We start from the raw sequence: 72,089 nt of genomic DNA, 5'->3' as shown, positions 1-72,089 counted from the left end.
TTACTTGTAGTTTTATTCTATTGTTTAAGTGGGCCCTTTATTTTTTGAGCAGTGTATATTTGATGTAAATGGAATCTTTCAGCTGAATCGAATAAATGAAATCTATACAAATTAAAATTTGGGAGATTTGCTTAAATCTATAAGCTATCTTTATCATGCCTACAATCCTTTACCTGTTAAAATATTTCATGAAAGCAGTCACTTTTACTTATCTCTGTAACTGCTCCATGGTTTCTAACCAGAGCTTCCAAAAGGAAGAAGATTTATCAAAGATTTAATGCCAAATTTCTTGTGTAAATATATTGAATTATTTTGAATTTACTACATTTATAAATTACTTTGAATAAATCAATACACTGGCGCTCGATAAAATGGAAAGAAGGGAGATGGAGAAGAAAAAAGGGAGAGGAAGACAAGTGCAGCTGCTGGTGATGAAAGAGGTTCTGTGTAACACCCTGTATGTAAATCAGAAATAGCTAAACAAGTTATAAATCACCTGCGCTGTTGTGTGTTCCTACAGTTGCACTCGGAGTTGTGCATGGGGGCGATACATTAAATATGTAAGAGGCCTTTAATGAATGTACTTAGACACTTACTAGATGCTAGAGTAAAGATGATTTGCGAGCGTGAATCCTCCTAGTGCTGGATGACCGGCTCCGTGCTGCAGGATTGTGAGATCGAGGGATGGAGGTAGCGCCTTAGTGCCCACAAAGCAGCTCTAGTGCATGAGCGCCGGGGGTAGGCAGGAACTGCCAACTTCTAGAGTGCCACGGCCGGAAGCAACGCCAAAGCGGTGGCAGAGTGTGGAAGGGGCGTGGTGAGTAGTGTGATGTCACACGTTAGTGGGTGGGCGCGTGTGAGGATTATCCAATCCAACGCGTTTCGAAGGATGCGATCCTTGTTCGTCAGGGCTGGAGTTCCCCATGGAGCCCTCCCCTTATATAGCAGTTACCCGCCCGCCTCCTTCAGAAAAACTTGCCGACATCCCTGATTAGTGAGACTAATGGATGGTAAATTGGTTTGAATGCAGAGTACTTGGTGCATTGAATAGAATAAGGGCCTATGTTAGAGCCTTCAGAAAAAAACTTGCCTAAATACCTAAATACCTAATTAGTGAGATTAGTGAACGGTAAATTAGTTTAAATGTAGCGTACTTGGTGTAAGAGAGAAAAACCTGGATTTGAGGCGCATGGAGCTGTGTGGAAAATAAAAAAATAAAAAGAAGAAAATGAAGGACATGCATAAATTAAAAGCTGCGTAATCTGATGGGCTATACGATGTTTGTAATTGAGTATACAAGATACAATGTTTAATGCCCCTGAGCGTGATTGGGTGTGCAAAGAGGGGATAATAGGGAAATATGACATAAATAGATACAAACTAAACAATTTTATTAATATAGTAAATTAAAATAAATGCATATACAAAAGGACTGGTTGCTTGAACCTGATCCGATAATGCAACAACTGTAATTATAAAATCCTATGAATTTTAATAAAAAGCAAATTTTGCAATAAATATAACGTGATGGAGTTAAGACTAAACACGGGATTCCGACTGGATCCCTAACCCAAATGCCACTTATATATAAATGGCTGGGTATAAATAAGTTAATTTAAAACTTACGAATTAAAAATTAAAAAGCATATAACTCAATTTCATGATTGAGTCCTTTGGGGGCCAGGCTATCTAACATGAAAATCCATTTGGATTCAACCCTGGACATTGCTTTTAGAAAATCCCCACCCCTAGGGTTTTGCTGGACTATTTGGATTCCACAAAAAAGGATCCCTTCACATGATTTATTATGCTTTTCTAAAAAGTGGCGGGATAAGGGGTGACCTTTGAAACCCTTATGAATGTTGTCTAGGTGCTCCTTTATTCTGACCTTTAAGGGCCTTTTGGTTCGGCCCACATATGTTTTATTACAAGGACACTGCAATATGTAGATTACCACGGTCGTTACACAGGTTATGCTGTTTTTAATATAAAATTTCTTAGTGTCACTTGAATCCGTGAACGTCATTTGGACTGACTTTCCAAGAGATGTACGCTTGCAGCACGAACATTTGCCACATGGTCTAAATCCCCACTTGTGAGAGTCTGCTGTTTTTATGGGTACCCCTGTCCTTGAGAGAACTGGTTATGTTGTTGGCGCTAAAAGGAGGCCCAAACTCTGTGCCTTAGTATAAACAAATCTGGGGTTGTTGGGTAGTAGGTCCCCAATGTTCTTGTCACCTTGCAAGATGGGCCAATGTTTCTTGACTATATTCATAAACTTTTTATACCCTGAATGGAATTGTGTGACTATGGGTAAATCTTTTATTTGTTGTTGAATATCCGGGGGGTTATTTGTCGTTGTAGCTTTGTGGATCAGACTTTCTCTCGGTATATGACCAACTACCTGTCGAGCCGCATCAAGGGTTTTTACTTTATAACCCTTGGCTTCAAATTGTTTAGTAACGTGTGTAGACTCATTGTTATAATCCTCCAAGTCTGTGCAATTTCTCCTGATGCGAGTGTATTGTCCTCTGGGAATATTTGCAAGCCAGATTGGGAGGTGACAGCTTGTAAGATGTATAAAGCTGTTTGAGTCCACTGGTTTGCGGAAACACTTTGTTTTTAGTCTGCTATTTTCCACATAAATAGTCAGGTCCAGAAAATTGACCTCGGAATTACTGGTGGTGGGGGTAAATTCTAGGCCAAATTGATTGTTATTTAGATTTGAAATGAAAAGATTAAGTTCTGTTGTGGTACCCTCCCAAATAAATAGGATATCATCAATGAAACGACGCCACAGTTTTAGTCCTGTATGTAATGAACCTTCCCTAAAGATGTGTTGGTGCTCCCAGTTGCCTATATACAGATTGGCGTAACTGGGCGCAAAGCGTATGCCCATTGCGGTGCTACACCATTGCGGTGCCCCCACTAAACAATTTGAAGTCAAGGGTTATAAAGTACAAACCCTTGATGCGGCTCGACAGGTAGTTGGTCATATACCGAGAGAAAGTCTGATCCACAAAGCTAAAATGACAAATAACCCCCCGGATATTCAACAACAAATAAAAGATTTATCCATAGTCACACAATTCCATTCAGGGTATAAAAAGTTTATGAATATAGTCAAGAAACATTGGCCCGTCTTGCAAGGTGACAAGAACATTGGGCAAATGTTCGTGCTGCAAGCGTACATCTCTTGGAAAATCAGTCCAAACAACGTTCACGGATTCAAGTGGCACTAAGAAATTTGATATTAAAAACAGCATAAGCTGTGAAACGACAGGAGTAATCTATATATTGCAGTGTCCTTATAATAAAAATTATGTGGGCCGAACCAAAAGGCCCTTAAAGGTCAGAATAAAGGAGCACCTAGACAACATTCAGAAGCGTTTCAAAGGTCACCCCTTATCCGGCCACTATTTAGAAAAGCATAATAAATCATGTGAAGGGGTCCTTTTTTGTGGAATCTGTTATGATCAGGTGGCCTTGGAGCAGCATGAAAACCTTCACTGGAGTAGGTGGTAACTTATACTGACCGCAAACCCTGATCTTATCACCGCAACTAGAAGTAGCCGTGGGGTGTGCCTAACAAAACTTAGACACCTCGACACAGCCGGAGGACTAAATACCCCTAAAGATGGAAATAGGAAAACTATCTTGCCCCCAAAGGATAGGCAGCCCCCCACAAATATTGACTGTGAGTTGGAGAGGAAAAGACACACGCAGGCAGAAAACAGGCTTAGCAAAGGAGGCCACTACTAGCTAAATAGAAAAGGACAGGACAGGATACTAAGCGGTCAGCATAAAAATACTACAAAAATATCCACAGCAGAAAATACAAAACTCCACCACCTAACTAAAGATGTGGAGAGTATAACTGCAACTCCAGAGAATCCAACCAGACTGAGAAAAAACAACTGACACAGTCTAAGCTGGACAAATAGAAACAAAAGATCAGCACTGAAAATAAGCACACAGCAAGTGTGCTTCAGAAAAAGAAACAGACACTTATCTTTGCTGAACTGGCAGCTAAGCAGGTGAGGCCAGGCAGGGATTCAATACTTCCAAAGAAACATTGACAACTGGCAAGGGCTAATGAATCCTGCACACTTAAATATCCCAGTCAGAACAGCAATTAGCAGATACACCTGGCCAGGACTGTGACTCAGAGACAACTGCATTCCCACCTACAACCACTGGAGGGACCCAAGAGCAGAATTCACAACAGGAATCCAAATAGTCCAGCATAACCCTAGGGGTGGAGATTTTCTAAAAGCAATGTCCAGGGTTGAATCCAAATGGATTTTCATGTTAGATAGCCTGGCCCCCAAAGGACTCAATCATGAAATTGAGTTATATGCTTTTTAATTTTTAATTCATAATTTTTAAGTTAACTTATTTATACCCAGCCATTTATATATAAGTGGCGTTTGGGGTAGGGATCCAGCCGGAATCCCGTGTTTAGTCTTAACTCCATCACGTTATATTTATTGCAAAATTTGCTTTTTGTTCAAATTCATAGGATTTTATAATTACAATTGTTGCATTATCGGATCAGGTTCAAGCAAACAGTCCTTTTAGATATGCATTTATTTTAATTTACTTTATTAATAAAATTGTTTAGTTTGTATCTATTTATGTCATATTTTCCTATTATCCCCTCTTTGCACACCCAATCATGCTCAGGGGCATGAAACATTGTATCTTGTGTACTCAATTACAAACATCGTATAGCCCATCAGATTATGCAGCTTGTAATCTATGCATGTCCTTCATTTTTTTCTTTTTATTTTTTTCTTTTCCACACAGCTCCATGCGCCTCAAATCCAGGTTTTTCTCTCTTACACCAAGTACGCTACATTTAAACTAATTTATCGTTCACTAATCTCACTAATTAGGTATTTAGGTATTTAGGCAAGTTTTTTTCTGAAGGCTCTAACATAGGCCCTTCCTCTATTCAGTGCACCAAGTATGCTGCATTCAAACCAATTTACCATCCATTAGTCTCACTAATCAGGGATGTTGGCAAGTTTTTTCTGAAGGAGGCGGGCGGGTAACTGCTATATAAGGGGAGGGCTCCATGGGGAACTCCAGCCCTGACGAACAAGGATCGCATCCTTCGAAACGCGTTGGATTGGATAATCCTCACACGCGCCCGCCCACTAACCGTGTGACATCACACTACTCGCCACGCCCCTTCCACACTCCGCCGCCGCTTTGGCGGTGCTTCCAGCTGGGCCATGCTAGAAGTCCTGCCTATCCCTGGCGCTCATGCACTAGAGCTGCGTTGTGGGCACTAAGGTGCTATCTCCATCCCTCGATCTCACGATCCTGCAGCACAGAGCCGGTCATTTAGCACAAGGAGGATTCATGCTTGCAAACCATCTTTACTCCAGCATCTAGTAAGTGTCTAAATACATTTATTAAAGGCCTCTTACATATTTAATGTATCGCCCCCATGCACAACTCCAGGTGCAACTGTAGGAACACACAACAGCAGGTGATTTATTACTTGTTTCGCTATTTCTAAATATATAAATTATAAATGCCATATTTATCAATCCCCAGTGCCCAATGTCATGACACAAACCATATCTTGGAGGAAAACCACATGCATTGCATGTGGTGTACCACACGGCCAATCCCTGATTGAAGGCTGGCTGTTTCATTTGGTATTGCACCAGTGCAGTTGCTATTTTACTTGGGGCCGATGCACCCTGGTAGTGCAATTGTTTTGAGGCCCATTTAGACAGGAAAGCATCTCTGCCTGTTTTTTGTTTCTTTCATATCATGGAGGAATTGGGATGGGCTTCTTTGTCACATCATAGAAAATAAATAATGTTAATTATGACAACTTATTTCAAATTTGAAATTTCAAGTTGTTATGTTTCTCTTCAATATTTGATTTCCTTTATGTGCTACTGTAATCATTTTATGCTCATGCTCCTGTGTTCCCACTCAGAAGTACCATATAGTCCAGTGTTTCTCAACTACAGTCCTCGAGACCCACCAACTGGTCAACTTTTCAAGATATCCTTAGTATTGCATAGGTGATAATTTCATCATCTGCTCAAGAATTAATTCCATCATGTATCCAATACTAACAAAATCCTGAAAACATGACCTGTTGATGGATCTTGAGGACTGGACTTGTGAAACACTGATATAGTGTAACTAGCTATTAAACCCGTTCTACGCCTGGGTGGCGAGCATTTATTTTGGTATATGGTCTCCATCCTGGTATGCGCTGCTCCCATCATGCGCCCCCTTCCTGTCATGTGCAGCCCCCATCCTGTGCCCTCATCCTGTTTTTTGCACCTCCATCTTGTCATGTGCTACTCTTCTGGTGCCCTCATCCTGTCATGTGCTCCCATCCAGCACCCCCATCCTGTCATGTAGTGCTCCCATCCTGCGCCCCCATCCTGTCATGTGGTGGTCCCATCCTGGACCCCATACTGTCATGTGCTGCTCCCACCCTGCACCCCCATTCTGTAATGTGCTGCTCTCATCCTGCGCCTCATCCTGTCATGTGCTGCACCCATCCTGCACCCCCATTCTGTCATGTGCTGCACCCATCCTGCGCCCCCATTCTGTCATGTACTGCTCCATCCTGCACCCTCATCCTGTCATGTGCTGCACCCATCCTGCACCCCCATTCTGTCATGTGCTGCACCCATCCTGCGCTCCCATTCTGTCATGTGCTGCTCCATCCTGCAACCCCATTCTGTCATGTTCTGCTCCCATCTCTCTCTCTCCTGCTCTACTGCCTGACTGCGGCTGTGCTGCCTGAGTGCGGCTATACTGAGTACGGCTGTACTGAGCATGGCTGTACTGCCTGAGTGTGGCTGTACTGAGTGCAGCTATACTGAGCGTTCCTGTATTGCCTGAGTGCGGCTGTATTGCTTGAGTGCAGCTGTATAGAGTGCGGCTGTATAGAGTGCGGCTGTATAGCATGAGGGCGGCTGTATAGCCTGAGGGCGGCTGTATAGCCTGAGGGCGGCTGTATAGAGCGTGCCTGCCTGTACTGCCTGAGGGTGGCTGTATAGAGTGTGCCTGCCTGTACTGCCTGAGGGCGGCTGTATAGAGCGTGCCTGCCTGTACTGCCTGAGGGCGGCTGTATAGAGCGTGCCTGCCTGTACTGCCTGAGGGCGGCTGTATAGAGCGTGCCTGCCTGTACTGCCTGAGGGCGGCTGTATAGAGCGTGCCTGCCTGTACTGCCTGAGGGCGGCTGTATAGAGCGTGCCTGCCTGTACTGCCTGAGGGCGGCTGTATAGAGAGTGCCTGCCTGTACTGCCTGAGGTCGGCTGTATAGAGCGTGCCTGCCTGTACTGCCTGAGGGCGGCTGTATAGAGCGTGCCTGCCTGTACTGCCTGAGGGCGGCTGTATAGAGCGTGCCTGCCTGTACTGCCTGAGGGCGGCTGTATAGAGCGTGCCTGCCTGTACTGCCTGAGGGCGGCTGTATAGAGCGTGCCTGCCTGTACTGCCTGAGGGCGGCTATACTTACAGCCTGAGTGTGGCTATATAAGATACAGCACCCTTGAAGCCAGAACAGCGGAAGGCTGACTCTGCCCACACTCCTCACATGGTGGTGACATCATCGAAGGTCCTGGAGCTGCAGAGCACGGAGCCTCCATGGCCAGTATATTGGGAGGGATACAGGGGTGTGAGGAGCCCTCATGACTGGTATGTTGCGGGTATGCAGGGGAGCACGGAAACCCCATGGCCGGTATATTGGGGGAGGATAAGGAAGTTGTTGTGCGGGTCCCCGGCTGCGTCACTCTGTCTGTGGGGTCCTGGCTGCGCAGGTGCATTGCGCTTGTGCAGTCTATAAAGGCTTCGGACAGAGTGACGCTCCCACCGTTATATTATTGATGTAGAAGACATGCAGCTCTGTAGACCCACAGCAGCTTTTTGCTGCTAAATTTTAAATGTTATTCTACCCTCAAATGTTCATCTAAATAATTCATTTTAAACTTTCCATGATCAAATATGGCAGTATCTCTCCATCCAAAAGACATTTTACATTTGATTGTCCTGCTTGCAGCTAAGATCTACTGTACCTTCTGTTTGTATTCCTACATTATCAGCTAGCTCCAATCAGATGTGAATACTCAGGTCCCATAGGGATTTTCTCTTTGAACTGTTTAGTATAAGCTCTATATTTTGACTTTAAAATCAGTGTGCACAACATATGTCCTCTTTGTTAATTATAACTCCAGCTGCTTCACACAAGGTAACTACAGGATTCTATCTAAATACTAGTTACTGAATGGTGTAATAAGATGTACTAATATTTTTCAAATAAAAATCATAATAATTGAAACATTAACTGTAATTTCCTCCATACATCGCAAAATGTTTTAAAATAAATTTGTATGCCAAAATTACTCACCTCTATTACATCAATCCTCATTTTTCACAAAATTACTTGTTATAGGATCTAGAATGTTATTAAAAAACAATGTGAACCTGCCTCCAGGATACATCTATATTTTTAATATTAACATTTTAAGGTACATGGAGATCATCATGTACATTTTTTATTATTTTGAGCAAAAGATTTTTTTATCATGTAGCATAAATAGCAATAAATTAAAACTCCAATTAATCATTTGCATTTTTTAAGTCACACTGGCCTTGATTCCTCATTGTTTTTGCATCTGACTTTTTGTCTAGTTCTGTGTGTGCTGCATGTTTTTGCTTGCACCTAATTCATTATTCTGTTTATGCATTTTTGAAGTCTATTTTATATGCACTGCTCAAAAACATAAGGGAACACTTAAACAACAGAATATAACTCCAAGTAAATCAAACTTCTGTGAAATCAAACTGTCCACTTAGGAAGCAACAGTGACATTCAATTTCACATGCTGTTGTGCAAATGGAATAGACAACAGATATAAATTATTGGCAATTATCAAGACTAGTGTTGAGTAGTGTTGAGCGATACCGTCCGATACTTGAAAGTATCGGTATCGGATAGTATCGGCCGATACCCGAAAAATATCGGATATCGCCGATACCGATATCCGATACCAATACAAGTCAATGGGACATCAAGTATCGGAATGTATCCTCATGGATCCCAGGGTCTGAAGGAGAGGAAACTCTCCTTCAGGCCCTGGGATCCATATTAAAGTGTAAAATAAAGAATTAAAATAAAAAATATTGTTATATTCACCTCTCCGGCGGCCCCTGCACATCAGCGGGAGGATCCGGCGTCCGGCACGGCTTCTTTCTTCAAAATGCGCGCCTTCAGGACCTGTGGAATGACGTCCCGGCTTCTGATTGGTCGCGTGCCGCCCATGTGACCGCCACGCGACCAATCAGAAGCCACGACGTCATTCCTCAGGTCCTAAAAGGCGCTTATTCTAGGACTTTAGCTGAGTAATGACGTCGCGGCTTCTGATTGGTCGCGTGGCGGTCACATGGGCGGCACGCGACCAATCAGAAGCCGGGACGTCATACCACAGGTCCTGAAGGCGCGCATTTTGAAGAAAGAAGCCGTGCCGGACGCCGGATCCTCCCACTGATGTCCAGGGGCCGCCGGAGAGGTGAATATAACAATATTTTTTATTTTAATTCTTTATTTTACACTTCCGATACCGATACCCGATATCACAAAAATATCGGATCTCGGTATCGGAATTCCGATACCGCAAGTATCGGCCGATACCCGATACTTGCGGTATCGGAATGCTCAACACTAGTGTTGAGCGATACCGTCCGATATTTGAAAGTATCGGTATCGGATGGTATCGGCCGATATCCGAAAAATATGGGATATCGCCGATACCGATATCCGATACCAATACAAGTCAATGGGACACAAATATCGGAAGGTATCCGTAATGGTTCCCAGGGTTTGAAGGAGAGGAAACTCTCCTTCAGGCCCTGGGATCCATATTAATGTGTAAAATAAAAAAATAAAAATAAAAAATATTGATATACTTACCCTCCGACGGGCCCTGGTTGTCACCGCTGCAATCGCCATGCTTTTCTTCCTAAGAATGAGCGCTTTAATGACCTTCGATGACGTCGCGGCTTGTGATTGGTCGCTGAGCGGTCATGTGACCGCTCACGCGACCAATCACAAGCCGCGACGTCATCGAAGGTACTTAACGCGCTCATTCTTAGGAATGTTACCGCTCAGCGACCAATCACAAGCCACGACATCATCGAAGGTACTTAACAAGCTCATTCATAGGAAGGAAAACATGGCGATTGCAGCGGTGACAACCAGGGCCCGTCCGAGGGTAAGTATATCAATATTTTTTATTTTTATTCTTTATTTTACACATTAATCTAAATCCCGATACCAATTCCCGATATCACAAAAATATCGGAACTCGGTATCGGAATTCCGATACCGCAAATATCGGCCGATACCCGATACTTGCAGTATCGGAATGCTCAACACTAATCAAGACACACTCAATAAAGGAGTGGTTCTGCAGGTGGGGACCACAGACCACATCTCAGTACCAATGCTATATGGCTGATGTTTTGGTCACTTTTGAATGTTGGTTGTGCTTTCACACTCGTGGTAGCATGAGACAGACTCTACAATCAACACAAGGGGCTCAGGTACTGCAGCTCATCCAGGATGGCACATCAATGCGAGCTGTAGCAAAAAAATTTGCTGTCTGTCTGCGTAGTGTCCAGAGGCTGGAGGCGCTATGAGGAGACAGGCCAGTACACCAGGAGATGTGGAGGGGGCCATAGGAGGGCAACAACCCAGCAGCAGGATTGCTTTAGCATGACCGGTTTGTCAGTTTGTCAGTAATGGTGTAGGGTGGCATTTCTTTGGAGGGCCGCACAGCCCTCCTGTTACGGAACTGCAACACAGAACTAGGATAGAAGGGGAAAAACTGACCCTGCACTGAGACTAGTCTGATACCCTATGATGGAGTGAGTGACCCATTCCTTGCGAATAGACCCAACGACAATCATAGGTTAATCTCAAGCAAAGACCTATAGATAGGGGGAAAGAGGTCCCTAAAAAATCTAAGGACTGGGTATAAAAACAGGTCACTTCCTAATAGAAAATACAGAGAAGGCTGAAGAAACCAACAGAAAAAAGAAACTAAGTATAGCAGAACCGGGTGTCACAATATCAAACACAGAAAGCTATCAAAGCACCTAGCCAGAACTCTAGCAGATTAACACTGTTGTCCAGCAAGGACTGCGAGGCAGGTGCTGGGTAATAAAGGGTGATACAATCACCTGACCTAAGACATCCCAGCACCAGGGGGAAAAGACCAGCAGCCAAAACACCACAACAAGATAGCAAATGGTCAAAAACAAAACAGATTCTAACACCTCTATGTGCTCACCAGAGGTAGCCTGACTGCCATTTGCCATTAGGTACCGAGATGAGATCTTCACACTCCTTATGAAACCATATGCAGGTGCGGTTAGCCCTGGGTTCCTCCTAATGCAGGACAATGCCAGACCTTATGTGGCTGGAGTGTGTCAGCAGTTCCTGCAAGATGAAGGCATTGAAGCTATGGACTGGCTCGCCAGACCTGAATCCGATTGAACACATCTGGGATATCATGTCTCGCACCATCCACCAACATCGCATTGCACCACAGGCTACCCAGGAGTTGGCGGAAACTTTAGCCCAGGTCTGGGAGGAGATCCCTCTGAAGAGCATCCGTTGCCTCATCAGGAGCATGCCCAGGCATTGTAGGGAGGTCATACAGGCACGTGTAGGCCACACACTACTGAGCATCATTTCCTTGTCTTGAGGCATTTCCACTGAAGTTAGATCAGCCTGTAGCTTCATTTTCCACTTTGATTTTGAGCATCATTCCAACTCCAGACCTCCATGGGATATTAGTTGTGATTAGGGTTGAGCGACCTTTACTTTTATAGGATCGGGTCGGGTTTCACGAAACCCGACTTCTTCAAAAGTCGGGTCGAGTGAAATCGGCCGATCCTATAAAAAAGTCGGAGTCGGGGTCGGGGTCGGCCGAAACCTGAAACCCAATGCAGTGCATTGGGTTTCCATGGTTCCCAGGGTCTGAAGGAGCGGAAACTCTCCTTCAGGCCCTGCGATCCATATTTTAGTGTAAAATAAAGAATTAAAATAAAAAATATCGCAATACTTACCCTCTGACGCGCCCTGGTACTAACCGGGAACCTTCCTTCCTTAGAATCAGCCTTCCAGGACCTTGCGGTGACGTCGCGGTGACGTCGCGGCTTGTGATTGGCCGCGCGGCCGCCCATGTGACCGCTCGCGCGACCAATCACAAGCCGCGACGTCACCGCGACGTCACCGAAGGTCCTGGAAGAGCTGATTCTTAGGAAGGAAGGCTGCCGGAAAGAAGCAGGGCGTGTCTGAGGGTGAGTATATTCCTATTAGGTATATACTCACCCTCGGACGCGCCCTGCTTCTTTCCGGCAGCCTTCCTTCCTAAGAATCAGCCCTACCAGGACCTTCGGTGACGTCGCGGTGACGTCGCGGCCTGTGATTGGTCGCGCGAGCGGTCACATGGGCGGTCGCGCGGCCAATCACAAGCCGCGACGTCACCGCGACGTCACCGCAAGGTCCTGGAAGGCTGATTCTAAGGAAGGAAGGTTCCCTGTTAGTACCAGGGCGCGTCAGAGGGTAAGTATTGCGATATTTTTTATTTTAATTCTTTATTTTACACTTAAATCTGAATTCCGATACCAATTCCCGATATCTTAAACATATCGGGAATCGGTATCGGAATTCCGATTCTAGATTCAAAAGATCGCCGACTTCATGGCCGACCCCACACAGGAGTCGGGTCGGGTTTCATGAAACCTGACCTTGCCAAAAGTCGGCGACTTTTGAATATTTTCGACCCGTTTCGCTCAACCCTAGTTGTGATTTAAGTTGATAATTTGCAGGTTTTATTGTTCTCAACACATTCCACTATGTAATCAATAAGGATTTACAACTGGAATATTTTATTCAGTGATATCTAGAATGTGGGAATTTAGTGTTTCCTTTATTTTTTTGAGCAGTGTATATTCATCTTTTTTTTGTTGTTGTTTTTTTTTTTGTTTCTAATTTGTTGGCGGCATCTAGCAATTCCAGATGTTTTAGCCTGATTCATCGATTGTGACTTTTTAAAAAGGCACAAAAAACACAAACTAGACAAAAAACAAGTGCAAAGGTAATATTGAATTGGTGCTAAAATGTTTAACGTAACACTACAGTATTTTTTGCATACAAAATACTATCTCATCACCACTATTCATGCTGAGAAAACTGTTTTTTTTCCGCCTACTGTAGGTTAAATCTTTATATTTTGAGCTCTTGTATTAAAGGTATGTGTCATGTAATTTTCAGTCTGTTAACCAATGTAGTTCATTCATGCTTTCCTGCACATCTGATGTAAACAATAAATTATTCTCTGACTTTCTGTAAGTTTCAGAATGACATTATCACCTATCAAATTCCTTATGCCACTTCTCAGACAGCGCTATTACCCACTCAGATCCAGACATTCATGATCCTCTATTTGTCCTTTATACAGCTGAACATCATTTTTATACTGTATGTAAGAGAGCAATGAAAGAGCTGATGATACCCTACAACAATTAGCTGCAAATATAAAAATCCCTTAGCCCATACCAGCTGTCTATTTTATCTTTGAGTGCTGTGTACAGAATTACATGTATCATTCTAGGAGATATCACTTTAGTCTGTATACAGTTGTCAGGAAAAAACCTATCACAAGCAGGAGGCAGGAGAAACATGTTAAAATTGACACTTTGCAGTGTAACAGGGGACAGCAGTTCTATGTCACTGCTCTATAACAGCCGTTTTTAGATTGGACTCAGTCCATAGCAAATTCAATGTGATGACCCTTAAGGCCCCTTTGAAAAGTCATAGGCATTAGCATTATGATAATAGCAGGTTTCAATACGGGAAAAATATCAGAGGAAAGAAACAGCCAATTTGGCAAGTAATACAGAAATATATGATCAAATAGACAATGAGTACACACGAGCCTTTATGTTATTCTTTATTACTATTCTTTGTGATCTCAATGTTTTTTCAAAATCATGTTTTTTTCTGCATTTGCTAGAAGGGGTTTGATAGAATGCACAGATAGCGTAGAGAGGAGACATAATGGTTGTATGGGGGAGGGGATAGGTTAGCTGGTAGGTTCCCTTTAAGAAAAAAAAATTGCTGGAGTGCTGCTTTAATAAAAAAAATCTAAATTTCTTTAGCTTTTTTGTTTAATTAAAGTACATTTAGGCTTCTACATATATCTTATTCAGCGTATTATAGACTATCAGTGTAAGATTCAAAGGGACTGGTTTGTCCACTTTCTGAAAAGACTCTAGAAATGTCATAACTAGGGTTGAGCGAAACAGGTCGAAATTTTTCAAAAGTCGCCGACTTTTGGCAAGGTCGGGTTTCATGAAACCCGACCCGACCCCAGTGTGGGGTCGGCCATGAAGTCGGCGATCTTTTGAATCTAGAATCGGAATTCCGATACCGATTCCCGATATGTTTAAGATATCGGGAATTGGTATCGGAATTCAGATTTAAGTGTAAAATAAAGAATTAAAATAAAAAATATCGCAATACTTACGCTCTGACGCGCCATGGGACTAACCGGGAACCTTCCTTCCTTAGAATCAGCCTTCCAGGACCCTGCGGTGACGTCGCGGTGACGTCGCGGCTTGTGATTGGCCGCGCGGCCGCCCATAGACCGCTCGCGCGGCCAATCACAAGCCGCGACGTCACCCGCGACGTCACCGAAGGTCCTGGAAGGGCTGATTCTTAGGAAGGAAGGCTGCCGGAAAGAAGCAGGGCGCGTCCGAGGGTGAGTATATTCCTATTAGGTATATACTCACCCTCGGACGCGCCCTGCTTCTTTCCGGCAGCCTTCCTTCCTAAGAATCAGCCCTTCCAGGACCTTCAGTGACGTCGCGGGTGACGTCGCGGCTTGTGATTGGCCGCGCGAGCGGTCACATGGGCGGCCGCGCGGCCAATCACAAGCCGCGACGTCACCGCGACGTCACCGCAAGGTCCTGGAAGGCTGATTCTAAGGAAGGAAGGTTCCCGGTTAGTACCAGGACGCGTCAGAGGGTAAGTATTGCGATATTTTTTATTTTAATTCTTTATTTTACACTAAAATATGGATCGCAGGGCCTGAAGGAGAGTTTCCGCTCCTTCAGACCCTGGGAACCATGGAAACCCAATGCACTGCATTGGGTTTCGAGTTTCGTCCGACCCCAACCCCGACTTTTTTATAGGATCGACCGATTTCACTCGACCCGACATTTTTTCAAAAGTCGGGTTTCGTGAAACCCGACCTGATCCTATAAAAGTAAAGGTCGCTCAACTCTAGTCATAACCTCTTTCACAATGCTATGTAAAACTCGAAAATGCTGCATCATTATCTATGGATTTAAACAAACAAATATTTGTTTTCATGTTTCTAGAGTTTGTACTTTCCCGGTAATTCACATTTCTTCCTTAAAGAAATATATTTGTAATTATTTTAGGGGTTAGACAGTATATGTTATGTTTCATTCTGTGTTCACGTTAAAACCAAATTATTTTGATAGTAAATTTTTAATATTATTCACAAATAATAAAAAATATTCTTCCCTTAAAGCCTGTCAAGGGCTCTGATAATGTGACATGGCATCCTCAAACCATTCCATCAAAATCGGAACACCAATATGGCGCTCCTTCCCTTCAGAGCTTTCCACTGTGCCTCAAAAGTAGTTTTTGACTACACATGGGGAATAGGCGTACTCCAAGCGTAATTGCGCAACAACGTTTAGGGTACATTTTCTCTTATTATCCCTTTTGAAAATTGAAAACTTGGGGCCAAAGTAACATTTTAGTGAAAAAAATGGTAATTTTTCATTGACTCAGCCCAATGTTTTACAATTCTGCAGATCACCTGAGGGTTATATATTCTCACTACACAACTAGATGAATTTATTAAGAGGAATAGTTACCGAAATGGGGTCACTTGTTGGGGTGTCTGTTGTTTTGCCATGTCAGTGGCTTTTCAAATGTGACATGGCATCCGCAACCTTTTCCAGCCAAAATTGCATTCCAAAATTCAATTGGTGATCCTTACCTTCTGAGCCCTGCCGTGTGCTGAAACTGTAGTTTTAAGCCACATATTGGATATCGATTCTAAGGAGAAATTTCATAATAAATTGTATGATCCATTTTCTTCTGTTACTCTTGTGAAAATGAAAAATTTGGGTATGAAGCAACATTTTAGCAGGAAAATTGTATTTTTTTCATTCCCACGACTCAATGTTATAAAATTCTGCGAAGCCCCTGTGGGTTCAAGGTGCTCACTACAACTCTAGATAAGTTCCTTGACGGTGTAGTTTCCATAATGGGGTCAATTGTGGGCAGTTTCCACTGTTCAGTCACATCAGGGGCTTTCCAAACGCGAGATGGCATACGCTATCGATTCTAGCAAATTTGGCACTCTAAAAGTCAAATGGTGCTCCTTCCCTTTTGAGCCCTGCTATGACCTGAAACAGTAGTTTTCCACCACATGTGGGGTATCTGTGTACTCAGGAGAAATTGCACAATACATTGTATGGTCTATTTTATCCTGTTACCCTTGTGAACTTGAATAATTTGAGGCTAAAGAAACATTTTTGTGGAAATTATATAGGTTCATGGGCCATGGCTCAACATTATTAAATTCTGTGAAGTAAACGCAGGTTAAAAGTGCTTACCACATCTCTAGATTAGTCCCTTGATTTGTGTAGTGTGCAAAATAGGGTCACTTTTGGGGGGTTACCTATGTTTAGGCATATCAGGGACATTGAAATTGTGACATGGCATCCATTATCTATTCTAACCAATTTTGCACTCCAAAAGTTGAAGAGTGTTCCTCCCCTTCCAAACCCTGCAATTACAGTTTTAACACCACATATTGGTGTACTAAGGAGAAATTGTACAACAAGTTACATGGTACAGTTTCTCCTGTTATCCTTTTGAAAATTAAAATTTAGGTCTAAATCAATATTTTAGTGAGAAAAAGTTAAATTTTAATATTTTTCCTTCCACGCTGATTTGATTCTGATGAAGCCTCTAAATGCCTAAAAGTTTAATACATTTCTTAAATATGGTTTTGAGAACTTTGAGAGGAGTAGTTTTTAAAATGACATAAATTTTGTTAGTTTTTTGTCTCATACGGACCTCAAAGTCACTTCAAAAGGCATGTGGTGTTAGGACTGGCAGAACGCACCAAATAATATTTAGATAGGATATGAGGTGCGTTCGCAGTCCGGGGTCCACCGTGCAGAAAGGACACCTGCTGCTCAGTAATGGCGGACTAGATGGCGGTATAATGCGAATACACACACGTTTTAGCTTCACCCGGCATGAAGGAAGCGAACCCTGTTGAGACACAGGGCCGCAATACCGCACAGAGAGTGCAAGTAAAGGGTCACATAACTCTGTCCCAAGACATGGGGAAAGAGTTCCTCTAGACCTCTTATGCTTGACACCGTTACTGTGGTGTCAGGGGTAGAACTGAACTAATAATAATAATTTATCGCATAAGAGTGCGTACAACACCACTCTGGAGGATGCCATTAACCACCCTAACCAGGGCCCGGAAAGCGCACTAAGCACACGGTGCTACACTGGGGGTCGCTGCTGAGAGATGCTGAATTGTGTGCAGGATGTGCCGAGTAGCATTGTCTGGCACTAGGTAGCTTCCACCATTCGCAAGCAGGCAACAACACTAGGGATGGGAATGATTTGGAGCTTTCATCCATCAACAGCCATTCATCTAAACAAACAAGTAAATCAGCTTACACTAGCGCATAGCAGAGAGGCCATGCAAACCTTTTATAGCAGTAGTGCTCCAGGACCTTCCTGATGGTCCAATAGGAGCCGCAAAAGGACCTGAGCATGTGACCCCCGACCTCCAATGAGAGGTCATCCCGTGGGCATGCTCAGTATGGGAAAAGCAGGACTTAGTCACAGAAAGGCCTGATTGCTGCTGATCAGTGCTTTCTACAAAGGCAGAGCCTGGAAAGGCAGCAGTAACCATTTGCACGTTATCAGCTTGAGCCAGACTCTGGGACCGCCGTTTCCGCTGAGCAGGTTCCACTGTGGTTGGAGGAGAATGGGAGACCGCAGCAGACATGATTCGAGATTTCCTCCATGCAGTGCGACATAGCAAGGCACCTCCTCCTTGGGCCTTGCTATGGTCAAAGGCTGCAATGAGCAGCGGAGCCCGAATGTGCTCCACAGGTTCCCAGGTTCTGTCCTCTGGGCTGGGCCGTGACCCTTCCAGTCCACCAGATAATATTTTTTGCCATGTACCACCTTGCACCCCAAGATAGAGTTCACCTTGTACTCATTCATGGACTTGACTCGTAAAACCGGGACATGTAGATGGGCTTTAAGAGGGATACATGTAAAGTGTTGGTGATACCTAGGCATGGAGGAAGAGCCAAACGGTAGACCACAGGGTTAACCTCTTCCAGAACCTTGAAAGGGCCTATGTAACGAGGTGCAAACTTAGTGGACTCAACTGGCAGCCTGATGTTACGGGCGGAGAGCCACACTAAGTCGCCAGGAGCAAAGGTCAGAGCGGGGCACCGGTGTGCATCAGCAGAAACCCTCATTCTCTCCTTTGAGGCCCGGATGGCATCCTGTGTGCGGTCCCAAATGTTGCATGCCTCTACCGCCCAGTCTGCCACCCTAGAATCGGTGGATGACACGGGCATGGGCACATGAACACGCAGATGCTGGCCATAGTTAAGGAGGAATGGGGTCTGCCTGGTGGACTCAACTACGGCATTGTTCAAAGCAAATTCCGCCCATGATAGCAAAGATGCCCAGTCATCCCGCCTGGCGGAGACAAAATGTCGCAGGTATGTGACCAAAATCTGGTTGGCCCTCTCTACCAACCCCTTTGTCTCGGGATGGTACGCAGAAGGGAGATTCAGCTCAGTGCTGAGTAAACGACAGAGCTCTCTCCAGAACCGATTGTAAGTCAGGAAAATAGCAGTCTCTTTGGAGCGCTGTGAGGACAGCAAGGGAAATGAAAAGGGAAAGCAGGATTCAACGCAGCTCCAGCGGAGCGCCTTCGAGAAGGAACAAATGAAACTTGAAAAAACAAGCACGGTCACAGGAGCTCTGAAATGAAGCCAGGACAAAAATATTGGTGTAAACCACAACGCGTTTCAATGGTACCCCGTCTTCATCAGGTGGAAGTTTATTGTGAGCGGACAGGAAGGGGTATTTAAGGGCAGTACAACCAATCAAAATTAACTTTCAAACAAACAAGTCACATGATAAAACAAATGATAAAACAACACAACCAAATGAAATGCAGAAACATAAATGCATCCATTAAAAGAATTAAAAACATCCTAAAACTAAATACATATCATGTTAAATAAAAGATAAAAAATATATATATAAAAATAGCTGAAAATAAGCTCAGAAAGGAAAAATTACCTAATAACATTCTCAATAGTGAGATTTAACCGCCCAGGAGCTAATGTGCCCAATTTGAAAATCCAGAAGCTTTCCCTTTTAATAAGACTACCATAACGGTCAGACACAGTCTCCGGAATAAAATCTATGATAGTTAGTTTAAGAGATTCCATGTTTTTTTGGTGTGTAATTAAAAAATGTTTGGACAGACTATGCAGCAAGAAACCGTTCCGAATATTTTGACAATGTTTGTTCAATCTTGCATGCATAGTCTGTGTGGTGCAGCCCACGTACTGAAGACCGCAGCCGCATTCTATCAGATAAACTACAAACATGGATTGACAGTTAACATGATACTTAATTTTATAGCTAGTGTTGGTGGTGTTGGATTTAAATTCTGTAGACCCATTTTGGATGGATCTGCAACACAGGCATTTAGCTGTCCTGCAGGAAAAGCACCCAGCATTCTCAACCAGCTGAAAAGTGGAGAAAACATGGGGACTTCTAGTGGTATTGCTGGGTGCAACCAGATTACAGAGTGTACGACTCCTTCTAAAGATTGTTCTGGGATGGACAGGGATGTGGCCAGAAAGGATGGGGTCCCCTTTCAATATGAACCAGTATTTCCGTAGAAGTTTCTGGATCGTCGTATGAGATTGATTAAAGGTTGTAACAAGACTCCATTTAGAGAGTTCAGAAACAGAAGACTTATTACCCTCATTGCTCTTAATATTGCATATACACTCCTGCTGGGACAATGTCTATGTTTTTAGAAAAGCATCAGGAACTAATTTCTTGGGGTAACCTTTGGTGCAAAAACGCTGTTTTATAACCTTTGCTTCGTCATGGAAATCCTCATCCCTTGTGCAGTTTTTCCTAATGCGCCTTTACTGCCCATAAGGGATGTTCGAGATCCATTTGGGGAGGTGTCCACTGTGGAAACTTAGGTAACTGTTCATGTCCACAGTTTTAAAATGCGTATGAAAAAGCGACCCTCACTATCAATGTGTACTGTATTATATATAACACGATCATGGGGTATAGTCGAATAAAGGGCCTGAACACCCATTGTTATGAGGATACAATTGGGTACACTGGGAAAAGATTGAAGAGTATCAATAAGGTCAGATCAATCTTTAAGATAAGAACTGAGATTAACAACATACTTCTGGAGAAATAAATCCACGTAATGTGATAGATTACTGCTGATTGAACTAATACCCAAGATAATCAGACGGCCCGGGAAGTTGGAAGGATTTTTGTGGATTTTTGGTAGAAAATAAAAAAAAAGGAATCTTATAACGAGAAATATTCAGAAATCTGAATTCCTTTTTGTTAAATAGACCTGAGGAATGAGCTTCATTAATGAAAGTGTTTTATTCAGGAAACATGTTTTTGAAAATATCTTGGTCCAATTTATTGTAATATTCACTATCATCCAGAATTCTAAAACCCTCTTGGATATACCACCCCCTGTTCATAGCCACCACCCCTCCCCCTTTATCGGCATTCTTGATGATAACGTCAACATTTTCCCTTAGGGATTTATTGGCCACTTTTTCTTCTATACTGAGATTGCAGTTTTTCTTTTTAAGAGATGACAAAGACCGAATTTCTTTGAAAATTAACTGTTGAAAAGTTTCAATGTGGGATCCTGTTATGATAAGGTAATTCAGTACCACAATGGACATAGAGGTCAGAGCACATACAGTGACCTGATAATAACCCAAAAACATTGAACGAGCTCTGAGACGTGGGAACTCTGCTGACCGCAATCCCTAATCCTCTCCAACCACACTAGAGGCAGCCGTGGATTGCGCCTAATGCTCCTGATGCAACTCGGCACAGCCTGAGAAACTAGCTAGCCTGAAGATAGAAAATAAGCCTACCTTGCCTCAGAGAAATACCCCAAAGGAAAAGGCAGCCCCCACATATAATGACTGTGAGTTAAGATGAAAAGACAAACGTAGAGATGAAATAGATTTAGCAAAGTGAGGCCCGACTTTCTGAACAGAGCGAGGATAGGAAAGGTAACTTGTGGTCAACACAAAACCCTACAAAAACCACGCAAAGGGGGCAAAAAGACCCTCCGTACCGAACTAACGGCACGGAGGTACACCCTCTGCGTCCCAGAGCTTCCAGCAAGCAGGAAAAAACAAATAGACAAGCCGGACAGAAAAAAACAGCAAACAAAATAGCAAAGCAGAACTTAGCTATGCAGAGCAGCAGGCCACAGGAACGATCCAGGAGGAAACAGGTCCAATACTAGAACATTGACTGGAGGCCAGGATCAAAGCATCAGGTGGAGTTAAATAGAGCAGCACCTAACGACTTCACCACATCACCTGAGGAAGGAAACTCAGAAGCCGCAGTACCACTTTCCTCCACCAACGGAAGCTCACAGAGAGAATCAGCCGAAGTACCACTTGTGACCACAGGAGGGAGCTCTGCCACAGAATTCACAACAGTACCCCCCCTTGAGGAGGGGTCACCGAACCCTCACCAGAGCCCCCAGGACGACCAGGATGAGCCATATGAAAGGCACGAACAAGATCGGGAGCATGGACATCAGAGGCAAAGACCCAGGAATTATCTTCCTGAGCATAACCCTTCCACTTAACCAAATACTGGAGTTTCCGTCTTGAAACACGAGAATCCAAAATCTTCTCCACAATATACTTCAACTCCCCCTCCAACTCCCCCTCCACCAAAACCGGGGCAGGAGGACCAACAGATGGAACCATAGGTGCCACGTATCTCCGCAACAATGACCTATGGAATACGTTATGTATGGAAAAAGAATCTGGAAGGGTCAGACGAAAAGACAGAGGATTAAGAACCTCAGAAATCCTATACGGACCAATGAAACGAGGTTTAAACTTAGGAGAGGAAACCTTCATAGGAATATGACGAGAAGATAACCAAACCAAATCCCCAACACGAAGTCGGGGACCACACAGCGTCTGTGATTAGCGAAACGTTGAGCCTTCTCCTGGGACAAGGTCAAATTGTCCACTACATGAGTCCAAATCTGCTGCAACCTGTCCACCACAGTATCCACACCAGGACAGTCCGAAGACTCAACCTGCCCTGAAGAGAAACGAGGATGGAACCCAGAGTTGCAGAAAAACGGCGAAACCAAGGTAGCCGAGCTGGCCCGATTATTAAGGGCGAACTCAGCCAAAGGCAAAAAGGACACCCAGTCATCCTGATCAGCAGAAACAAAGCATCTCAGATAGAGTTGAGCGACCTTGACCTTTTTAGAGTCGAGCCGGGTTTTGCGAAACCCGACTATGTCCAAAGTCGGGTCGAGTGAAATCGGCCGATTATGACGTAAAGTCGGGATCGACCGAAACACGAAACCCAATGCAAGTCAATGGGGCAGCATAGTCGGCAGTGAGTGGGGGCCAGGAAAACACCTAGAGTGGCCATTTTAATGTCAAAACCATCCATTCTTCTTAATGAAGCTTGTCAAGCGTAATTTACCTTATAATAATTGGAAGGCATTTGAAATTGGGGGTCATTTGGCTAAAGTTGTGGGGGGTAGGGCTGGTTCAAGTAATTAGTGGGCCCAGGAAATCTGGACCACGTCACGGCAGTGGAGCAGGGAGAGGTAAGTATTTCAACTTTGCAAGTGCTGTGAACCTGAGCAAGCAGGGGGGGCCCACTCGTTGGCATTGGCACTGGCACAGGGCCCCTCAAAGTACAGCGGTGTGTTTGCACGGCGGGGGCGCCTCCCACCGGCAGCAACACTTTTGCGTACTATGAGAGGCCCTGTGCCAGTGACGTCGCCAACTAGTATTCCTCCCCCCACCTGATGAAGGAACCTGCACTTTCATCTGCACCTTCCTCTTTGTCCCCGTGTAAGGTGGTATGGTATGCGGGAAGAGCAACCTGACTTTCAGCAGGGTCACAATGTTGTTGTGTAGCGTGCACGGGGAATGTTGCGTTATGGGTCAATGTACCAGCAGACTCATCTATCACTGGCTGGGCAATGGGCACGATGAAGTGGAAACACAGATATAGGCCCAAAGAAGAAAGTGGGCTAAATGCAGTTCAAAATTGGTAACACAGGAATAACCAGGGGGCATTGCAGTGGAGGACAACTGGAATGAGAGGCTGACACAGAGAGTAGGGCCAAATCAGTAAGTAGTCGAAATGCAGTTCAAAATTGGCAACCGTAGTAAACAGGCGGCACAGCTTTGTTCAGTGGAGGAGAACAGCAAGGAGTGGCAGACACCGATAGTAGGCCCCAAACCAACTAGTACGCCAAATGCAGTTGTTCCATTTAACCACAATTTAATGAGAGCCTGAAGATAGAAGCTCAGGAAAGGCAACCTGGGGAACACCTTGGAGTGTAACACACCATCTCTCTCCACCCCATACCCATTTTGTATGGCCTAATGCAGTGTACTTTTCTACAACTACTAAACGAGAGTCGGAAGACCGAAGCAATGGCAAGGAAACCTGGGGAACACCTTAGAGTGTAACACACCCTCTCTCTACACCCCATACCCAATTTGAAGGCCTAATGCAGTGTAGTTTCCAAGAACTACTAAACGAGAGCCGGAAGATCGAAGCTCAGGAAAGGCAACCTGGGGAACACCTTGGAGTGTAACACACCCTCTCGCTACACCCCATACCCAATTTGAAGGCCTAATGCAGCGTAGTTTCCAACAACTACTAAACGAGAGCCGGAAGATCGAAGCTCAGGAAAGGCAACCTGGGGAACACCTTGGAGTGTAACAAACCCTCTCTCTACACCCCATACCCAATTTGTAGGCCTAATGCAGCGTAGTTTCCGACAACTACTAAACGAGAGCATGAAGATCGAAGCTCAGGAAAGGCAACCTGGGGAACACCTTGGAGTGTAACACACCCTCTCTCTACACCCCATACCCAATTTGTAGGCCTAATGCAGCGTAGTTTCCGACAACTACTAAACGAGAGCCGGAATATCGAAGCTCAGGAAAGGCAACCTGGGGAACACCTTGGAGTGTAACACACCCTCTCTCTACGCCCCATACCCAATTTGTAGGCCTAATGCAGCGTAGTTTCCGACAACTACTAAACGAGAGCCGGAATATCGAAGCTCAGGAAAGGCAACCTGGGGAACACCTTGGAGTGTAACACACCCTCTCTCTACACCCCATACCCAATTTGAAGGCCTAATGCAGTGTAGTTTCCAAGAACTACTAAACGAGAGCCGGAAGATCGAAGCTCAGGAAAGGCAACCTGGGGAACACCTTGGAGTGTAACACACCCTCTCGCTACACCCCATACCCAATTTGAAGGCCTAATGCAGCGTAGTTTCCAACAACTACTAAACGAGAGCCGGAAGATCGAAGCTCAGGAAAGGCAACCTGGGGAACACCTTGGAGTGGAACACACCATCTCTCTACACCCCATACCCAATTTGAAGGCCTAATGCAGAGTAGTTTCCAAGAACTACTAAACGAGAGCCGGAAGATCGAAGCTCAGGAAAGGCAACCTGGGGAACACCTTGGAGTGTAACACAACGTCTCTCTACACGACGGAAGGGCTGATTCTTAGGAAGGAAGGCTGTTGGAAATAAGCATTGCGCGTCCGAGGGTGATTATATTCTTATTAGGTATATACTCACCCTCGGACGCGCCCTGCTTCTTTATTTGGAATGAATGTTTATTTGCAATGTGGTGTTGACTTTCTCTATTATTTTGGTAATTAATGATTTTATTATTTTCATTATTTTGCATCTTCTCGGCAATAATATAAAGAAGACGCGACAGGACAACACTCGGTGGATGCCATATGTGTGTTTTCAATTTAAAAAAACTTTCAGTTAACTACTTGCAGGAGAAAGTAATTGTAGCTGGTGGCCATTTTTAGTACTGTACCAGATTAGAGTTGTGTGTTTGTTTTTAATGTTAAAATGTCTGCATTTGATATCTCACCAGTATTTTCTTTTTTATAAGCAAAATACTTATTTTTATATTTTCTGATGTTGGTTCCAGGGGTACACGGCCAGCAGTGCCCTGGTCAGTGTAGTAGTAGTTGAAAGAATGGACCGCAGACAGGCATCGAAGGCCTAAAATAATAACACATGGCTGTAGGCAATTTTAAATTGGTTCCAGGGGTACACGGACAGCAGTGGTGTGGTCAGTGGAGGCCTAGTGGAAGGAGTGACCGCAGACAGGCATCGAAGGCCTAAAATAATAACACATGGCTGTAGGCAATTTTAAATTGGTTCCAGGGGTACACGGGCAGCAGTGACCTGGTCAGTGTAGTAGTAGTTGAAAGAATGGACCGCAGACAGGCATCGAAGGCCTAAAATAAAAAAATTGGGCTGGCTGTAGGCAATTTTAAATTGGTTCCAGGGGTACACGGGCAGCAGTGGTGTGGTCAGTGGAGGCCTAGTGGAAGGAGTGACCGCAGACAGGCATCGAAGGCCTAAAATAATAACACATGGCTGTAGGCAATTTTAAATTGGTTCCAGGGGTACACGGGCAGCAGTGACCTGGTCAGTGTAGTAGTAGTTGAAAAAATGGACCGCAGACAGGCATCGAATGCCTAAAATAATAACACATGGCTGTAGGCAATTTTAAATTGGTTACAGGGGTACACGGACAGCAGTGACCTGGTCAGTGTAGTAGTAGTTGAAAGAATGGACCGCAGACAGGCATCGAAGGCCTAAAATAAAAAAATTGGGCTGGCTGTAGGCAATTTTAAATTGGTTCCAGGGGTACACGGACAGCAGTGGTGTGGTCAGTGGAGGCCTAGTGGAAGGAGTGACCGCAGACAGGCATCGAAGGCCTAAAATAATAACACATGGCTGTAGGCAATTTTAAATTGGTTCCAGGGGTACACGGACAGCAGTGGTGTGGTCAGTGGAGGCCTAGTGGAAGGAGTGACCGCAGACAGGCATCGAAGGCCTAAAATAATAACACATGGCTGTAGGCAATTTTAAATTGGTTCCAGGGGTACACGGACAGCAGTGACCTGGTCAGTGTAGTAGTAGTTGAAAGAATGGACCGCAGACAGGCATCGAAGGCCTAAAATAAAAAAATTGGGCTGGCTGTAGGCAATTTTAAATTGGTTCCAGGGGTACACGGGCAGCAGTGGTGTGGTCAGTGGAGGCCTAGTGGAAGGAGTGACCGCAGACAGGCATCGAAGGCCTAAAATAATAACACATGGCTGTAGGCAATTTTAAATTGGTTCCAGGGGTACACGGACAGCAGTGGTGTGGTCAGTGGAGGCCTAGTGGAAGGAGTGACCGCAGACAGGCATCGAAGGCCTAAAATAATAACACATGGCTGTAGGCAATTTTAAATTGGTTCCAGGGGTACACGGACAGCAGTGACCTGGTCAGTGTAGTAGTAGTTGAAAGAATGGACCGCAGACAGGCATCGAAGGCCTAAAATAAAAAAATTGGGCTGGCTGTAGGCAATTTTAAATTGGTTCCAGGGGTACACGGACAGCAGTGGTGTGGTCAGTGGAGGCCTAGTGGAAGGAGTGACCGCAGACAGGCATCGAAGGCCTAAAATAATAACACATGGCTGTAGGCAATTTTAAATTGGTTCCAGGGGTACACGGACAGCAGTGGTGTGGTCAGTGGAGGCCTAGTGGAAGGAGTGACCGCAGACAGGCATCGAAGGCCTAAAATAATAACACATGGCTGTAGGCAATTTTAAATTGGTTCCAGGGGTACACGGACAGCAGTGACCTGGTCAGTGTAGTAGTAGTTGAAAGAATGGACCGCAGACAGGCATCGAAGGCCTAAAATAAAAAAATTGGGCTGGCTGTAGGCAATTTTAAATTGGTTCCAGGGGTACACGGGCAGCAGTGGTGTGGTCAGTGGAGGCCTAGTGGAAGGAGTGACCGCAGACAGGCATCGAAGGCCTAAAATAATAACACATGGCTGTAGGCAATTTTAAATTGGTTCCAGGGGTACACGGACAGCAGTGGTGTGGTCAGTGGAGGCCTAGTGGAAGGAGTGACCGCAGACAGGCATCGAAGGCCTAAAATAATAACACATGGCTGTAGGCAATTTTAAATTGGTTCCAGGGGTACACGGGCAGCAGTGACCTGGTCAGTGTAGTAGTAGTTGAAAAAATGGACCGCAGACAGGCATCGAATGCCTAAAATAATAACACATGGCTGTAGGCAATTTTAAATTGGTTCCAGGGGTAAACGGGCAGCAGTGACCTGGTCAGTGTAGTAGTAGTTGAAAGAATGGACCGCAGACAGGCATCGAAGGCCTAAAATAAAAAAATTGGGCTGGCTGTAGGCAATTTTAAATTGGTTCCAGGGGTACACGGACAGCAGTGGTGTGGTCAGTGGAGGCCTAGTGGAAGGAGTGACCGCAGACAGGCATCGAAGGCCTAAAATAATAACACATGGCTGTAGGCAATTTTAAATTGGTTCCAGGGGTACACGGACAGCAGTGGTGTGGTCAGTGGAGGCCTAGTGGAAGGAGTGACCGCAGACAGGCATCGAAGGCCTAAAATAATAACACATGGCTGTAGGCAATTTTAAATTGGTTCCAGGGGTACACGGGCAGCAGTGACCTGGTCAGTGTAGTAGTAGTTGAAAGAATGGACCGCAGACAGGCATCGAAGGCCTAAAATAAAAAAATTGGGCTGGCTGTAGGCAATTTTAAATTGGTTCCAGGGGTACACGGGCAGCAGTGGTGTGGTCAGTGGAGGCCTAGTGGAAGGAGTGACCGCAGACAGGCATCGAAGGCCTAAAATAATAACACATGGCTGTAGGCAATTTTAAATTGGTTCCAGGGGTACACGGGCAGCAGTGACCTGGTCAGTGTAGTAGTAGTTGAAAAAATGGACCGCAGACAGGCATCGAATGCCTAAAATAATAACACATGGCTGTAGGCAATTTTAAATTGGTTACAGGGGTACACGGACAGCAGTGACCTGGTCAGTGTAGTAGTAGTTGAAAGAATGGACCGCAGACAGGCATCGAAGGCCTAAAATAAAAAAATTGGGCTGGCTGTAGGCAATTTTAAATTGGTTCCAGGGGTACACGGACAGCAGTGGTGTGGTCAGTGGAGGCCTAGTGGAAGGAGTGACCGCAGACAGGCATCGAAGGCCTAAAATAATAACACATGGCTGTAGGCAATTTTAAATTGGTTCCAGGGGTACACGGACAGCAGTGGTGTGGTCAGTGGAGGCCTAGTGGAAGGAGTGACCGCAGACAGGCATCGAAGGCCTAAAATAATAACACATGGCTGTAGGCAATTTTAAATTGGTTCCAGGGGTACACGGACAGCAGTGGTGTGGTCAGTGGAGGCCTAGTGGAAGGAGTGACCGCAGACAGGCATCGAAGGCCTAAAATAATAACACATGGCTGTAGGCAATTTTAAATTGGTTCCAGGGGTACACGGGCAGCAGTGACCTGGTCAGTGTAGTAGTAGTTGAAAGAATGGACCGCAGACAGGCATCGAAGGCCTAAAATAAAAAAATTGGGCTGGCTGTAGGCAATTTTAAATTGGTTCCAGGGGTACACGGGCAGCAGTGGTGTGGTCAGTGGAGGCCTAGTGGAAGGAGTGACCGCAGACAGGCATCGAAGGCCTAAAATAATAACACATGGCTGTAGGCAATTTTAAATTGGTTCCAGGGGTACACGGACAGCAGTGACCTGGTCAGTGTAGTAGTAGTTGAAAGAATGGACCGCAGACAGGCATCGAAGGCCTAAAATAAAAAAATTGGGCTGGCTGTAGGCAATTTTAAATTGGTTCCAGGGGTACACGGGCAGCAGTGGTGTGGTCAGTGGAGGCCTAGTGGAAGGAGTGACCGCAGACAGGCATCGAAGGCCTAAAATAATAACACATGGCTGTAGGCAATTTTAAATTGGTTCCAGGGGTACACGGACAGCAGTGGTGTGGTCAGTGGAGGCCTAGTGGAAGGAGTGACCGCAGACAGGCATCGAAGGCCTAAAATAATAACACATGGCTGTAGGCAATTTTAAATTGGTTCCAGGGGTACACGGGCAGCAGTGACCTGGTCAGTGTAGTAGTAGTTGAAAAAATGGACCGCAGACAGGCATCGAAGGCCTAAAATAAAAAAATTGGGCTGGCTGTAGGCAATTTTAAATTGGTTCCAGGGGTACACGGACAGCAGTGGTGTGGTCAGTGGAGGCCTAGTGGAAGGAGTGACCGCAGACAGGCATCGAAGGCCTAAAATAATAACACATGGCTGTAGGCAATTTTAAATTGGTTCCAGGGGTACACGGACAGCAGTGGTGTGGTCAGTGGAGGCCTAGTGGAAGGAGTGACCGCAGACAGGCATCGAAGGCCTAAAATAATAACACATGGCTGTAGGCAATTTTAAATTGGTTCCAGGGGTACACGGGCAGCAGTGACCTGGTCAGTGTAGTAGTAGTTGAAAGAATGGACCGCAGACAGGCATCGAAGGCCTAAAATAAAAAAATTGGGCTGGCTGTAGGCAATTTTAAATTGGTTCCAGGGGTACACGGGCAGCAGTGGTGTGGTCAGTGGAGGCCTAGTGGAAGGAGTGACCGCAGACAGGCATCGAAGGCCTAAAATAATAACACATGGCTGTAGGCAATTTTAAATTGGTTCCAGGGGTACACGGGCAGCAGTGACCTGGTCAGTGTAGTAGTAGTTGAAAAAATGGACCGCAGACAGGCATCGAATGCCTAAAATAATAACACATGGCTGTAGGCAATTTTAAATTGGTTACAGGGGTACACGGACAGCAGTGACCTGGTCAGTGTAGTAGTAGTTGAAAGAATGGACCGCAGACAGGCATCGAAGGCCTAAAATAAAAAAATTGGGCTGGCTGTAGGCAATTTTAAATTGGTTCCAGGGGTACACGGACAGCAGTGGTGTGGTCAGTGGAGGCCTAGTGGAAGGAGTGACCGCAGACAGGCATCGAAGGCCTAAAATAATAACACATGGCTGTAGGCAATTTTAAATTGGTTCCAGGGGTACACGGACAGCAGTGGTGTGGTCAGTGGAGGCCTAGTGGAAGGAGTGACCGCAGACAGGCATCGAAGGCCTAAAATAATAACACATGGCTGTAGGCAATTTTAAATTGGTTCCAGGGGTACACGGACAGCAGTGGTGTGGTCAGTGGAGGCCTAGTGGAAGGAGTGACCGCAGACAGGCATCGAAGGCCTAAAATAATAACACATGGCTGTAGGCAATTTTAAATTGGTTCCAGGGGTACACGGGCAGCAGTGACCTGGTCAGTGTAGTAGTAGTTGAAAGAATGGACCGCAGACAGGCATCGAAGGCCTAAAATAAAAAAATTGGGCTGGCTGTAGGCAATTTTAAATTGGTTCCAGGGGTACACGGGCAGCAGTGGTGTGGTCAGTGGAGGCCTAGTGGAAGGAGTGACCGCAGACAGGCATCGAAGGCCTAAAATAATAACACATGGCTGTAGGCAATTTTAAATTGGTTCCAGGGGTACACGGGCAGCAGTGACCTGGTCAGTGTAGTAGTAGTTGAAAAAATGGACCGCAGACAGGCATCGAATGCCTAAAATAATAACACATGGCTGTAGGCAATTTTAAATTGGTTCCAGGGGTACACGGGCAGCAGTGACCTGGTCAGTGTAGTAGTAGTTGAAAGAATGGACCGCAGACAGGCATCGAAGGCCTAAAATAAAAAAATTGGGCTGGCTGTAGGCAATTTTAAATTGGTTCCAGGGGTACACGGACAGCAGTGGTGTGGTCAGTGGAGGCCTAGTGGAAGGAGTGACCGCAGACAGGCATCGAAGGCCTAAAATAATAACACATGGCTGTAGGCAATTTTAAATTGGTTCCAGGGGTACACGGACAGCAGTGGTGTGGTCAGTGGAGGCCTAGTGGAAGGAGTGACCGCAGACAGGCATCGAAGGCCTAAAATAATAACACATGGCTGTAGGCAATTTTAAATTGGTTCCAGGGGTACACGGGCAGCAGTGACCTGGTCAGTGTAGTAGTAGTTGAAAGAATGGACCGCAGACAGGCATCGAAGGCCTAAAATAAAAAAATTGGGCTGGCTGTAGGCAATTTTAAATTGGTTCCAGGGGTACACGGGCAGCAGTGGTGTGGTCAGTGGAGGCCTAGTGGAAGGAGTGACCGCAGACAGGCATCGAAGGCCTAAAATAATAACACATGGCTGTAGGCAATTTTAAATTGGTTCCAGGGGTACACGGGCAGCAGTGACCTGGTCAGTGTAGTAGTAGTTGAAAAAATGGACCGCAGACAGGCATCGAATGCCTAAAATAATAACACATGGCTGTAGGCAATTTTAAATTGGTTACAGGGGTACACGGACAGCAGTGACCTGGTCAGTGTAGTAGTAGTTGAAAGAATGGACCGCAGACAGGCATCGAAGGCCTAAAATAAAAAAATTGGGCTGGCTGTAGGCAATTTTAAATTGGTTCCAGGGGTACACGGACAGCAGTGGTGTGGTCAGTGGAGGCCTAGTGGAAGGAGTGACCGCAGACAGGCATCGAAGGCCTAAAATAATAACACATGGCTGTAGGCAATTTTAAATTGGTTCCAGGGGTACACGGACAGCAGTGACCTGGTCAGTGTAGTAGTAGTTGAAAGAATGGACCGCAGACAGGCATCGAAGGCCTAAAATAAAAAAATTGGGCTGGCTGTAGGCAATTTTAAATTGGTTCCAGGGGTACACGGGCAGCAGTGACCTGGTCAGTGTAGTAGTAGTTGAAAGAATGGACCGCAGACAGGCTTAGAAGGCCTAACATAACAAACTTGGGCTGGCTGTAGGCACTTTTAAATTGGTTCCAGGGGTACACGGGCAGCAGTGGTCTGGTCAGTGGAAGTCTAGTGGAAGGAGTGACCGCAGACAGGCTTCCAAGGCCTAACATAACAAACTTGGGCTGGCTGTAGGCACTTTTAAATTGGTTCCAGGGGTACACGGGCAGCAGTGGTCTGGTCAGTGGAAGTCTAGTTGAAGGAGTGACCGCAGACAGGCTTCCAAGGCCTAACATAACAAACTTGGGCTGGCTGTAGGCACTTTTAAATTGGTTCCAGGGGTACACGGGCAGCAGTGGTCTGGTCAGTGGAAGTCTAGTGGAAGGAGTGACCGCAGACAGGCTTCCAAGGCCTAACATAACAAACTTGGGCTGGCTGTAGGCACTTTTAAATTGGTTCCAGGGGTACACGGGCAGCAGTGGTCTGGTCAGTGGAAGTCTAGTGGAAGGAGTGACCGCAGACAGGCTTCCAAGGCCTAACATAACAAACTTGGGCTGGCTGTAGGCACTTTTAAATTGGTTCCAGGGGTACACGGGCAGCAGTGGTCTGGTCAGTGGAAGTCTAGTGGAAGGAGTGACCGCAGACAGGCTTCGAAGGCCTAACATAACAAAATTGGGCTGGCTGTAGGCACTTTAAATTGGTTCCAGGGGTACATGGGCAGCAGTGTATGGTCAGTGGAAGTCTAGTGGAAGGAGTGACGGCAGACAGTCTTCGAAGGCCTAACATAACAAAATTGGGCTGACTGTAGGCACTTTTAAATTGGTTCCAGGGTAACACGGCCAGCAGTGGCCTGGTCAGTGTAGTAGTTGTAGAAAGAAGGGACCGCAGACAGGCTTCGAAGGCCTAACATAACAAAAATGTCAAAACAATGGTATTGTCAGTGCCAGGCATTGAAGGATGTCAGCGGCTAGACTACACATTGGTGAAGCTGTGAGAGATAATTTTGCTAGTGGTAGAGCACTGTTTGAGCTGGGGGGGGGGAACTGTCTTGTGGCCGGCGGTACAGGCACAGGGCCCCTCATATTACAACGGTGTGTCTGACGTTGGGTGCGCACCACCACCGCCAGAGACACTTTATTGTACTATGAGGGACCCAGTGGCAGTGCCGTCGACCAAAAGCGGCCACACCCACCTCTTCAGACAAACAGCACTCTCAAGGGTCCAAGCGCAAAGTGGCGATAGCACGGCCCCGTGTGGGGAGTTTGGCCATTTCGTGAGGTGGAAACATGTCGTATGCTGGACAATCAGGTGAAGAAAATTACGAGATTGGAAAAGTCATTCAGAATAGTCCACAGGCAAGACCTTTTCATAGGAAAGCTAGGTGTCAGCCGGGCAGGGTGGGGCAAAAGATTTTGAAATCCAGTTGTGGTTCATTTTAATGAAGGTTAGATCATCTACATTTTGGGTAGCCAGACGAGTCCTTTTTTCTGTTAGTATTGAACCTGCAGCACTGAATACTCTTTCTGATAGGACACTAGCTGCCGGGCAAGCAAGCTCCTGCAATGCATATTCTGCCAATTCTGGCCAGGTGTCTAATTTGGATGCCCAGTAATCAAATGGGAATGACGGTTGAGGGAGAACGTCGATAAGGGATGAAAAATAGTTTGTAACCATACTGGACAAATGTTGTCTCCTGTCACTTTGAATTGATGCTGCAGTACCTGTCCTGTCTGCGGTCATAGAAAAATCACTCCACAACCTGGTCAGAAAACCCCTCTGTCCAACGCCACTTCTGATTTCTGCCCCTCTAACACCTCTGGTCTGCTGGCCCCTGGAGCTCGTGTGAGAACGATCACGGGCGCTGTGTGCAGGGAATGCCAGAAGCAAACGGTCAACAAGAGTTGATTGTTTTGTTGCTAATATTAGTTCCAAGTTCTCATGTGGCATAATATTTTGCAATTTGCCTTTATTGCGAGGATCAAGGAGGCAGGCCAACCAGTAATCGTCATCGTTCATCATTTTTGTAATGCGTGTGTCCCTTTTGAGGATACGCAAGGCATAATCCGCCATGTGGGCCAAAGTTCCCGTTGTCAAATCTGCGGTTGTGCTTGGTTGAGGGGCAGTTGCAGGCAAATCTACGTCACTTGTGTCCCTCAAAAAAACAGAACCCGGCCTTGCCACGCCACCAATTTCCCGTGCCCCCGGGAAAGCTTCCTCATTAAAAATATACTCATCCCCATCATCCTCCTCATCCTCCACCTCCTCTTCGCCCGGTACCTCGTCATGTACACTGCCCTGACCAGACAATCGCTGACTGTCATCAAGGCTTTCCTCTTCCTCTGGTGCAGACGCCTGATCCTTTATGTGCGTCAAACTTTGCATCAGCAGACGCATTAGGGGGATGCTCATGCTTATTATGGCGTTGTCTGCACTAACCAGCCGTGTGCATTCCTCAAAACACTGAAGGACTTGACACATGTCTTGAATCTTCGACCACTGCACACCTGACAACTCCATGTCTGCCATCCTACTGCCTGCCCGTGTATGTGTATCCTCCCACAAAAACATAACAGCCCGCCTCTGTTCGCACAGTCTCTGAAGCATGTGCAGTGTTGAGTTCCACCTTGTTGCAACGTCTATGATTAGGCGATGCTGGGGAAGGTTCAAAGAACGCTGATAGGTCTGCATACGGCTGGAGTGTACAGGCGAACGGCGGATATGTGCGCAAAGTCCACGCACTTTGAGGAGCAGGTCGGATAACCCCGGATAACTTTTCAGGAAGCACTGCACCACCAGGTTTAAGGTGTGAGCCAGGCAAGGAATGTGTTTCAGTTGGGAAAGGGAGATGGCAGCCATGAAATTCCTTCCGTTATCACTCACTACCTTGCCTGCCTCAAGATCTACAGTGCCCAGCCACGACTGCGTTTCTTGCTGCAAGAACTCGGACAGAACTTCCGCGGTGTGTCTATTGTCGCCCAAACACTTCATAGCCAATACAGCCTGCTGACGTATGCCAGTAGCTGCCCCATAATGGGAGACCTGGTGTGCAACAGTGGCAGGTGCGGATGGAGTGTTTGTGCGACTGCGGTCTGTGGACGAGCTCTTGCTTCTGCAGGAGGACGAGGAGGAGGAGGAGGAGGGGGTGCGAACGGCTACAGACAACTGTTTACTAGACCGTGGGCTAGGCAGAACTGTCCCAAACTTGCTGTCCCCTGTGGACCCTGAATCCACCACATTTACCCAGTGTGCCGTGATGGACACGTAACGTCCCTGGCCATGCCTACTGGTCCATGCATCTGTTGTCAGGTGCACCTTTGTGCTCACAGATTGCCTGAGTGCATGGACGATGCGCTCTTTAACATGCTGGTGGAGGGCTGGGATGGCTTTTCTGGAAAAAAAGTGTCGACTGGGTAGCTCGTAGCGTGGTACAGCGTAGTCCATCAGGTCTTTGAAAGCTTCGCTTTCAACTAACCGGTAGGGCATCATCTCTAACGAGATTAGTCTAGCTATGTGGGCGTTCAAACCCTGTGTACGCGGATGCGAGGCTAAGTATTTCCTTTTTCTAACCATAGTCTCATGTAGGGTGAGCTGGACTGGAGAGCTGGAGATCGTGGAACTAGCGGGGGTGCCGGTGGACATGGCAGACTGAGAGACGGTGGGAGATGGTATTGTTGCCGCCGGTGCCCTAGATGCAGTGTTTCCTACTACGAAACTGGTGATTCCCTGACCCTGACTGCTTTGGCCTGGCAAAGATACCTGCACAGATACAGCAGGTGGTGCGCTAAATGGTGGTCCTACACTGCCGGAAGGGATGTTGCGTTGATGACTAGCTTCATTGGCCGAGGGTGCAACAACCTTAAGGGACGTTTGGTAGTTAGTCCAAGCTTTCAAATGCATGGTGGTTAAATGTCTATGCATGCAACTAGTATTGAGACTTTTCAGATTCTGACCTCTGCTTAAGGAAGTAGAACATTTTTGACAGATGACTTTGCGCTGATCAATTGGATGTTGTTTAAAAAAATGCCAGACTGCACTCTTTCTAGCATCGGATACCTTTTCAGGCATTGCAGACTGAGCTTTAACCGGATGGCCACGCTGTCCTCCACCAGGTTTTGGCTTTGCCACGCGTTTTGGGCAAGATACGGGCCCGGCAGATGGAACCTGTGGCGATGTTGATGCCTGCTGCGGCCCCTCCTCCTCCTCTGCTTCAGAACTGCTGCCGCCTGCACCCTGTTCCCCCAATGGCTGCCAATCGGGGTCAAGAACTGGGTCATCTAATAACTCTTCTTGTACCTCCTGCGCAACTTCGTCTGTGTCACCATGTCGTTCGGGGGTATAGCGTTCGTGATGGGGCAACATAGTCTCATCAGGGTCTGATTCTTGATCAGCACCCTGCGAGGGCAATGTTGTGGTCTGAGTCAAAGGACCAGCATAGTAGTCTGGCTGTGGCTGTGCGTCAGTGCACTCCATGTCAGATTCAATTTGTAATGGGCATGGACTGTTAACTGCTTCACTTTCTAAGCCAGGGACGGTATGTGTAAAGAGCTCCATGGAGTAACCCGTTGTGTCGCCTGCTGCATTCTTCTCTGTTGTTGTTTTTGCTGAAGAGGACAAGGAAGTGACTTGTCCCTGACCGTGAACATCCACTAACGACGCGCTGCTTTTACTTTTACCAGTTTCACGAGATGAGGCAAAAGAGCTAGAGGCTGAGTCAGCAAGATAAGCCAAAACTTGCTCTTGCTGCTCCGGCTTTAAAAGCGGTTTTCCTAATCCCAGAAAAGGGAGCGTTCGAGGCCTTGTGTAGCCGGACGACGAACCTGGCTCCACACTTAGGTGCAATATTTTTTCCCCCACGACCACCTGATGCTCCACCACTACCACTACCCTCATTACCAGCTGACAATGAACGCCCCCGGCCACGACCTCTTCCACTAGACTTCCTCATTGTTTTAAAAACGTAACCAAACTAACGTTATTTGTTGCAGTCACACAACTTACACGGTGAGCTATAACTTCAGTATGATTTAGCTACCCCTTTACAGGTTGGTGAGACCACAGCGAAAATCAGGCCCAATGTTACACACTCTTTTTTTGGTGGCTGCAAATTAGAGAGATGCCCCACACGCAGGACTGTCACTGAAGCACAAATGTTAATATTAATGTCACACTATTATTTTTTTTTTATTTTTATTTTTTTCAGGAACACTTTAGAAACCCCCCAAAAAAAAAAAAATAGATTTTTGCAGGGAGAATTTAGAAAACAAATGTAACAAACTATATGCTTTCTATGGGCCACTGAGTGAGAGATGACGCACACAGGAATCAGGAGTGGCACACAAGCCCAGAGGCCAATATTTTTCTACCAATGATTGATGGAGTTATTTTCTCTGGTAGATTTTGGAACCCAAATCAAGGAAAAAAAATGTAGGCTTTCTATGGACCACAATTGGAGAGAGAGAGAGAGAGAGATGGCACACCCAGGAGTCAAGACTGGCACACAAGCAGAAAGGCCAATATTAATCTCCCACTGTTTTTTTTTTTTTTTTTTTTTTTTTTTTTTTTTTTCAGGGAGACTTTAGAAAAAAAAATAATAAAAAAAATATGATTTTATCAGGAAGAATTTAGAAACCAAATAAAATAAAATGATTTTTTCAGGGAGAATTTATAAAACAAATAAAAACAAAAATAGGCGTTCTATGGCCCACTGACTGAGAGATGACGCACACAGGAGTCAGGAGTGGCACACAAACCCAGAGGCCAATATTTTTCTACCAATGATTGATGTAGTTATTTTCTCTGGTAGATTTTAGAACCCAAATCAAGGAAAAAAAATATAGGCTTTCTATGGACCACAATTGGAGAGAGAGAGAGAGAGAGAGAGAGAGAGAGAGAGAGAGAGAGAGAGAGAGATGGCACACCCAGGAGTCAAGACTGGCACACAAGCAGAAAGGCCAATATTAATCTCCCACTGTTTTTTTTGGTTGTTTTTTTTTTTTTTTTTTTCAGGGAGACTTTAGAAAAAAAAATAATAAAAAAAATATGATTTTATCAGGAAGAATTTAGAAACCAAATAAAATAAAATGATTTTTTCAGGGAGAATTTATAAAACAAATAAAACCAAAAATAGGCGTTCTATGGCCCACTGACTGAGAGATGACGCACCCAGGAGTCAAGACTGGCACACAAGCAGAAAGGCCAATATTAATCTCCCACTGTTTTTTTTGGTTGTTTTTTTTTTTTTTTTTTCAGGGAGACTTTAGAAAAAAAAATAATAAAAAAAATATGATTTTATCAGGAAGAATTTAGAAACCAAATAAAATAAAATGATTTTTTCAGGGAGAATTTATAAAACAAATAAAACCAAAAATAGGCGTTCTATGGCCCACTGACTGAGAGATGACGCACCCAGGAGTCAAGACTGGCACACAAGCAGAAAGGCCAATATTAATCTCCCACTGTTTTTTTTTTTTTTTTTCAGGGAGACTTTAGAAAAAAAAATAATAAAAAAAATATGATTTTATCAGGAAGAATTTAGAAACCAAATAAAATAAAATGATTTTTTCAGGGAGAATTTAGAAAACAAATAAAACCAAAAATAGGCGTTCTATGGCCCACTGACTGAGAGATGACGCACACAGGAGTCAGGAGTGGCACACAAACCCAGAGGCCAATATTTTTCTACCAATGATTGATGTAGTTATTTTCTCTGGTAGATTTTAGAACCCAAATCAAGGAAAAAAAATATAGGCTTTCTATGGACCACAATTGGAGAGAGAGAGAGAGAGAGAGAGAGAGAGAGAGATGGCACACCCAGGAGTCAAGACTGGCACACAAGCAGAAAGGCCAATATTAATCTCCCACTGTTTTTTTGGTTGTTTTTTTTTTTTTTTTTTCAGGGAGACTTTAGAAATAAAAATAATAAAAAAAATATGATTTTATCAGGAAGAATTTAGAAACCAAATAAAATAAAATGATTTTTTCAGGGAGAATTTAGAAAACAAATAAAACCAAAAATATGCGTTCTATGGCCCACTGACTGAGAGAGAGAGAGAGATGGAACGCTTAGTACTGGCACACAAGCCCAAAGGGCAATATTAATCTCCCTTTTTTTTTCCAGGGAGAATTTCTGAAACCCAAAAAAAAAATAAAATAGGCTTTCTATGGCCCACTATTTGTGAGAGAGATGGGACGCTCAGGACTGGCACAGATGGCACGCTCAGGACTGGCACAGAAGCCCAGAGGCCAATATTAATCTCCCTTTTTTTCTGGGAGAATTTATAAAACCAAAAAAATATTTAAATAGGCTTTCTATGGCCCACTATTTGTGAGAGAGATGGCACGCTCAGGACTGGCACAGATGGCACGCTCACAACTGGCACACAAGCCCAGAGGCCAATATTAATCTCCCTTTTTTCAGGGAGAATTTCTAAAACCCAAAAAAAAAATAAAATAGGCTTTCTATGGCCCACTATTTGTGAGAGAGATGGGACGCTCAGGACTGGCACAGATGGCACGCTCAGGACTGGCACAGAAGCCCAGAGGCCAATATTAATCTCCCTTTTTTTCTGGGAGAATTTATAAAACCAAAAAAATATTTAAATAGGCTTTCTATGGCCCACTATTTGTGAGAGAGATGGCACGCTCAGGACTGGCACAGATGGCACGCTCACAACTGGCACACAAGCCCAGAGGCCAATATTAATCTCCCTTTTTTCAGGGAAAATTGATAAAACAAAAAAAAAAATTAAATAGGCTTTCTATGGCCCACTATTTGTGAGAGAGATGGCACGCTCAGGGCTGGCTGGCACAGATGGCACGCTCAGGACTGGCACACAAGCCCAGAGGCCAATATTAATCTCCCTTTTTTTCTGGGAGAATTTATAAAACCAAAAAAATATTTAAATAGGCTTTCTATGGCCCACTATTTGTGAGAGAGATGGCACGCTCAGGACTGGCACAGATGGCACGCTCACAACTGGCACACAAGCCCAGAGGCCAATATTAATCTCCCTTTTTTCAGGGAAAATTGATAAAACAAAAAAAAAAATTAAATAGGCTTTCTATGGCCCACTATTTGTGAGAGAGATGGCACGCTCAGGGCTGGCTGGCACAGATGGCACGCTCAGGACTGGCACACAAGCCCAGAGGCCAATATTAATCTCCCTTTTTTTCTGGGAGAATTTATAAAACCAAAAAAATATTTAAATAGGCTTTCTATGGCCCACTATTTGTGAGAGAGATGGCACGCTCAGGACTGGCACAGATGGCACGCTCACAACTGGCACACAAGCCCAGAGGCCAATATTAATCTCCCTTTTTTCAGGGAAAATTTATAAAACAAAAAAAAAAATTAAATAGGCTTTCTATGGCCCACTATTTGTGAGAGAGATGGCACGCTCAGGGCTGGCACAGATGGCACGCTCAGGACTGGCACACAAGCCCAGAGGCCAATATTAATCTCCCTTTTTTTCAGGGAGAATTTATAAAACCAAAAAAAAAAATAAATAGGCTTTCTATGGCCCACTATTTGTGAGAGAGATGGCACACTCAGGACTGGCACACAAGCCCAAAGGCCAATATTAATCTCCCACTGTATTTTTATCAGGGAGAATTTATACACCCCACAAAAAAAAATACAGAAAAATGAAAAGGCTTTCTATGGCCCACTATGTGAGAGAGATGGCACACACAGGGATGGCACTCTAGCAGAAATGCCAAATTGCCAATCTTAATCTCCCACCAAAAAAAAAAAAAAAAAAAAAAACAGGGAATGTCCTACAATTACTATCTCCCTGCCTGCAGTAATCTCAGCCAGGTATGGCAGGCAGCTACTATCTCCCTGCCTGCAGTAATCTCAGCCAGGTATGGCAGGCAGCAATAAGGAGTGGACTGATGCACAAATGAAATAAAAAGTGTGGACAAACAAAAAAGATAGCTGTGCAGAAAGGAAGGAACAAGAGGATTTGTGCTTTGAAAAAAGCAGTTGGTTTGCACAGCGGCGTACACACAGCAATGCAGCTATCAGGGAGCCTTCTAGGGCAGCCCAATGAGCTACAGCGCTGAGGGGAAAAAAAAAAAAAAAAAAACTTCCACTGTCCCTGCACACCGAGGGTGGTGTTGGACAGTGCAAATCGCTGCAGCACAAGCGGTTTTGTGGTTAATGGACCCTGCCTAACGCTATCCCTGCTTCTGACAAAGCGGCAGCAACCTCTCCCTAAGCTCAGATCAGCAGCAGTAAGATGGCGGTCGGCGGGAACGCCTCTTTATAGCCCCTGTGACGTCGCAGACAGCAAGCCAATCACTGCAATGCCCTTCTCTAAGATGGTGGGGACCAGGACCTATGTCATCACGCTGCCCACACTCTGCGTTTACCTTCATTGGCTGAGAAATGGCGCTTTTCGCGTCATTGAAACGCGACTTTGGCGCGAAAGTCGCGTACCGCATGGCCGACCCCGCACAGGGGTCGGATCGGGTTTCATGAAACCCCGACTTAGCCAAAAGTCGGCGACTTTTGAAAATGTTCGACCCGTTTCGCTCAACCCTAATCTCAGATATGTTTCCAAGGTCTGATTGGTTCGTTCGGTTTGGCCATTAGTCTGAGGATGGAAAGCCGAGGAAAAAGACAAGTCAATGCCCATCCTACCACAAAAGGCTCGCCAAAACCTCGAAACAAACTGGGAACCTCTGTCAGAAACGATATTCTCTGGAATGCCATGTAAACGAACCACATGCTGGAAGAACAATGGCACCAAATCAGAGGAGGAAGGTAATTTAGACAAGGGTACCAAATGGACCATCTTAGAGAAGCGATCACAGACCACCCAAATGACTGACATCTTTTGAGAGACGGGAAGATCTGAAATAAAATCCATAGAGATATGTGTCCAAAGCCTCTTTGGGACCGGCAAGGGCAAAAGCTACCCACTGGCACGAGAACAGCAGGGCTTAGCCCGAGCACAAATCCCACAGGACTGCACAAAGGAACGCACATCCCGCGACAGAGATGGCCACCAAAAGGATCTAGCCACTAACTCTCTGGTACCAAAGATTCCAGGATGACCAGCCAACACCGAACAATGAACCTCAGAGATATCTTTATTCGTCCACCTATCAGGGACAAACAATTTCTCCGCTGGACAACGATCAGGTTTATTAGCCTGAAATTTTTGCAGCACCCGCCGCAAATCAGGGGAGATGGCAGACACAATTACTCCCTCTTTGAGGATACCCGCCGGCTCAGATAAACCCGGAGAGTCGGGCACAAAACTCATAGACAGAGCATCCGCCTTCACTTTTTAGAGCCCGGAAGGTACGAAATCACAAAGTCAAAACGGGCAAAAAACAGCGACCAACGAGCCTGTCTAGGATTCAACCGCTTGGCAGACTCGAGATAAGTCAAGTTCTTGTGATCAGTCAAGACCACCACGCGATGCTTAGCTCCTTCAAGCCAATGACGCCACTCTTTGAATGCCCACTTCATGGCCAGCAAATCTCGATTGCCCACATCATAATTTCGCTCAGCAGGCGAAAACTTCCTGGAAAAGAAGGCGCATGGTTTCATCACCGATCAATCAGAACTTCTCTGCGACAAAACAGCCCCTGCTCCAATCTCAGAAGCATCAACCTCAACCTGGAATGGAAGTGAAACATCTGGTTGACACAACACAGGGGCAGAAGAAAAACGACGCTTCAACTCTTGAAAAGCTTCCACAGCAGCAGAAGACCAATTGACCACATCAGCACCCTTCTTGGTCAAATCGGTCAATGGTTTTGCAATACTAGAAAAATTAGCGATGAAGCGACGATAAAAATTAGCAAAGCCCAGGAACTTTTGCAGACTTTTCAGAGATGTCGGCTGAGTCCAATCATGGATGGCTTGGACCTTAACAGGGTCCATCTCGATGGTAGAAGGGGAAAAGATGAACCCCAAAAATGAAACCTTCTGAACACCAAAGAGACACTTTGATCCCTTCACAAACAAAGAATTAGCACGCAGGACCTGAAACACCGTTCTGACCTGCTTCACATGAGACTCCCAATCATCCGAGAAGATCAAAATGTCATCCAAGTACACAATCAGGAATTTATCCAGGTACTCTCGGAAGATGTCATGCATAAAGGACTGAAACACTGATGGAGCATTGGCAAGTCCGAATGGCATTACTAGATACTCAAAATGGCCCTCGGGCGTATTAAATGCAGTTTTCCATTCATCGCCTCGCCTAATACGCACAAGATTATACGCACCACGAAGATCTATCTTGGTGAACCAACTAGCCCCCTTAATCCGAGCAAACAAATCAGATAACAACGGCAAGGAGTACTGAAATTTAACCGTGATCTTATTTAGAAGGCGGTAATCTATACAAGGTCTCAGCGAAATATCCTTCTTGGCTACAAAAAAGAACCCTGCTCCTAATGGCGACGATGACGGGCGAATATGCCCCTTCTCCAAGAACTCCTTCACATAACTCCGCATAGCGGCGTGCTCAGGCACAGATAAACTTAACAGTCGACCTTTTGGGAATTTACTACCAGGAATCAAATCGATAGCACAATCACAATCCCTATGCGGAGGTAGGGTATCGGACTTGGGCTCATCAAATACATCCCGGTAATCAGACAAGAACTCTGGAACCTCAGAAGGGGTGGATGACGAAATAGTCAAAAATGGGACATCACCATGTACCCCCTGACAACCCCAGCTGGACACAGACATGGATTTCCAATCTAATACTGGATTATGGACTTGTAGCCATGGCAACCCCAACACGACCACATCATGCAGATTATGCAACACCAGAAAGCGAATAACCTCCTGATGTGCAGGAGCCATGCAGATGGTCAGCTGGGTCCAGTATTGAGGCTTATTCTTGGCCAAAGGCGTAGCATCAATTCCTCTCAATGGAATAGGACACTGCAAGGGCTCCAAGAAAAACCCACAACGCTTAGCATATTCCAAGTCCATCAAATTCAGGGCAGCGCCTGAATCCACAAATGCCATGACAGAATATGATGACAAAGAGCAGATCAAGGTAACGGACAGAAGAAATTTTGTCTGTACCGTACCAATGGTGGCAGACCTAGCGAACCGCTTAGTGCGCTTAGGACAATCAGAGATAGCATGAGTGGAATCACCACAGTAGAAACACAGCCCATTCAGACGTCTGTGTTCTTGCCGTTCAACTCTGGTCAAAGTCCTATCGCACTGCATAGGCTCAGGTTTAAGCTCAGGTAATACCGCCAAATGGTGCACATATTTACGCTCACGCAAGCGTCGACCGATCTGAATGGCCAAAGACATAGACTCATTCAGACCAGCAGGCATAGGAAATCCCACCATGACATCTTTAAGGGCTTCAGAGAGACCCTTTCTGAAAATAGCTGCGAGCGCACCTTCATTCCATTGAGTGAGTACGGACCACTTTGTAAATTTCTGACAATATACCTCTATCTCATCCTGACCCTGACACAGAGCCAGCAAATATTTCTCTGCCTGATCCACTGAATTAGGTTCATCGTACAGCAATCCGAGAGCCAGGAAAAACGCATCGATATTACTTAATGCAGGATCTCCTGACGCAAGAGAAAATGCCCAGTCCTTAGGGTCGCCACATAAAAAAGAAATAATGATCCTAACTTGTTGAACTGGGTCACCAGAGAAGCGAGGTTTCAAAGCTAGAAATAGTTTACAATTATTTTTGAAACTCAGAAATTTAGTTCTATCTCCAAAAACCAAATCAGGAATAGGAATTCTCAGTTCTAACATAGAATTCTGAACCACAAAGTCTTGAATATTTTGTACTCTTGCCGTGAGCTGATCCACACATGAAGACAGACCTTTAATGTCCATCGCTACACCTGTGTCCTGAAACACCCAAATGTCTAGGGGAAAAAAAAGGCAAAACACAGTGCAGAGAAAAAAAAATGGTCTCAGAACTTCTTTTTTCCCTCTATTGAGAATCATTAGTACTTTGGGCCTCCAGTACTGTTATGATAAGGTAATTCAGTACCACAATGGACATAGAGGTCAGAGCACATACAGTAACCTGATAATAACCCAAAAACATTGAACGAGCCCTGAGACGTGGGAACTCTGCTGACCGCAATCCCTAATCCTCTCCAACCACACTAGAGGCAGCCGTGGATTGCGCCTAACGCTCCCTATGCAACTCGGCACAGCCTGAGAAACTAGCTAGCCTGAAGATAGAAAATAAGCCTACCTTGCCTCAGAGAAATACCCCAAAGGAAAAGGCAGCCCCCACATATAATGACTTGTGAGTTAAGATGAAAAGACAAACGTAGAGATGAAATAGATTTAGCAAAGTGAGGCCCGACTTTCTGAACAGAGCGAGGATAGGAAAGGTAACTTTGCGGTCAACACAAAACCCTACAAAAACCACGCAAAGGGGGCAAAAAGACCCTCCGTACCGAACTAACGGCACGGAGGTACACCCTCTGCGTCCCAGAGCTTCCAGCAAGCAGGAAAAAACAAATAGACAAGCTGGACAGAAAAAAACAGCAAACAAAATAGCAAAGCAGAACTTAGCTATGCAGAGCAGCAGGCCACAGGAACGATCCAGGAGGAAACAGGTCCAATACTAGAACATTGAATGGAGGCCAGGATCAAAGCACTAGGTGGAGTTAAATAGAGCAGCACCTAACGACTTCACCACATCACCTGAGGAAGGAAACTCAGAAGCCGCAGTACCACTTTCCTCCACCAACGGAAGCTCACAGAGAGAATCAGCCGAAGTACCACTTGTGACCACAGGAGGGAGCTCTGCCACAGAATTCACAACAGGATCCCTTGTGGTGGAGGGGGTAAAAATTACTTGAGGTGGCTTTAGGATCAACATGCAAAAAAGGGTCATCCCCCTTGGATAATTAATTTATCTCGGTTGCCCCAGACCTGTTTCTACCTTCAATCAAAAAATGTTGTTGTACCGTCAGTTTCCTAATAAAATCATTAAAATGTAAATAAAGACTGAAAGCATTAAGTGGAGAGTCGGGGCAAAACGAAAGCCCACGTTCGAGAAATAGTTGTTCATCACTGTTGAGGGTGTAGTCAGATAGATTAAAAATACTAGAACGGTCAATGCTCATATCAGAATTTATTGGTGTAGCAGGGTATTCGGGGGAAACCCAAAAGTTTTTGGGTGGTTTTGCCTTTCCCCTACATCCTCGTTTTCTCTTTTTCTTTTTCTTTTCGTTTGATGGTGTGGTACTGACCGAAAAAACTGAGTCATTTTGGCATTCTGAAGAATTTTGTTTGAAGATGGGGGAACTGATAAAGCATTTACCAAAGAAGACTCAACCAGATTAGTCCTTGGCAAACTAATTGACTCGATGGTTTCAACTACTGGAAGTGAGGGAAGAATATTTAAAGTGACAGGAAGGGAAGCAAAGGATGTGGAAGGTGAGGGAGGTTGGGAAGAGGAACACTCTTCATGGATGACCAGTTGAAATAGGCCCAATAAATGGTCCGCCTCAGCCAATTTGGTGTTGGTGGGTATAATATTGGAAACACTAGCGTCCCAATCAGTTTGCAAATTGCCAGCTGGTTCAGAGATGTGTTGAGTTGAAATGGTATCAGAGCGGGAGGAGGAACATTCAATTGCGACATGTGTGGGCAATCTAGTCACATGATTGCTGCTGCTCTTATTAGCATCCACAAAGCAACCTTTAAGGCTGCTCATCGACAAAGGGGTCCAGGGAGACAGAAGATGAGGATGGCACATTAGTCTCCATTGGACTCCCTGCAGTGCTAGCACATTGGCACCTTCTACCCCTCATAAATTTGTTTGCCTTTTTCCTAATTAAGTCCTCCACAAATATATTCAATTTGGAGAAGAGCTTGCTATTCAACTCACTATATTCAGGGAAAGCAGTATTTAGACCCAATTTTGGTTTAAGAATGGCAAGGTCAGATACAGCTGAATCTGCTAGTGCTTTCCTCTTAATAATCAATAAATTCATCATATCAAATGAGCATTTTTGCCGCACAGTATCCCACATTTGACAAAATTGATTGTCATTCATAAATGAGGATTGCTGAGCTATAACCAAACCCTTCGGCACTAGGTTTTCAGCAATGTACTGTTTTAACCCCTTAGTGACCGAGCCAAATTTTTGAAATCTGACCAGTGTCACTTTATGTGGTAATAACTCTGCAACGCTTCAACAAATCCCAGTGATTTTGAGATTGTTTTTTTGTGACACATTATACTTTATGATAATGGTAAATTTTGTTCAACATTTTTTGTGTTTATTTATAAAAAATATCAAAAATTTGAGAAAAATGTTAAAAAATTAGCAATTTTCTAAATTTGAATGATTATCCCTTTAATCCAGATAGTCATACAACAGCAAACCATTAATAAATAACATTTCCCACATGTCGGCTTTACATCAGCACCATTTGTAAAATGTTATTTTATTTTGTTAGCATTTTAGGAGGCTTAAAAATGTAGCAGCAATTTTTCATTTTTTCAAAGAAATTTACAAAATTTATTTTTTTAGGGACTTATCCATGTTTGAAGTGACTTTAGGGGTCCCATATATTGGGAAACCCCCAAACGTGATACCATTTTAAAAACAGCACCCCTAAACATATTGAAAACTGCAGTCAGGTAGTTTATTAACCCTTCAGGTGCTTTACAGGAATTAATGCAAAGTGGTATGACAGAAATGAAAATGTGTATTTTTACCACCTAAATGTTGCTAACTTCTAAACAGATTACTACAGCCGTCAGACTCTAAGGCCGCTATTTGTTCATGAATTGCCATCGCAAACATCAGGACCACACAATCATGATCTGAGGGCACCAATTGTGACAAAGAAGAAGCCCCCACACTCTGTTAACCATTTATAATGATGTAGTCACTATTGACAGCAGCATCTAAGGGGTTAAACAGATTTAGATGGTGCAAATACTGATCGTGGCTGGTACAGCAAGTTGTCAGCTATAGTGTACAGCCGACAGCTGCTGGATTGTCATCTGTATGGGGAGGCTATTCTCTTATATCTCAGGTCAGTTAAAAGACGTATTGGCGGTCATTAAGGGGTTAAAAAAAGAAAATGTCAATATGATGGGTAATTTCAATCTTGCTTAGGTCCTCATTAGGGTTGAGCGAAACGGGTCGAACATTTTCAAAAGTCGCCGACTTTTGACAAAGTCGGGTTTCATGAAACCCGATCCGACCCCGCCATGCGGTACGCGACTTTCGCGCCAAAGTCGCGTTTCAATGACGCAAAAAGCGCCATTTCTCAGCCAATGAAGGTAAACGCAGAGTGTGGGCAGCGTGATGACATAGGTCCTGGTCCCCACCATCTTAGAGAAGGGCATTGCAGTGATTGGCTTGCTGTCCGCGGCGTCACAGGGGCTATAAAGGGGCGTTCCCGCCGACCGCCATGTTACTGCTGCTGATCTGAGCCTAGGGAGAGGTTGCTGCCACTTCATCAGAAGCAGGGATAGCGTTAGGCAGGGTCCATTAACCACCAAACCGCTTGTGCTGTAGCGATTTCCACTGCCCAACACCACCTTCGGTGTGCAGGGACAGTGGAAGCTACATTTTTTTTTTTTCCCCTCAGCGCTGTAGCTCATTGGGCTGCCCTAGAAGGCTCCCTGATAGCTGCATTGCTGTGTGTACGCCGCTGTGCAAACCAACTGCTTTTTTCAAAGCACAAATCCTCTTGTTCCTTCCTTTCTGCACAGCTATCTTGTTTGTTTGTCCACACTTTTTATTTAATTTGTGCATCAGTCCACTCCTTATTGCTGCCTGCCATACCTGGCTGAGATTACTGCAGGGAGATAGTAATTGAAGGACAGTTCCTTTTTTTTTTTTTTTTGTGGGAGATTAAGATTGGCATTTCTGCTAGAGTGCCATCCCTGTCTGTGTCATCTCTCACTCAGTGGGCCATAGAAAGCCTATTTATTTTTTTGCTTGATTTGGGTTCCAAAATCTACCTGAAAAAATCAATAAATCAATCAGTGGGAGATTAATATTGGCCTTTGGGCTTGTGTGCCAGTCCTAAGCGTGCCATCTCTCTCTCTCAGATAGTGGGCCATAGAAAGCCTATTTATTATTTTTTTTATTGGGTTTATAAATTTTCCCTGGAAAAAAAAAAAAGTGGGAGATTAATATTGGCCTCTGGGCTTGTGTGCCAGTCCTGAGCATGCCATCTCTCTCACAAATAGTGGGCCATAGAAAGCCTATTTATTTTTTTGGTTGATTTGGGTTCTAAATTCTACCTGAAAAAATCAATAAATCAATCAGTGAGAGATTAATATTGGCCTTTGGGCTTGTGTGCCAGTCCTAAGCGTGCCATCTCTCTCTCTCAGATAGTGGGCCATAGAAAGCCTATTTATTATTTTTTTTATTGGGTTTATAAATTTTCCCTGGAAAAAAAAAAAAAAAGTGGGAGATTAATATTGGCCTCTGGGCTTGTGTGCCAGTCCTGAGCGTGCCATCTCTCTCACAAATAGTGGGCCATAGAAAGCTTATTTATTTTTTTGGTTGATTTGGGTTCTAAATTCTACCTGAAAAAATCAATAAATCAATCAGTGGGAGATAAATATTGGCCTCTGGGCTTGTGTGCCACTCCTGACTCCTGTGTGCGTCCTCTCTCACTCAGTGGGCCCTAGAAAGCCTATTTTTTGTTTTATTTGTTTTCTAAATTCTCCCTGAAAAAATCATTTTATTTTATTTGGTTTCTAAATTATTCCTGAAAAAAATCATTTTTTTTGTATTTTTTTTTTCTAAAGTCTCCCTGAAAAAAAAAACAAAAAACAAATCAGTGGGAGATTAATATTGCCCTTTCTGCTTGTGTGCCAGTCTTGACTCCTGGGTGTGCCATCTCTCTCTCTCCAATTGTGGGCCATAGAAAGCCTATTAATTTTTTTGCTTGATTTGGGTTCCAAAATCTACCTGAAAAAATCACTTAATCAATCAGTGGGAGATAAATATTGGCCTCTGGGCTTGTGTGCCACTCCTGACTCCTGTGTGCGTCCTCTCTCACTCAGTGGGCCCTAGAAAGCCTATTTTTTGTTTTATTTGTTTTCTAAATTCTCCCTGAAAAAATCATTTTATATTATTTGGTTTCTAAATTATTCCTGAAAAAAAATCATTTTTTTTGTATTTTTTTTTTCTAAAGTCTCCCTGAAAAAAAAAAAAAAATCAAATCAGTGGGAGATTAATATTGCCCTTTCTGCTTGTGTGCCAGTCTTGACTCCTGGGTGTGCCATCTCTCTCTCTCCAATTGTGGGCCATAGAAAGCCTATTAATTTTTTTGCTTGATTTGGGTTCCAAAATCTACCTGAAAAAATCACTAAATCAATCAGTGGGAGATAAATATTGGCCTCTGGGCTTGTGTGCCACTCCTGACTCCTGTGTGCGTCCTCTCTCACTCAGTGGGCCCTACAAAGCCTATTTTTTTTTATTTGTTTTCTAAATTCTCCCTGAAACAATCATTTTATTTTATTTTGTTTCTAAATTCTTCCTGAAAAATTCATTTTTTTGTATTTTTTTTTCTAAAGTCTCCCTGAAAAAAAATAAATAAATCAAATCAGTGGGAGATTAATATTGCCCTTTCTGCTTGTGTGCCAGTCTTGACTCCTGAGTGTGCCATCTCTCTCTCTCCAATTGTGGGCCATAGAAAGCCTATTAATTTTTTTGCTTGATTTGGGTTCCAAAATCTACCTGAAAAAATCACTAAATCAATCAGTGGGAGATAAATATTGGCCTCTGGGCTTGTGTGCCACTCCTGACTCCTGTGTGCGTCCTCTCTCACTCACTGGGCCCTAGAAAGGCTATTTTATGTTTTATTTGTTTTCTAATTTCTCCCTGAAAAAATCATTTCATTTTATTTGGTTTATAAATTCTTCCTTAAAAAATCATTTTTTTTTTTTTTCTAAAGTCTCCTTTTTAAAAAAAAAAACACAAATCAGTGGGAGATTAATATTTACATTTGCGCTTCAGTGACAGTCCTGCGTGTGTGGCATCTCTCTCATTTGTTGCCACCAACAACAGAGTGTGTAACATTGTGCCTGATTTTCGTTGTGGTCTCACCCACCTGTAAAGGGGTAGCTAAATCATACTGAAGTTATAGCTCACCGTGTAAGTTGTGTGACTGCAACAAATACTGTTAGTTTGGTAACGTTTTTAAAACAATGAGGAAGTCTGGTGGAAGAGGTCGTGGCCGGGGGCGTTCATTGTCAGCTGGTAATGAGGGTAGTGGTAGTGGTGGAGCATCAGGTGGTCGTGGGAAAAAAAATATTGCACCTAAGTCTGGAGCTGTGGAGCCAGGTTCGTCGTCTGGCTACACAAGGCCTCGAACGCTCCCTTTTCTGGGAGTAGGAAAACCGCTTTTAAAGCCGGAGCAGCAAGAGCAAGTTTTGGCTTATCTTGCTAACTCAGCCTCTAGCTCTTTTGCCTCCTCTTGTGAAACTGGTAAAAGTAAAAGCAGCGCGTCGTTAGAGGATGTTCACGGTCAGGGACAAGTCGCTTCCTTGTCCTCTTCAGCAAAAACAACAACAGAGAAGAATGCAGCAGGCGACACAACGGGTTACTCCATGGAGCTCTTTACACATACCGTCCCTGGCTTAGAAAGTGAAGCAGTTAACAGTCCATGCCCATTACAAGTTGAATCTGACATGGAGTGCACTGATGCACAGCCACAGCCAGACTACTATGCTGGTCCTTTGACTCAGACCACAACATTGCCCTCGCAGGGTGCTGATCAAGAATCAGACCCTGATGAGACTATGTTGCCCCATCACGAACGCTATACCACCGACCGACAAGGTGACACAGACGAAGTTGCACACGAGCTACAAGAAGAGGTATTAGATGACCCAGTTCTTGACCCCGATTGGCAGCCATTGGGGGAACAGGGTGCAGGCGGCAGCAGTTCTGAAGCGGAGGAGGAGGGGCCGCAGCAGGCATCAACATCGCAACAGGTTCCATCTGCCGGGCCCGTATCTTGCCCAAAACGCGTGGCAAAGTCAAAACCTGTTGGAGGACAGCGTGGCCATCCGGTTAAAGCTCAGTCTGCAATGCCTGAAAAGGTATCCGATGCTAGAAAGAGTGCAGTCTGGCATTTTTTTAAACAACATCCAATTGATCAGCGCAAAGTCATCTGTCAAAAATGTTCAACTACCTTAAGCAGAGGGCAGAATCTGAAAAGTCTCAATACAAGTTGCATGCATAGACATTTAACCACCATGCATTTGCAAGCTTGGACTAACTACCAAACGTCCCTTAAGGTTGTAGCACCCTCGGCCAATGAAGCTAGTCATCAACGCAACATCCCTTCCGGCAGTGTAGGGCCACCATTTTCTGCACCACCTGCAGTATCTGTGCAGGTTTCTTTGCCAGGCCAAAGAAGTCAGGGTCAGGGAATCACCAGTTTCGTAGTAGGAAACACTGCATCTAGGGCACCGGCGGCAACAATACCATCTCCCACCGTCTCTCAGTCTGCCATGTCCACCGGCACCCCCGCTAGTTCCACGATCTCCAGCTCTCCAGTCCAGCTCACCCTACATGAGACTATGGTTAGAAAAAGGAAGTACTTAGCCTCGCATCCGCGTACACAGGGTTTGAACGCCCACATAGCTAGACTAATCTCGTTAGAGATGATGCCCTACCGGTTAGTTGAAAGCGAAGCTTTCAAAGCCCTGATGGACTACGCTGTACCACGCTACGAGCTACCCAGTCGACACTTTTTTTCCAGAAAAGCAATCCCAGCCCTCCACCAGCATGTTAACCCCTTCATGACCGGGGGATTTTTCGTTTTTCCGTGTTCGTTTTTCACTCCCATCCTTCCCAGAGCCATAACTTTTTTATTTTTCCGTCAATTTGGCCATGTGAGGGCTTATTTTTTGCGGGACGAGTTGTACTTTTGAACGACATTATTGGTTTTAGCATGTCGTGTACTAGAAAACGGAAAAAAAATTCCAAGTGCGGTGAAATTGCAAAAAAAGTGCAATCCCACATTGGTTTTTTGTTTGGCTTTTTTGCTAGGTTCACTAAATGCTAAAAATGACCTGCCATTATGATTCTCCAGGTCATTACGAGTTCATAGACACCAAACATGACTAGGTTATTTTTTATCTAAGTGGTGAAAAAAAATTCCAAACTTTGCTAAAAAAAAAAAAAAAAAATTGCGCCATTTTCCGATACTCGTAGCGTCTCCATTTTTCGTGATCTGGGGTCGGTTGAGGGCTTATTTTTTGCGTGCCGAGATGACGTTTTTAATGATAGCATTTCGGTGCAGATACGTTCTTTTGATCGCCCGTTATTGCATTTTAATGCAATGTCGCGGCGACCAAAAAAAGGTAATTCTGGCGTTTCGAGTTTTTTTCCCGCTACGCTGTTTAGCGATCAGGTTAATACTTTTTTTTATTTGATAGATCGGGCAATTCTGAGCGCGGCGATACCAAATATGCGTAGATTTGATATTTTTTTTATTGATTTATTTTGATTGGGGCGAAAGGGGGGTGATTTAAACTTTTATGTTTTTTTTATTTTTTTCACATTTTTTTAAACTTTTTTTTTTAACTTTTGCCATGCTTCAATAGCCTCCATGGGAGGCTAGAAGCAGGCACAACGCGATCGGCTCTGCTACATAGCAGCGATCTGCTGATCGCTGCTATGTAGCAGAATTGCACGTGTGCTGTGAGCGCCGACCACAGGGTGGCGCTCACAGCGACGGGCAATCAGTAACCATAGAGGTCTCAAGGACCTCTATGGCTACAATGGAGACGCATCGCCGACCCCCGGACATGTGACGGGGGTCGGCGATGACGTCATTTCCGGCCGCCCGGCCGGAAGCGGTAGTTAAATGCCGCTGTCTGCGTTTGACAGCGGCATTTAACTAGTTAATAGGTGCGGGCAGATCGCGATTCTGCCCGCGCCTATTACGGGCACATGTCAGCTGTTCAAAACAGCTGACATGTCCCGACTTTGGTGCGGGCTCACCGCGGAGCCCTGCATCAAAGCAGGGGAGCCGGCATCGGACGGTATAGTACGTCCGATGCCGGTAAGGGGTTAAAGAGCGCATCGTCCATGCACTCAGGCAATCTGTGAGCACAAAGGTGCACCTGACAACAGATGCATGGACCAGTAGGCATGGCCAGGGACGTTACGTGTCCATCACGGCACACTGGGTAAATGTGGTGGATGCAGGGTCCACAGGGGACAGCAAGTTTGGGACAGTTCTGCCTAGCCCACGGTCTAGGAAACAGTTGGCTGTAGCCATTCGCACCCCCTCCTCCTCCTCCTCGTCCTCCTGCAGAAGCGAGACCTCGTCCACAGACCGCAGTCGCACAACCACTCCATCCGCAGCAGCCACTGTTGCACACCAGGTCTCCCATTATGGGGCAGCTACTGGCAAACGTCAGCAGGCTGTATTGGCTATGAAGTGTTTGGGCGACAACAGACACACCGCTGAAGTTCTGTCCGAGTTCTTGCAGAAAGAAACGCAGTCGTGGCTGGGCACTGTAGATCTTGAGGCAGGCAAGGTAGTGAGTGATAACGGAAGGAATTTCATGGCTGCCATCTCCATTTCCCAACTGAAACACATTCCTTGCCTGGCTCACACCTTAAACCTGGTGGTGCAGTGCTTCCTGAAAAGTTATCCGGGGTTATCCGACCTGCTCCTCAAAGTGCGTGGACTTTGCTCACATATCCGCCGTTCGCCCGTACACTCCAGCCGTATGCAGACCTATCAGCGTTCTTTGAACCTTCCCCAGCATCGCCTAATCATAGACGTTGCAACAAGGTGGAACTCAACACTGCACATGCTTCAGAGACTGTGTGAACAGAGGCGGGCTGTTATGTTTTTGTGGGAGGATACACATACACGGGCAGGCAGTAGGATGGCAGACATGGAGTTGTCAGGTGTGCAGTGGTCGAAGATTCAAGACATGTGTCAAGTCCTTCAGTGTTTTGAGGAATGCACACGGCTGGTTAGTGCAGACAACGCCATAATAAGCATGAGCATCCCCCTAATGCGTCTGCTGATGCAAAGTTTGACGCACATAAAGGATCAGGCGTCTGCAGCTGAGGAAGAGGAAAGCCTTGATGACAGTCAGCCATTGTCTGGCCAGGGCAGTGTACAGGACGAGGTAGTGGGCGAAGAGGAGGATGAGGACGAGGAGGATGATGGGGATGATTATATTTTTAATGAGGAAGCTTTTTCGGGGCCAGTGGAAATTGTTGGCGCGGCAAGGACGGGTTCTGGTTTTTGGAGGGACGCAAGTGACGTGGATTTGCCTGAAACTGCCCCTCAACCAAGCACAACCACAGATTTGAGAACTGGAACTTTGGCCCACATGGCGGATTATGCCTTACGTATCCTCAAAAGGGACACACGCATAACAAAAATGATGAACGATGACGATTACTGGTTGGCCTGCCTCCTTGATCCTCGCTATAAAGGCAAATTGCAAAATATAATGCCACATGAGAACTTGGAACTAATATTAGCAACCAAACAATCAACTCTTGTTGACCGTTTGCTTCTGGCATTCCCTGCACACAGCGCCCGTGATCGTTCTAACACGAGCTGCAGGGGCCAGCAGACCAGAGGTGTTAGAGGGGCAGAAATCAGAAGTGTCGTTGGCCAGAGGGGTTTTCTGACCAGGTTGTGGAGTGATTTTGCTATGACCGCAGACAGGACAGGTACTGCAGCATCAATTCAAAGTGACAGGAGACAACATTTGTCCAGTATGGTTACTAACTATTTTTCATCCCTTATCGACGTTCTCCCTCAACCGTCATTCCCATTTGATTACTGGGCATCAAAATTAGACACCTGGCCAGATTTGGCAGAATATGCATTGCAGGAGCTTGCTTGCCCGGCAGCTAGTGTCCTATCAGAAAGAGTATTCAGTGCTGCAGGTTCAATACTAACAGAAAAAAGGACTCGTCTGGCTACCCAAAATGTAGATGATCTAACCTTCATTAAAATGAACCACAACTGGATTTCGAAATCTTTTGCCCCACCTTGCCCGGCTGACACCTAGCTTTCCTATGTAAAGGTCTTGCCTGTGGACTATTCTGAACGACTTTTCCAATCTCGTAATTTGCAGCACCTGATTGTCCAGCATCCGACATGTTAACACCTCCCTAAATGGCCAAAGTCCCCACACGGGGCCGTGGTATCGCCACTTGGCGCCAGCACCCGTGAGAGTACTGTTTGTCTGAAGAGGTGGGTGTGCCCGCTTTTGGTCGACGGCACTGTCACTAGGTCCCTCATAGTACAATAAAGTGTCTGGCGGTGGTGGTGCGCACCCAACGTCAGACACACCGTTGTAATATGAGGGGCCCTGGGCCTGTACCGCCGGCCACAAGACAGTCCCCCCCAGGTCAAACAGTGCTCTACCACTTGCAAAATTTTCTCTCACAGCTCCACCAATGTTTAGTCTATGCACTGACATCCTTCAATGCCTGGCACTGTCAATACCATTGTATTGACATTTTTCTTATGTTAGGCCTTCGAAGCCTGTCTGCGGTCACTCCTTCCACTAGGCCTCCACTGACCTGTCTACTGCTGCCCGTGTTCCCCTGGAACCAATTTTAAATTGCCTACAGCCAGCCCAATTTATTATGTTAGGGCTTCGAAGCCTGTCTGCGGTCCCTACTTCCACTAGGCCTCCACTGACCTGTCTACTGCTGCCCGGGTTCCCCTGGAACCAATTTTAAATTGCCTACAGCCAGCCCAATTTATTATGTTAGGGCTTCGAAGCCTGTCTGCGGTCCCTCCTTCCACTAGGCCTCCACTGACCTGTCTACTGCTGCCCGGGTTCCCCTGGAACCAATTTTAAATTGCCTACAGCCAGCCCAATTTATTATGTTAGGGCTTCGAAGCCTGTCTGCGGTCCCTCCTTCCACTAGGCCTCCACTGACCTGTCTACTGCCGCCCGTGTTCCCCTGGAACCAATTGTAAATTGCCTACAGCCAGGCCAATTTATTATGTTAGGGCTTCGAAGCCTGTCTGCGGTCCCTCCTTCCACTAGGCCTCCACTGACCTGTCTACTGCCGCCCGTGTTCCCCTGGAACCAATTGTAAATTGCCTACAGCCAGGCCAATTTATTATGTTAGGGCTTCGAAGCCTGTCTGCGGTCCCTCCTTCCACTAGGCCTCCACTGACCTGTCTACTGCTGCCCTGGTTCCCCTGGAACCAATTTTAAATTGCCTACAGCCAGCCCAATTTATTATGTTAGGGCTTCGAAGCCTGTCTGCGGTCCCTCCTTCCACTAGGCCTCCACTGACCTGTCTACTGCTGCCCGGGTTCCCCTGGAACCAATTTTAAATTGCCTACAGCCCGCCCAATTTATTATGTTAGGGCTTCGAAGCCTGTCTGCGGTCCCTCCTTCCACTAGGCCTCCACTGACCTGTCTACTGCTGCCCGGGTTCCCCTGGAACCAATTTTAAATTGCCTACAGCCAGCCCAATTTATTATGTTAGGGCTTCGAAGCCTGTCTGCGGTCCCTCTTTCCACTAGGCCTCCACTGACCTGTCTACTGCTGCCCGGGTTCCCCTGGAACCAATTTTAAATTGCCTACAGCCAGCCCAATTTATTATGTTAGGGCTTCGAAGCCTGTCTGCGGTCCCTCCTTCCACTAGGCCTCCACTGACCTGTCTACTGCCGCCCGTGTTCCCCTGGAACCAATTGTAAATTGCCTACAGCCAGGCCAATTTATTATGTTAGGGCTTCGAATCCTGTCTGCGGTCCCTCCTTCCACTAGGCCTCCACTGACCTGTCTACTGCTGCCCGTGTACCCCTGGAACCAACATCAGAAAATATAAAAATAAGTATTTTGCTTATAAAAAAGAAAATACTGGAGAGATATCAAATGCAGACATTTTAACATTAAAAACAAACACATACAACAAAAATCTGGTACAGTACTAAAAATGGCCACCAGCTACAATAACTTTCTCCTGCAAGTAGTTAACTGAAAGTTTTTTTCAATTTAAAACACAGATATGGCATCCACCGAGTGTTGTCCTGTCGCGTCTTCTTTATATTATTGCCAAGAAGATGCAAAACAATGAAAATAATAAAATCATTATTTACCAAAAAAATAGAGTAAGTCAAAACCACATTGCAAATAAACATTCATTACAAATAAAGAAGCAGGGCGCGTCCGAGCGTGAGTATATACCTAATAAGAATATAATCACCCTCGGACGCGCCCTGCTTCTTTCCGACAGCCTTCCTTCCTAAGAATCAGCCCTTCCGTGTTGTAGAGAGAGGGTGTGTTACACTCCAAGGTGTTCCCCAGGTTGCCTTTCCTGAGCTTCGATCTTCATGCTCTCGTTTAGTAGTTGTCGGAAAGTAGGCTGCATTAGGCCTACAAAATGGGTATGGGGTGGAGAGAGATGGTGTGTTACACTCCAAGGTGTTCTCCAGGTTTCCTCGCCATTGCTTCGATCTTCCGACTCTCGTTTAGTAGTTGTAGAAAACTACACTGCATTAGGCCTACAAAATGGGTATCGGGTGGAGAGAGATGGTGTGTTACACTCCAAGGTGTTCCCCAGGTTGCCTTGCCATTGCTTCGGTCTTTCGACTCTCGTTTAGTAGTTGTAGAAAACTACATTGCATTAGGCCTACAAAATGGGTATCGGGTGGAGAGAGATGGTGTGTTACACTCCAAGGTGTTCCCCAGGTTGCCTTGCCATTGCTTCGGTCTTCCGACTCTCGTTTAGTAGTTGTAGAAAACTACACTGCATTAGGCCTACAAAATGGGTATCGGGTGGAGAGAGATGGTGTGTTACACTCCAAGGTGTTCCCCAGGTTGCCTTGCCATTGCTTCGGTCTTCCGACTCTCGTTTAGTAGTTGTAGAAAACTACACAGCATTAGGCCTACAAAATGGGTATGGGGTGGAGAGAGATGGTGTGTTACACTCCAAGGTGTTCTCCTGGTTTCCTCGCCATTGCTTCGATCTTCCGACTCTCGTTTAGTAGTTGTAGAAAACTACACTGCATTAGGCCTACAAAATGGGTATCGGGTGGAGAGAGATGGTGTGTTACACTCCAAGGTGTTCCCCAGGTTGCCTTGCCATTGCTTCGGTCTTCCGACTCTCGTTTAGTAGTTGTAGAAAACTACACTGCATTAGGCCTACAAAATGGGTATCGGGTGGAGAGAGATGGTGTGTTACACTCCAAGGTGTTCCCCAGGTTGCCTTGCCATTGCTTCGGTCTTCCGACTCTCATTTAGTAGTTGTAGAAAACTACACAGCATTAGGCCTACAAAATGGGTATGGGGTGGAGAGAGATGGTGTGTTCCACTCCAAGGTGTTCTCCAGGTTGCCTTTCCTGAGCTTCTATCTTCAGGCTCTCGTTAAATTGTGGTTAAATGGAACAACTGCATTTGGCGTACTAGTTGGTTTGGGGCCTACTAACAGTGTCTGCCGCTCCTTGCTGTTCTCCTGGTTTCCTGTCCTGAAATTCCGTTTTCAGGTGCTCGTTAAGTAGTTGTTAATGTTAGACTGCATTTGGCCTACTAGTTGGGTTGGGGCCTACTATCGGTGTCTGCCACTCCTTGCTGTTCTCCTCCACTGAACAAAGCTGTGCCGCCTGTTTACTACGGTTGCCAATTTTGAACTGCATTTCGACTACTTACTGATTTGGGCCTACTCTCTGTGTTAGCCTCTCATTCCAGTTGTCCTCCACTGCAATGCCCCCTGGTTATTCCTGTGTTACCAATTTTGAACTGCATTTAGCCCACTTTATTATTTGGGCCTATATCTGTGTTTCCTCCTCATCCTGCCCATTGCCCAGCCAGTGATAGATGAGTCTGCTGGTACATTGACCCATAACGCAACATTCCCCGTGCACGCTACACAACAACATTGTGACCCTGCTGAAAGTCAGGTTGCTCTTCCCGCATACCATACCACCTTACACGGGGACAAAGAGGAAGGTGCAGATGAAAGTGCAGGTTCCTTCATCAGGTGGGGGGAGGAATACTAGTTGGCGACGTCACTGGCACAGGGCCTCTCATAGTACGCAAAAGTGTTGCTGCCGGTGGGAGGCGCCCCCGCCGTGCAAACACACCGCTGTACTTTGAGGGGCCCTGTGCCAGTGCCAATGCCAACGAGTGGGCCCCCCCTGCTTGCTCAGGTTCACAGCACTTGCAAAGTTGAAATACTTACCTCTCCCTGCTCCACTGCCGTGACGTGGTCCAGATTTCCTGGGCCCACTAATTACTTGAACCAGCCCTACCCACCACAACTTTAGCCAAATGACCCCCAATTTCAAATGCCTTCCAATTATTATAAGGTAAATTACGCTTGACAAGCTTCATTAAGAAGAATGGATGGTTTTGACATTAAAATGGGCACTCTAGGTGTTTTCCTGGCCCCCACTCACTGCCGACTATGCTGCCCCATTGACTTGCATTGGGTTTCGTGTTTCGGTCGATCCCGACTTTACGTCATAATCGGCCGATTACACTCGACCCGACTTTTGAGATAGTCGGGTTTCGCGAAACCCGGCTCGACTCTAAAAAGGTCAAGGTCGCTCAACTCTAGTCCTCATATTCAAAAAATAATTTGGTCAATTCCCTTTTGCTGACATCATCCAATTTTAAAGTGGAGGATGATACAGCCAAAGTGGAACAATTAGCTGAGGACCCCAAAGCTTCCATAATATTGATTATCCTATTAGCTTCAGTTTTAAATTTCAAATATTCCATGTTATATGTAGTCAGCACCAGAACAATAGAATGAGGGTAATATACTGTATTTTCTGGCGTATAAGACTACTTTTTAACCCCTGAAAATCTTCTCAAAAGTCGGGTGTTGTCTTATACGCCAGGTGTCGTCTTATAGGGCAGACGGGGAGTAATCTGCGGTCGCCACATATTGTGGGGGGAGCGGTCCCAATGACGAGGTGAGGGGGCGCCTCACCGGGAAGGTGTAAGTAAAGCAGAGGCAGAGAAGGAGATAATAGAATACAAGGGCGAGCCAGATGAGTGAAAGAGGAGTGTTTTCCTAGGCACAGCATCGCTCTCTCTCTTTTTTGCATACCCCTGGCATCCCAGACGCTGACAGTTTGCTTCACTTACACCTTCCTGGTGAGGCGCTCCCTCACCTCGTCATCAGGACCACTCCCCCCACTATATACGTCGACCGCAGATTGCTTCGCACCCACCCTATAAGATGACACCTGGCATATAAGACAACCCCCGACTTTTGAGAAGATTTTATATTTTAACTGGAAAAGTTGGGGGTCGTCTTATATGCCCAGTCGTCTTATACGCCTGAAAATACGGTAGTGGTTCAAACAGAATCGTATTAGTAAGCAAGCAAATAAATTTAAATATGATTGTTAACACTAAAGGGTTAAATTACATCAATGGGGTTATAACAAGGGTGACAAAAAGCTACAGTTATTTGAACAGTTATAGAAATGTTAGTCCGTTAGTAAAAGTTCAAAAGCAAGTAGCCATTGCGTGGTGTTGAAAACTTCATCCAAGCAGAAGATTTGCTTTAAACATTCAGGCCATGTGATGAGACCATGTAACAAAAGAGAGACAAAAAAAAAAAGAGAAAATCCTCATGAGCAGTATCAGCACGTGAAAGCCTGAGAGAGAATATGATGCTACTAACCTGATATGGTTATGCAACATGCATAACACTGGTACACACATGGGCAATATCAGAGAGACCGCAGGTCTCGGAGAGGAGCTGCTGAGCTTGGAGACCTGAGCCCGCAATGTTCAGAAAAACTGACCAGGCAGTGAACTCTGCGTGATCAGCCAGAGATGATGCCTGGCCTTGCACTGGGGGAAGTTCTGGAGGTCACAGGATGCAGAGGTCTTAGGTGGTGAGCGTATCCAACAGGCCGAGGGGGTAAACAGTTGCGACGTCCGTATAAGCTTGTTAAAGGACCTTTCGGTCATTTGATGCAGAAGGTCCTTTATTAAAAAACAAAAGCTGCTCACTGCAGCTCCAGCTGCCGTCCTCAAGAGAGGAATGACAAATTATAAGTCAGGAAAATAGCGGTTTCTTAGGAGCTCTCCAGAACCAAGACGCAAACTGGGGACCCAAGTCACTGACAATTTTGTCAGGCATGCCATGTAGATGGAAAACATGTTTAATGAACAACGCCGCCAAGGCCCATGCTGAAGGTAACCGTGGAAGCGGAACCAAGTGCACCATTTTAGAAAAATGGTTAGTGAATACCCAGAAAACAGTGCAGCTAAGAGACTTGGGTCAGGAAAATAGCGGTTTCTTAGGAGCTCTCCAGAACCAAGACGCAAACTGGGGACCCCAGTCACTGACAATTTTGTCAGGCATGCCATGTAGACGGAAAACATGTTTAATGAACAACGCCGCCAAGGCCCATGCTGAAGGTAACCGTGGAAGCGGAACCAAGTGCACCATTTTAGAAAAATGGTTGGTAAATACCCAGAAAACAGTGCAGCTAAGAGACTTGGGTAAGCTCACCACGAAGTCCATCCTGACCATCTCCCAGGGCCTGTCTGCCAGCAGCAGGAGGTAAAGTAGCCCAGCAGGCCGTTACTGAGGAGACCGATTATTGGTGCAGGATACATACACCAGAATATAGTCCCCGAGGACACGAGCCATATGCGGCCACCAGTACGTCCTCGCCAGAAGCTCAGATGTCCTCTTGGTCCCAAAATGTCCATCCACCCTGGACGAGTGAGCCCAAGAGAGAACCTCTTGTCGCAAATTAGATGGAACGAAAGTCTTGCCTGGGGGCACAGACTCTAGCGAAACCAGAGCCACAGTTCTCAGGCTCTCTGAAGGGACAACAAGCCGAGGCTTCTCTGATAATGATGAAACTAAGGAGCGGGAGAGAGCGTCGGCACAAGTGTTTTCTCACCGGAGAGAAAATGGAGTCTCCACTCTGAAAAGGCCAACTTAATTCCTCTCTGTCTGTGTAGGTCTTGGAGAAGAGGAACTTGATAGAGAGGAAAGCCTTGAAGACCTCCTCTGACCACAATTTGAGATTATCTCCCTTCTTCTGAGGGCAACCGGGGAGCTACCAAAGTTGAGAATTGGAGAATGAACTGGCGATAATAGTTGATGAACCCCATAAAGCGCTGCACCGCTTTGAGAGAACGAGGTTCCTGCCAGTCCATCAGAGCCTGTAGCTTGGCGGGATCCATAGCCAATCCTTGGGCCGAAATGATATAGCCCAGAAAAGTCAAAGACTCTTCCTCAAACACACACTTCTCCAAGTTGGCATAGAGGGAGTTTGCTCGTAGGAGTTTGAAGACTTTGCAAACATCTCTCTGGTGGGATTCTATATCTGGAGAATAGATGAGAATATCATCCAAATAGACTACAACCAAGGTGGAGAGCATATCCTGGAAGATATCATTCACAAAGTCTTGGAAAACGACTGGGGCATTACAGAGCCCAAAGGGCATCACCAGTGCCCATCCCTGGTGTTAAAAGCCATCTTCCATTCGTCCCCCTCACGGATGCGAATCAGGTTGTAAGCACCCTGCAGATCGAGTTTAGTAAATACCCTTGCTCCCCGAAGCCTATCAAAAAGCTCAGATATCAGGGGCAGTTGTTACTTATTCTTAACTGTGATGGCGTTAAGACCCCTGTAGTCTATGCATGGATGTAGTTCTCCGTTCTTCTTCTGCATGAAGAAGAACCCAGCCCCTGCGGGTGACACTGACTTCCTAATGAATGCTCTTGCCAGATTCTCCTTGATGTACTGAGACATTGCCTGTGTCTCCGGGAGAGATAACGGATTGACTCGACCCCGGGGAGGCTCAGCACCAGGCGAGAGGTCAACAAGACAGTCATAGGAGCTGTGAGGTGGAAGGGTCTCCGCAGCCCTCTTGGAGAACACGCCCGCATTGGGCCAATAGTGCTTTGGGGAGAAAGGAAATATTTGCGGGTACCTCAGAAGTAGCAATCTGAACACACTCCCCCTGACATCTACCCTCACAAGATTTACTCCATCCCGAAATTCTGCCTGTGGACCACTCTACCACTCTATATGAGGGGAGTGGTACCTTAGACAAGGTATCCCTATTTGGACCTCATCAATTCCCTCAGGAATGGTGAGTAAAGAGATAATCTCCTATGGGATGGCGACATAGAAAGAGTAAATGGGATGGTCTCGTGTGTTATCTGTGAGGGCAGTGTCGAACTATTCACCATTCGTACGGTTACTGGTTTGGCGAACATCACCAGAGGTATTGCGTGCCATTGGGTGAAGGCAGAAGACATGAAGTTGCCCTCCGCCCCGGTTCTACCGTATGAGTGGATGGGCCTAAGGTAATTGTCCCCTTGAAGGACAATTTGGGGGAAAACGTCGCCGTGTCTAGTATAACTCCTCCTACTACCACTTGACGCTGACATTTTCCAGACTGCTGGGGACATTTCCAAGGCATAATGTCCCGACTGCTAGCAAACCGGACAGACCTTGAGTGCACGAGAGGTCTGGGACTTAGACCCCACTCGTGACACCTAGAGTTGAGCGACCTTGACCTTTTTAGAGTCGAGCCGGGTTTCGCGAAACCCGACTATCTCAAAAGTCGGGTCGAGTGAAATCGGCCGATTATGACGTAAAGTCGGGATCGACCGAAACACGAAACCCAATGCAAGTCAATGGGGCAGCATAGTCGGCAGTGAGTGGGGGCCAGGAAAACACCTAGAGTGCCCATTTTAATGTCAAAACCATCCATTCTTCTTAATGAAGCTTGTCAAGCGTAATTTACCTTATAATAATTGGAAGGCATTTGAAATTGGGGTTCATTTGGCTAAAGTTGTGGTGGGTAGGGCTGGTTCAAGTAATTAGTGGGCCCAGGAAATCTGGACCACGTCACGGCAGTGGAGCAGGGAGAGGTAAGTATTTCAACTTTGCAAGTGCTGTGAACCTGAGCAAGCAGGGGGGGCCCACTCGTTGGCATTGGCACTGGCACAGGGCCCCTCAAAGTACAGCGGTGTGTTTGCACGGCGGGGGCGCCTCCCACCGGCAGCAACACTTTTGCGTACTATGAGAGGCCCTGTGCCAGTGACGTCGCCAACTAGTATTCCTCCCCCCACCTGATGAAGGAACCTGCACTTTCATCTGCACCATCCTGTTTGTCCCCGTGTAAGGTGGTATGGTATGCGGGAAGGGGGACCTGACTTTCAGCAGGGTCACAATCTTGCAGTGTAGCGTGCACGGGAAATGTTGCGTTATGGGTCAATCTACCAGCAGACTCATCTATCACTGGCTGGGCAATGGGCAGGATGAGGAGGAAACACAGATATAGGCCCAAAGAATAAAGTGGGCTAAATGCAGTTCAAAATTGGTAACACAGGACTAATCAGGGGGCATTGCAGTGGAGGACAACTGGAATGAGAGGCTGACACAGAGAGTAGGCCCAAATCAGTAAGTAGTCGAAATACAGTTCAAAATTGGCAACAGTAGTAAACAGGCGGCACAGCTTTGTTCAGTGGAGGAGAACAGCAAGGAGTGGCAGACACCGATAGTAGGCCCCAACCCAACTAGTAGGCCAAATGCAGTCTAACATTAACAACTACTTAACGAGCACCTGAAAACGGAATTTCAGGACAGGAAACCAGTAGAACAGCAAGGAGTGGCAGACACCGATAGTAGGCCCCAAACCAACTAGTACGCCAAATGCAGTTGTTCCGTTTAACCACAATTTAATGAGAGCCTGAAGATAGAAGTTCAGGAAAGGCAACCTGGAGAACACCTTGGAGTGGAACACACCATCTCTCTACACCCCATACCCAATTTGTAGGTCTAATGCAGCGTAGTTTCCAACAACTACTAAACGAGAGCATGATGATCGAAGCATTGGCGAGGAAACCTGGGGAACACCTTGGAGTGGAACACACCATCTCTCTACACCCCATACCCAATTTGTAGGCCTAATGCAGCGTAGTTTCCAACAACTACTAAACGAGAGCCGGAAGATCGAAGCTCAGGAAAGGCAACCTGGAGAACACCTTGGAGTGGAACACACCATCTCTCTACACCCCATACCCAATTTGTAGGCCTAATGCAGTGTAGTTTCCAAGAACTACTAAACGAGAGCCGGAAGATCGAAGCTCAGGAAAGGCAACCTGGAGAACACCTTGGAGTGGAACACACCATCTCTCTACACCCCATACCCAATTTGTAGGCCTAATGCAGTGTAGTTTCCAAGAACTACTAAACGAGAGCCGGAAGATCGAAGCTCAGGAAAGGCAACCTGGAGAACACCTTGGAGTGGAACACACCATCTCTCTACACCCCATACCCAATTTGTAGGCCTAATGCAGTGTAGTTTCCAAGAACTACTAAACGAGAGCCGGAAGATCGAAGCTCAGGAAAGGCAACCTGGAGAACACCTTGGAGTGGAACACACCATCTCTCTACACCCCATACCCAATTTGTAGGCCTAATGCAGCGTAGTTTCCAACAACTACTAAACGAGAGCCGGAAGATCGAAGCTCAGGAAAGGCAACCTGGGGAACACCTTGGAGTGTAACAAACCCTCTCTCTACACCACGGAAGGGCTGATTCTTAGGAAGGAAGGCTGTCGGAAAGAAGCAGGGCGCGTCCGAGGGTGATTATATTCTTATTAGGTATATACTCACCCTCGGACGCGCCCTGCTTCTTTATTTGTAATGAATGTTTATTTGCAATGTGGTTTTGACTTACTCTATTTTTTTGGTAAATAATGATTTTATTATTTTCATTGTTTTGCATCTTCTTGGCAATAATATAAAGAAGACGCGACAGGACAACACTCGGTGGATGCCATATCTGTGTTTAAAATTGAAAAAACCTTTCAGTTAACTACTTGCAGGAGAAAGTTATTGTAGCTGGTGGCCATTTTTAGTACTGTACCAGATTTTTGTTGTATGTGTTTGTTTTTAATGTTAAAATGTCTGCATTTGATATCTCTCCAGTATTTTCTTTTTTATAAGCAAAATACTTATTTTTATATTTTCTGATGTTGGTTCCAGGGGTACACGGGCAGCAGTGGTGTGGTCAGTGGAGGCCTAGTGGAAGGAGTGACCGCAGACAGGCATCGAAGGCCTAAAATAATAACACATGGCTGTAGGCAATTTTAAATTGGTTCCAGGGGTACACGGGCAGCAGTGGTGTGGTCAGTGGAGGCCTAGTGGAAGGAGTGACCGCAGACAGGCATCGAAGGCCTAAAATAATAACACATGGCTGTAGGCAATTTTAAATTGGTTACAGGGGTACACGGGCAGCAGTGGTGTGGTCAGTGGAGGCCTAGAGGAAGGAGTGACCGCAGACAGGCATCGAAGGCCTAAAATAATAACACATGGCTGTAGGCAATTTTAAATTGGTTACAGGGGTACACGGGCAGCAGTGGTGTGGTCAGTGGAGGCCTAGTGGAAGGAGTGACCGCAGACAGGCATCGAAGGCCTAAAATAATAACACATGGCTGTAGGCAATTTTAAATTGGTTCCAGGGGTACACGGGCAGTAGTGGTGTGGTCAGTGGAGGCCTAGTGGAAGGAGTGACCGCAGACAGGCATCGAAGGCCTAAAATAATAACACATGGCTGTAGGCAATTTTAAATTGGTTCCAGGGGTACACGGGCAGCAGTGGTGTGGTCAGTGGAGGCCTAGTGGAAGGAGTGACCGCAGACAGGCATCGAAGGCCTAAAATAATAACACATGGCTGTAGGCAATTTTAAATTGGTTCCAGGGGTACACGGGCAGCAGTGGTGTGGTCAGTGGAGGCCTAGTGGAAGGAGTGACCGCAGACAGGCATCGAAGGCCTAAAATAATAACACATGGCTGTAGGCAATTTTAAATTGGTTCCAGGGGTACACGGGCAGCAGTGGTGTGGTCAGTGGAGGCCTAGTGGAAGGAGTGACCGCAGACAGGCATCGAAGGCCTAAAATAATAACACATGGCTGTAGGCAATTTTAAATTGGTTCCAGGGGTACACGGGCAGCAGTGGTGTGGTCAGTGGAGGCCTAGTGGAAGGAGTGACCGCAGACAGGCATCGAAGGCCTAAAATAATAACACATGGCTGTAGGCAATTTTAAATTGGTTACAGGGGTACACGGGCAGCAGTGGTGTGGTCAGTGGAGGCCTAGTGGAAGGAGTGACCGCAGACAGGCATCGAAGGCCTAAAATAATAACACATGGCTGTAGGCAATTTTAAATTGGTTACAGGGGTACACGGGCAGCAGTGGTATGGTCAGTGGAGGCCTAGTGGAAGGAGTGACCACAGACAGGCATCGAAGGCCTAACATAACAAAAATGTCAATACAATGGTATTGTCAGTGGCAGGCATTGAAGGATGTCAGCGCATAGACTAAATATTGGTGGAGCTGTGAGATAATTTTGCAAGTGGTAGAGCACTGTTTGAGCTGGGGGGGGGGAACTGTCTTGTGGCCGGCGGTACAGGCCCAGGGCCCCTCATATTACAACGGTGTGTCTGACGTTGGGTGCGCACCACCACCGCCAGAGACACTTTATTGTACTAGGAGGGACCCAGTGGCAGTGCCGTCGACCAAAAGCGGGCACACCCACCTCTTCAGACAAACTGCACTCTCACGGGTGCTGTCGCCAAATGTCGATACCACGACCCCGTGTGGGGAGTTTGGCCATTTAGTGAGGTGTAAACATGTCGTATGCTGGACAATCAGGTGCAGAAAATTACGAGATTGGAAAAGGCATTCAGAATAGTCCACAGGCAAGACCTTTTCATAGGAAAGCTAGGTGTCAGCAGGGCAAGGTGGGGCAAAAGATTTCGAAATCCAGTTGTGGTTCATTTTAATGAAGGTTAGATCATCTACATTTTGGGTAGCCAGACGAGTCCTTTTTTCTGTTAGTATTGAACCTGCAGCACTGAATACTCTTTCTGATAGGACACTAGCTGCCGGGCAAGCAAGCTCCTGCAATGCATATTCTGCCAATTCTGGCCAGGTGTCTAATTTTGATGACCAGTAATCAAATGGGAATGACGGTTGAGGGAGAACATCGATAAGGGGATGAAAAATAGTTTGTAACCATACTGGACAAATGTTGTCTCCTGTCACTTTGAATTGATGCTGCAGTACCTGTCCTGTCTGCGGTCATAGCAAAATCACTCCACAACCTGGTCAGAAAACCCCTCTGGCCAACGCCACTTCTGATTTCTGCCCCTCTAACTCCTCTGGTCTGCTGGCCCCTGCAGCTCGTGTGAGAACGATCACGGGCGCTGTGTGCAGGGAATGCCAGAAGCAAACGGTCAACAAGAGTTGATTGTTTGGTTGCTAATATTAGTTCCAAGTTCTCATGTGGCATTATACATGAGATAATATATGTATTTTGCAATTTGCCTTTATAGCGAGGATCAAGGAGGCAGGCCAACCAGTAATCGTCATCATTCATCATTTTAGTTATGCGTGTGTCCCTTTTGAGGATACGTAAGGCATAATCCGCCATGTGGGCCAAAGTTCCAGTTCTCAAATCTGCGGTTGTGCTTGGTTGAGGGGCAGTTTCAGGCAAATCCACGTCACTTGTGTCCCTCCAAAAACCAGAACCCGGCCTTGCCGCGCCACCAATTTCCAGTGGCCCCGGAAAAGCTTCCTCATTAAAAATATAATCATCCCCATCATCCTCCTCGTCCTCCTCCTCCTCTTCGCCCGCTAACTCGTCCTGTACACTGCCCTGGCCAGACAATGGCTGACTGTCATCAAGGCTTTCCTCTTCCTCAGCTGCAGACGCCTGATCCTTTATGTGCGTCAAACTTTGCATCAGCAGACGCATTAGGGGGATGCTCATGCTTATTATGGCGTTGTCTGCACTAACCAGCCGTGTGCATTCCTCAAAACACTGAAGGACTTGACACATGTCTTGAATCTTCGACCACTGCACACCTGACAACTCCATGTCTGCCATCCTACTGCCTGCCCGTGTATGTGTATCCTCCCACAAAAACATAACAGCCCGCCTCTGTTCGCACAGTCTCTGAAGCATGTGCAGTGTTGCGTTCCACCTTGTTGCAACGTCTATGATTAGGCGATGCTGGGGAAGGTTCAAAGAACGCTGATAGGTCTGCATACGGCTGGAGTGTACGGGCGAACGGCGGATATGTGAGCAAAGTCCACACACTTTGAGGAGCAGGTCGGATAACCCCGGATAACTTTTCAGGAAGCACTGCACCACCAGGTTTAAGGTGTGAGCCAGGCAAGGAATGTGTTTCAGTTGGGAAAGGGAGATGGCAGCCATGAAATTCCTTCCGTTATCACTCACTACCTTGCCTGCCTCAAGATCTACAGTGCCCAGCCACGACTGCGTTTCTTTCTGCAAGAACTCGGACAGAACTTCCGCGGTGTGTCTGTTGTCGCCCAAACACTTCATAGCCAATACAGCCTGCTGACGTTTGCCAGTAGCTGCCCCATAATGGGAGACCTGGTGTGCAACAGTGGCAGCTGCGGATGGAGTGGTTGTGCGACTGCGGTCTGTGGACGAGCTCTCGCTTCTGCAGGAGGACGAAGAGGAGGAGGAGGGGGTGCGAACGGCTACAGCCAATTGTTTCCTAGACCGTGGGCTAGGCAGAACTGTCCCAAACTTGCTGTCCCCTGTGGACCCTGCATCCACCACATTTACCCAGTGTGCCGTGATGGACACGTAACGTCCCTGGCCATGCCTACTGGTCCATGCATCTGTTGTCAGGTGCACCTTTGTGCTCACAGATTGCCTGAGTGCATGGACGATGCGCTCTTTAACATGCTGGTGGAGGGCTGGGATGGCTTTTCTGGAAAAAAGTGTCGACTGGGTAGCTCGTAGCGTGGTACAGCGTAGTCCATCAGGGCTTTGAAAGCTTCGCTTTCAACTAACCGGTAGGGCATCATCTCTAACGAGATTAGTCTAGTTATGTGTGCGTTCAAACCCTGTGTACGCGGATGCGAGGCTAAGTACTTCCTTTTTCTAACCATAGTCTCATGTAGGGTGAGCTGGACTGGAGAGCTGGAGATCGTGGAACTAGCGGGGGTGCCGGTGGACATGGCAGACTGAGAGACGGTGGGAGATGGTATTGTTGCCGCCGGTGCCCTAGATGCAGTGTTTCCTACTACGAAACTTGTGATTCCCTGACCCTGACTGCTTTGGCCTGGCAAAGAAACCTGCACAGATACTGCAGGTGGTGCGGAAAATGGTGGCCCTACACTGCCGGAAGGGATGTTGCGTTGCTGACTAGCTTCATTGGCCGAGGGTGCTACAACCTTAAGGGACGTTTGGTAGTTAGTCCAGGCTTGCAAATGCATGGTGGTTAAATGTCTATGCATGCAACTTGTATTGAGACTTTTCAGATTCTGTCCTCTGCTTAAGGTAGTTGAACATTTTTGACAGATGACTTTGCGCTGATCAATTGGATGTTGTTTAAAAAAATGCCAGACTGCACTCTTTCTAGCATCGGATACCTTTTCAGGCATTGCAGACTGAGCTTTAACCGGATGGCCACGCTGTCCTCCAACAGGTTTTGGCTTTGCCACGCGTTTTGGGCAAGATACGGGCCCGGCAGATGGAACCTGTTGCGATGTTGATGCCTGCTGCGGCCCCTCCTCCTCCGCTTCAGAACTGCTGCCGCCTGCACCCTGTTCCCCCAATGGCTGCCAATCGGGGTCAAGAACTGGGTCATCTATACCTCTTCTTGTAGCTCGTGTGCAACTTCGTCTGTGTCACCGTGTCGGTCGGTGGTATAGCGTTCGTGATGGGGCAACATAGTCTCATCAGGGTCTGATTCTTGATCATTACCCTGCGAGGGCAATGTTGTGGTCTGAGTCAAAGGACCAGCATAGTAGTCTGGCTGTGGCTGTGCATCAGTGCACTCCATGTCAGATTCAACTTGTAATGGGCATGGACTGTTAACTGCTTCACTTTCTAAGCCAGGGACGGTATGTGTAAAGAGCTCCATGGAGTAACCCGTTGTGTCGCCTGCTGCATTCTTCTCTGTTGTTGTTTTTGCTGAAGAGGACAAGGAAGCGACTTGTCCCTGACCGTGAACA

The sequence above is a fragment of the Ranitomeya imitator genome, chromosome 7, assembly GCF_032444005.1.
Source record: "Ranitomeya imitator isolate aRanImi1 chromosome 7, aRanImi1.pri, whole genome shotgun sequence".
NCBI lineage: Eukaryota > Metazoa > Chordata > Amphibia > Anura > Dendrobatidae > Ranitomeya > Ranitomeya imitator.
This window is presented reverse-complemented; position numbering follows the sequence as displayed.